At 38.8% G+C, this 72,089-nt stretch overlaps 1 protein-coding gene and 2 pseudogenes across 1 annotated transcript; all 3 read left to right on the top strand.

The window, feature by feature from the left end:
- The first annotated feature begins 26,087 nt into the window (after positions 1 to 26,087).
- LOC124529400 (protein LEG1 homolog) lies at positions 26,088 to 59,141 on the top strand. The gene is made up of 6 exons (XM_047103302.1): positions 26,088 to 26,385; positions 28,794 to 28,880; positions 30,394 to 30,578; positions 37,474 to 37,574; positions 43,700 to 43,938; positions 59,014 to 59,141. Exons 1-6 carry the CDS (start codon positions 26,088 to 26,090, stop codon positions 59,139 to 59,141), a joined length of 1,038 nt encoding a protein of 345 aa, XP_046959258.1.
- On the top strand, positions 55,098 to 55,562 carry LOC124529401 (ORM1-like protein 1; annotated as a pseudogene).
- A 2,047-nt stretch (positions 59,142 to 61,188) lies between the features above and the next one.
- LOC124529088 (proteasome assembly chaperone 2-like) lies at positions 61,189 to 66,501 on the top strand (annotated as a pseudogene).
- The last annotated feature ends 5,588 nt before the right edge of the window (positions 66,502 to 72,089 follow it).

The following is a 72,089-nucleotide window of genomic DNA, read 5'->3' as shown; positions in this document are numbered from 1 at the left end:
TGTTCCAGGAATTCCCATGTTGATTGGTTAAAGGTTACATACCTGGGGGGTTAAAACTGCAGTGAGTTTAGGGATTAAGCCTTGGTTGTTTACAGACTTGGGACCTTAACCTAAGTGATGCCATTTTGGGCCTGCAGTTTTCTTTTTAACGTAACGATTACATTTAAAATGTCCATGCTATGAGGCTGGTTTATATGTACTCATAAATTTAGCTGATGGTGGAAAAATCGATATGATTAGAGCAGGAATGGCCTTTGCAGAGAAACTGTGTTACCCGGCTCTGTTTGAAGTGGGTCAAAACCTTTGGACTGGGGAAGACAGCAATTGCTTGAGAAGTCAGCAAGACTGAGAGTTGCAGATTTTCTAAAAATAAAATCAGTAGTCAGTTTAATGGATAACCCAAAGTAGCTTAACTTGTTCCCACCCATAGAAAAACTTTTCTTTCCTTCAACTCATGAAGTTGTTCCCCTTAACTTTTCTTCATTATCCACACCCCCTTGTTTTCACCCTACCAGTGGAAACACTAAGTTTCTACCTGAATCTCTGCTCCCTGAATTGCAATTCTTCAACCTCAAATAAATGCTCACTTGTCTCTTATATGGCTCTTTATTTTCAGGTTGAAATTCTGTCATCCATAGAAAGAACAACATAAACAATGTACTGGCATTTAAAAAACACTTATCAATTTCTCAGGATAAACACACAGGATTAAAGTACATGTTACAAAAGCAAATTGAAGAACTGTATAATATAATTTCATTTTAGTAAAAGAAATTTAAGGATGCATCTGAAAGAATCTGAAGGGTATCTACCAAAATTTTGTCACTAAGTTGTTATTTATTTGTATTATCATTAAGAACACTGGCCTAAATGAATGAATGAAGGAGTAAGGAGATAAGTTAATCAGGGCTAGATTATTGAACATTTAACCCCCTGCTTTCTAAACAGTATTATTCTTTACATGTTTTTCCCCAAATAGCATGATCAGAAAACTATGTTAAGAAAAGCTATTAATAGACCCTTGCATATAAAAATCATTATGATTTGCTTGCCTAGTCTTTAAGGCATAGTAAATCTAAAATATTAGTAGGTATTTTACCATTAGCTCTTTGAGGGGCAGGGAACAGGGGGACTTCCTCAAAACTTGCAATTAAGCCCCCCTGTTAATTTATCGTTTCTGCGTTTTAGCTGGGATCCAGTGCCTTCTCCCTCTCGCCACATGGTGGCAGCACCTGCACACTGCCGCTCATTCCTCCTGCACACGATTGTAGTCAAAGCCTTGATCCTGCAGTGTGATTAGAGGGGCATGTCTGAAAGAGACCTCTGCGCCAGAACCACTAACGTGGCATGCAAGGACTTCCTATGAAGATACTCTCTGTCACAGAAGAAAATAGTATCTAACTTTTGATTGCCATGTATCAAAATTATACATATTTGAGAACATTTTAACTTTTAGAAAAATCTCACCAACAATTTAGTAGTCTTTAGAATAAATTTCCGTAATAGTCATGCTTTCTACAGTCATTGTGCTTTTTTTTTTTTTTTTGTCTTAGGAGATTTAGTGATCCTAATTCTGAATTTACTTCTGCTGTCCTTTATTGAAAAGAAAGGTAAAATATGATTCATGTGGTGTCTGGGGAAGAATGGGTGAAGTAGGGAGAAGAGCCCTTTTAAGGTGTTATATTTTCGTTTCAGAAAATTTGAGTGTCACCGTGTGAATGTGCCTGTAGAAAGGATAGCACATAATTTTCATGTTTACCATTCTCTTCCTGGAATTTATTTGTTCTGGAATGAATGAATACATTAATCATGGTCTCGTATTCACCATCTGATGGTTCACCTTTCCTGGAGCTGATGTTTTGATTAATCCTTAATATAGAATGATACTTAAAATTATTCACAAAAGTAACTTCTAAAATGGACTTGCCTTTTAAAAAACATCTGTAGCATATGCATTAAATGTTAATTAAAAAAACCATGTTTCGGGGCGCCTGGGTGGCGCAGTCGGTTAAGTGTCCGACTTCAGCCAGGTCACGATCTCGAGGTCCGTGAGTTCAAGCCCGGCGTCAGGCTCTGGGCTGATGGCTCGGAGCCTGGAGCCTGTTTCCGATTCTGTGTCTCCCTCTCTCTCTGCCCCTCCCCCCGTTCATGCTCTGTCTCTCTCTGTCCCAAAAATAAATAAAAAACGTTGAAAAAAATTAAAAAAAAAAACCATCTTTCAAGACTTTTACATTGGTTCTCTTACAGTATGGGAACGTGCTACGGTAAACACAGTTTTTGTTTCACCTGTTAAATTTGTAGCGCATAGTGAGTACATTGTGTGAGATGACTGTATGTTCACATAATACCAATGAAAAATTATTGGGTCAAGTAAAATGAAGGAAGTATGTCTTCTGGTCAGACATTCCAAATTTTAGTTTTACTCACCTAGGTCATCTTTCCAAGCGACTTAAATTATTTAAAATGTAGTTTGCTAATTCATTAAAAAAAAGTGTGAGCTTTGGGAGGTGGAGTAGAGGGCTTTCTTACCATTCCTGGCTCTTCCTCCCATGGCAGTTGAACTCTGCCTTTTAATGTTGAAAAGCCTTTCTCCCCCAAACTTTACTGAGATATAATTGATCTATTATATTGTGTAAGTTTAAGGTGTACGACACGATGATTTAATACACACATACATTGCAAAATAATGCCCACAATGACCACATTCATTGCTTCACATAATTATCTCTATTTTGTACATATGTGTTGTGAGAACATTTAAATGTATTCTCTTAGCAACTTTCAAGTACATAATATAGTATTGCTAGCTGTAGTCACCACGCTGTACATCAGATCCCCAGAAATTATTTGTCTTATAGCTGGGAGTTTGTACTTTTCGGCCACTACCTCTACCTCTCAGGCCCTGCCTTGCCATTCTGTTCTCTGCTTCTGTGGGGGTCAAGAAGTTTTCAGCCATTCTTCTTTAAATATACTTTCTGTTTCTTTCACGTTCTCTTCTGACGAAAGTCCCATAATAAGAATATTCTTTTCATTGTGTTTCATAATTCCCATTTGCTTTCTTCACCTTGCTTCACTTTTCTTTTTGCTCCTGTGACTGTTAACTTCCAATGTCCTATCCCTCTCTCAGGTGGCTGATCCTTTCTTCTGCTTGGTTGGGTCTATTTTTGAAACTCTATATTAAATTCTTCAGTTTAGTTATTATATTTTTTGACTATAGGATTTCCGTTTTTTTCCTTAACCTTTTTTTTTTAGTGACTGCTATTTTCTTGTTGAACCTCCCATTTTTCCCCCTTTGCCTGAGCACATTTTTTTTAAATTTTAATTTTAATTTTAATTTTTAAAAAATTTACATCCAAATTAGTTAGCATATGGAGCAACAATGATTTCAGGAGTAGATTCCTCAATGCCCCTTCCCCATTTAGCCCATCCTCCCACCCATAACCCCTCCAGTAACCCTCAGTTTGTTCTCCATATTTATGAGTCTCTTCTGTTTTGTCCCCCTCCCTGTTTTTATATTATTTTTACTTCCCTTCCCTTATGTTCATCTGTTTTGCCTCTTAAAGTCCTCATATGAGTGAAGTCATATGATTTTTGTCTTTCTCTGACTGACCAATTTCACTTAGCATAGTACCCTCCAGTTCCATCCACTTAGCATAGTACCCTCCAGTTCCATCCATCCTCCAGTTGTAAATGGCAAGATTTCATTCTTTTTGATTGCCGGGTAATACTCCATGGTATATATGTACCACATCTTCTTTACCCATTCATCCATCGATGGGCATTTGGACTCTTTCCATACTTTGGCTATTGTTGATAGTGCTGCTATAAACATGGGTGTGTGTGTGTCCCTTCGAAACAGCACACCTGTATCCCTTGGATAAATGCCTAGTAGTGCAATTGCTGGGTCGTAGGGTAGTTCTATTTTTACTTTTTGAGGAACCTCCATACTGTTTTCCAGAGTGGCTGCACCAGCTTGCATTCCCATGAAACTCCCATTTTGTTCATGATTTTTTCCCTCTCTAGTTTCATTTAGTTGTCTGTTTTCTTGTAGTTGCTTGTAGTTTCTTGTAGTGCTTGTAGTTTTCTTGTAGTCTCTAAGCTTGCTTAAGAGAATTATTCTGAATTATTTATCTGACAGTTCATCGTTCTCCATTTCTTTAGAATCAGTTATCAGAGCTTTATTAGTTTCCTTTGATGGTGTCATATTTACTTGAGTTTTTGTGATCCTTGATTTCTTGTGTTAGCCCCATTTGAGCAATGGGGCTTTTCTTCCAGACTTTATAAGTTTGCTTTGGTAGAGACAGTTCTTCACCAGTCAGCTCAGTTTAGGATTCTGGGTAAATGTCACTGGTAATGTCTTTGGCCAGGTAGGTCTTGCTATTATGGTCTTTTTTGAGGGGACGCAACTGTGAGCTCTGAGGAGGGGTATACAGAGGTGTTGAGGGGTTAGGACTGCTAACTTATTCCCTACCCGGTGAGGCTGTGCCATGGGCTTCGTGATTGGATTCTCTGGTCAGGCTTACTAGATGGCTGGGACTGAGTACTATCTTCAGTGGTAGTTGGGCTATGAATTAGCTTTCTTGCTTTGGCAGATTAGCAGGCCAGGGGCCAAGGCCTGTATAGCTCGTTTTTGGGAACCCAAATCAGGTCTGAGTACACTGAATCCCTGGAGCCACTGGTTTTGCTCTGCAGAAGGGCTGTGCTCTTTGTTCAAGTGCCACTGTACATAGGGGTGTTGAATGGAGGTCACAGCCTCTCATGTGCCCTGGTTAGGTTTCCTGGTTAGACAGGCTGAAAGCTATATTTGGTAACGAGTGGGACTATGAATTATATTCCCTACCCAAGCACAGTGGGAGAAGAAGCTCTAAAATTTTCTTTTCTTTTCAATCTTTTTTAAAAAAGTGTTTATTTATTTTTGAGAGAGAGAGAGTGTGTGAGAGAGAGAGAGAGAGAGTGCTAGAACGAGTCGGGAAGAGCAGAGAAAGGGAGACACAGAATCCAGGCTCCAGTGTCTGAGCTGTCAGCACAGAGCCCAATAACCACCTGGAACCCACGAACCATGAGATAATAACCTGAGCCGAAGTCAGAGAGGCTTAACCACCTGAGCCACCCAGGTGTTCTCTCTTTTCTTAACTCAAGCCAACCCACACTCCAAGTTTCCTGGTTGAACGGGGCCACTGGTTCAGCTTTGCAAACTATTGGCTCTGTCTGCATTTCTTTCTGTTTGAGTGCCACTGGGCCAACTGCGCCATGTAGCTTTCAGGTGTTTTTGTTAGCTCTTTTGGTCAGATGGGGCTGGGAGACATTCACCACAGCAGGTGGGGATTATGTCTTTAGCCCCCTCGCCTCGGTGGCTATTCTCTCTCAGCCTTGGCTGTGGATTAATCTCCTTGCCCCTGTATAATAGGAAAGGAAGTCTTCATGTCTGGTACTGGCTTTGCTCTAGGGGAGACCTGCTCCATCCACCTGCCTCTTAGACTCATTACTTCTGGGTTGCACAGCTTTCAGAAGTTAACACCAGCCCTTCTGGTTAGATGGGGCTGGAAGGAACTCTCCCTGTGGGTGGAGCTGTGACTCAGTACCTTTCCTGGGTGTGGGCAAACAGGGTCCTAGAGCCACACAATTCCCTGTTAGAGGATCTGAATCAGTAGATCTGCACGCTACCTAGATCCCTGGTCAAAGTACACCCCTGAATTGGTTTTGGACATGAGCAAAGCTTCTGGTTAGGATTACTCCTTGGGCACTGCAGGTATGAACTTGATCTGTCAAGATCCATATATTGGTTATTGCAAATCCTCCCTCCTTCTCTGTCACAGTTAGATTCCCAGGGGCTAGGCCCCCAGATTTCCCTGCAGTCCCTGTAGCATAAGATCAGAGCAGAGGCCTCCACAATGTGGCCCACAATGCTGGGGGAGGCTGGCTGTCACCTCTATGTTCTCTTTTCCCACTGGAGGAACAGGAGGCTCAGGCAAGACCTCTTCATGTTGTGCTATGCTGGCCTGGGGGAGGGGCAATGCAGTTCAAATTCAGCAACTTCTCTTACCTTCAATGATAGTCTGGCTTGGTCTCTGAGGTGCAGGGGGTTACCTCAGCCTTACCTCTGGGTTCTAGGATTCTCTCAGTGGTAGCTTATTATTCTTGAATAGATATTAGTTGTTCTTATGAGGGGGAGCAAATCAAGAACAAGCTATGTCACCATCTTGGTGATGTCCTTCTCCCTATACCACATTTTCTTTATCCATTCATTTGTTGATGAACACTTAGGTTGTTTCCATACCTTAGCTATTGTGCACAATGTTGCGATGAACATGAGGGTGCAAGTATCTCTTTCAGATAACGATTCTATTTCCTCCAAATATATACCCAAAAGTGGGCTCGCTGGAGCCTGTGATAGTTCTATGTTTAATTTTTTAAAGAGCCTCCATACTATTTTCCATAGTTGCTGCACCAATTCTGGTGGCGGGGTGGGGGGAGGGGTAGTATCTCCCATAGGAGTGGGATTCCTGCCTCTCCCCAGCAGCAACAGAACTTTCCTTTGTATCAGGGCACATCTTGTATACCAGGAGGTTTCTGCCCCTCTTGCAGTGGCAGATGTCTTTGGCTTCCTTTTGTCCCTCAGCAGCAGGCAACCTTTTCCTGGGCCTTGGGAACAAGAGGGTTTTCTACCCTCCTGCAGCATCAGAGGATTTTTGCTTCACATAAGGGAATGGCCTGATACTGTACCTGCCTATCAGCAGCAGACAATCACCACCTGCAGTTCTGAACGATGGAGGGAACTCCGGTGGGCCTCCTGCCCAGTACAAAATCATTTTCATGTGCCATATGATGAATTTCAAGGAAAAGAGTTGATGAGTGAATCTGTATTCTTCTCATGTCAGGGACCCAGAGATTCTAAACTGCCACATTTTAGCCCACAGAAAAATTTTAAGAATTTGTTAACATTTCAGTTGTTTTCCTTTTACCCACATTATGGCTGCCACCCCTTACCCTGTGCTCTGCCAAGGGCAAATTTGTGTGTCCAGAGAATTGGATGTCCTCTAGAATTCAATTCACCTAGTTGTCTTTGATTGCATTTCTCCAATGGGCTCAAACGAAGTTATGATTTTGTAGATTATATGACTTTTATTTCGTAGTGTGAGAGTGATATTCTCACATGGCTTCTACCTAAACATAAGCAGAACTCTTGCATTTTTACATTGGTTACCTCAGTTCATTGAGTAAGTAGTGTAAAAGACCCTCTTTTGCCATATTAGCTAAAATATAACAGTACATGACATAGAAAGAGTAAAAACCCTGAAGTGCTTTCCTTCTTACCCCAGCATATGTTTAAGAAAGAGAGGAGTAGCGAGGGAGGAGCCAAGATGGCGGAACAGCATGGAAGTTTTGGTGTGTCTTGTGTCCATGAAATACAGCCAGACCAACACTAAACCATCCTACACACATAGAAAACTGATTGGAGGATTAACACAACAATCTGCACAACGTGAACCACAGAATTCAGCAGGTACAAGCTGCAGAGAGGTGAACCTGGGGAGAGAGAAGCCAGCGGCGGGCAGGGAGCTGCTTTTGCAGGTGGGGTGGGGGGAGAGAATACGGGAAAAGCACTCCTCACCAAAAGTAGCTGGAGAGAAAGTGGAAAATTGGAAACAGCCACAGGGACTCAACTAAAAAGGGAGAAAGGAAAAAGGAGAGGGTTTAAATTCCATTAAGACTGTAAACAAGGGGAGTGCGAAGGCTGCAACTGGGCAGCTCCATACCTGGTGGTGCTCTGGTGGGAAGGGCGAATCCCCAGGAACAGAGTGGGGTCTGAACCACATGGGGAAAAGCAGTTCCATTGCTGGAAGGACATTTGGTAAAGACTGTTGAAGCCACCTGGTCCCAAGAGACCCCGGAAGGTGACCACATTCACTGGTGCTGGGGCAAGGTCGTTGAGGGTGAAGCCTGGTGCCAGATGTGTGTTGTGATTTTCCATAATCCCTGAAAAGCTGCTGCTACACTATCTTGCAACCTTTCCCTGGGGCGGGTTGGCACCTGGCCTCAGTCTCAGGGAACCAGCAGCAGCAGGGTCCAGCAAGTGTTCCTGGGTGCAGCTGACATTCGGCCATTGCTCAGTGAGACCCTTCCACAGAGGGCGGAACGGGTCAAAGCTGCAGTCCTTCAGAGGTAAGGGGCTGGGGAAAACAGCTGCATCTGAGACAAAACTTGGGAGAGAGGTACTGCCTGGGGCTTGGTCACAGACAGTGAAAAAGCAGGGAGTGGATGAAAGCTGAAGACAGAGGATGGGTGCGCGATTGCTGATCGGGGAGAACAGACTTCCAATACTAGAGACTGGGTAGCTGGGTGAAGCCATTTTCACCACTCCTGTGCATGTGCATGCACAACTACGAGCACCGCAACAATCCACCCCAGTAGGCTAGCAGGGCCACTTAGTGGAGAAAGGAGCCGTTACACCGAGCCCCGCCAAACTAGGCCAACCTCGCTCTTCAAGAACACAAGTCTCACTGCCTTCTTAGTTTATGGACTATAAAGTGCTACATAGTCTGACTTCTAGGGGAAAATGAAGTAATTTCAGTCCTATTTCAATCTCTTAGCAGGTCCATCTATTCAATTTTCTTTTTCTTTTCTCTTTTACACTACTTTTCTTTTTCTTGAATACAGAAAGAAAAAATTCATTTTTATTTTCAATTTTTATTAAAAATATTTTTTATTTTTTTACTATATTTTTTACTTTTGTGCAAATTTTTTCAAATTCTGTCTTACTTCCATCATTTTATTTTAGTCTACGTCAGTGTATTCACCTTTTCAAATTTTCAAACGATTTCCTTTTTTTCCTTTTTCTTTTTTCTCTTTTTCATTTTTCTTTTTCTTGAATGCAGAAAGAGAAAAACTTCATTTTTACTTTCAGTTTCTATTAAATTTTTTACTATATTTTTTGCTTTTATGTAAATTTTCTCAAATTCTATTTTACTTCCATCATTTTACTTTAGTCTACTACAGTATATTCACTTTTTCAAATTTTCAAATGATTTCTTTTTTTTCTCTTTTTAGCTTTTTTGTTTCTTTTCTTTTCATTAAATACAGAAAGAGAAAAAATTCATTTTTATTTTTAAATTTTATTAAAAATACTTTAATTTTTTATACTACATTCTTTACTTTTGTGTAAATTTTTTCAAATTCTCTTTTATTCCCATCATCTCATTTTAGTCTACTTCAGTGTATTCATTTTTTCAAATTCTCAAACGATTTCCTTCCCACCCTCCTTTTTTTCTTTAATCTGTCAAACCAGTTTCAACACCCAGACCAAACACACCTAGGATCTAGCATCATTGTGTGTGTTTTTAATTTTAATATTTTAATTTTAATTTTTCTACCTCATTAATTCCTTTTCTCCCTTCAAAATGACAAAACAAAGGAATTCACCCCAAAAGAAAGAGCACGAAGACAGCCAGGGATTTGACCAACACAGATATAAGCAAGATGTCTGAACCAAAATTTAGAATCATGATAATAAGAATACTAGCTGGAGTCAAAAATAGATTAGAATCCTTTCTGCAGAGATAAAAGAAGTAAAAAATGGTCAGAATGAAATTAAAAATGCAATCATGGATGGATGCAGCAGAGGCAAGGATGGATGAGGCAGAACAGAGAATCAGCGATATAGAGGACAAATTTACAGAGAATAGTGAAGCAGAAAAAGAGAGGGAGATTAAGGCAAAAGAGCACGATTTGAGAATTAGAGAAATCAGTGACTCATTAAAAAGGAACAATATCAGAATCATAGGGGTCCCAGAAGAGGAAGAGAGAGAAATAGGGGTAGAAGGGTTATGTGAACAAATCATAGCGGAAAACTTTCCTAACCTGGGGAAAGACACAGACATCAAAATCCAGGAAGCACAGAGGACTCCCATTAGATTCAACAAAAACCGACCATCAACAAGGCATAGCATAGTCAAATTCACAAAATACTCAGGCAAGGAGAGAATCATAAAAGCAGCAAGGGAAAAAAAGTCCCTAACCTACAAGGGAAGACAGATCAGGTTTGCAGGAGACCTATCCACAGAAACTTGGCAGACCAGAAAGGAGTGGCAGGATATATTCAATGTGTTGAATCAGAAAAATATGCAGCCAAGAAGTCTTTATCCAGCAAGGCTGTCATTCAAAAAGAAGGAGAGATAAAAAGTTTCTCAGACAAACAAAAAATAAAGGAGTTTCTGACCACTAAACCAGCCCTGCAAGAAATTTTAAGGGGACTCTCTGAGGGAAGAATATATATATATTCATCTTTTCTATCTATATCTATATCTATATCTATATCTATATCTATATCTATATATATCTATATATCTTTTCTATATATATATATATATTCTTCTTTTCTATATATATATAAAAAGCAACAAAGATTAGAAAGGACCAGAGAGCACCACCAGAAACTCCAATTCTGCAAGCATCATAATGGCAATAAATTCATATCTTTCAGTACTCACTCTAAACGTCAATGGACTTAATGCTCCAATCAAAAGACATAGGGTGGCAGAATGGATAAGAAAACAAGATCCATCTATACGTTGTTTACAAGAGACACACTTTAGACATAAAGACACCTTCAGATTGAAAATAAAGGGATGCAGAACCGTCTATCATGCTAATGGTCAACAAAAGAAAGCCAGAGTACCCATACTTATATCAGACAATCTAGACTTTAAAATAAAGACTGTATCAAGAGATTCAGAGGGGCATTATATCATAATCAAGGGGTCTATCCACCAAGAAGACCTAACAATTGTAAACATTTATGCGCCAAATGTGGGAGAACCCAAATATATAAATCAACTAATCGCAAACATAAAGAAACTCATCAATAGTAATACCATAATAGTAGGAGACTTCAACACCCCACTCACAGCAATGGACAGATCATCTAATCAAAAAATCAACAAGGAAACAATGGCTTGGAATGACACACTGGCCCAGATGGACTGAACAGATATATTCAGAACATTTCATCCTAAAGCAGCAGAATATACATTCTTCTCCAGTGCACATGGAACGTTCTCCAGAAGAGACCATATAGTGGGACACAAATCAGCCCTAAGTAAGTACAAAAAGATCAAGATCATACCATGCATATTTTCAGACCACAACGTTATGAAACTCAAAATCAACCACAAGAAAAAAATTGGAAAGGTAACACATACTTGGAGACTGAAGAACATCCTACTAAAGAATGAATGGGCTAACCAAGAAGTTAAAGAGGAAATTAAAAAGTATATGGAAGTCAATGAAAATGATAATACCACAACCCCAAACCTCTGGGATGCAGCAAAGGCGGTCATAAGAGGAAAGTATATAGCAATCCATGCCTTCCTAAAGAAGGAAAAAAGATCTCAGATACAAAACCTAACCTTACACCTTAAGGAACTGGAAAAAGAACAGCAAATAAAACCCAAAACCAGCAGAAGACAGGAAATAATAAAGATTAGAGCAGAAATTAATGCTATTGAAACAAACAAACAAACAAAAAATGGTAGAACAGTTTAATGAAACCAGAAGCTGGTTCTCTGAAAGAATTAACAAAATTGATAAACCACTAGCCAGTTTGATCAAGAAGGAAAAGGAAAGGACCCAAACAAGTAAAATCAAGAATGAAAGAGGAGAGATCATAACCAACACAACAGAAATAAAAACAATAATAAGAGAATATTATGAGCAATTATATGCCAATGAAATGGGCAATCTGGAAGAAATGGACAACTTCCTAGAAACATACACACTACCAAAACTGAAACAGGAAAAAATAGAAAATTTGAAAAGACCCATAACCAGTAAGGAAATCGAATTAGTAATCAAAAATCTGCCAGAAAACAAGAGTCCAGGGCCAAATGACTTTCCAGGGGAATTCTACCAAACATTTAAGGAAGAGTTAACACCTATTCTCTTGAAGCTGTTCCAAAAAATAGAAATGGAAGGAAAACTTCCAAACTCTAGCCAGCATTACCTTGATTCCAAAACCAGACAGAGACCCCACTAAAAAGGAGAAGTATAGACCAATTTCCCTTATGAACAAGGATGCAAAAATCTTCAACAACATATTAGCCAACTGGATCCAACAATACATTAAAAAAATTATTCACCATGACCTAGTGGAATTTATACCTGGGATGTGGGGCTGGTTCAATATCTGCAAAACAATTAACATGATTCATCACATCAATAAAAGAAAGGACAAGAACCATATGATCCTCTCAACAGATGCAGAGAAAGCATTTGACAAAATACAGCATCCTTTCTTGATAAAAACCCTCAAGAAAGTAGGGACAGAAGAAGCATACCTCGAGATCATAAAAGCCATATATGAACGACCCAACGCTAATATCATCCTCAATGAGGAAAAATTGAGAGCTTTCCCCCTAAGGTCAGGAAAAGGCAGGGATGTCCACTCTTGCCACTGTTATTCAACATAGTATTGGAAGTTTTAGCCTCAGCAATCAGACAACACCAAGAAAGAAAAGGCATCCAAATTGGCCAGGAGGAGGTCAAACTTTCACTCTTCACAGATGGTATGATACTCTATATGGAAACCTGAAAGATTCCACCAAAAAACTGCTGGAACTGATTCATGAATTCAGCAAAGTTGCAGGATATAAAATCAACACACAGAAATCAGTTGCATTCCTATACACCAACAATGAAGCGAGAGAAAGAGAAATCAAGGAATCGATCCCATTTACAGTTGCACCAAAAATCATAAAATACCTAGGAATAAATCTAACCAAAGAGGTTAAAATTCTATACACTGAAAACTATAGAAAGCTTATGAAAGAAATTGAAGAAGACACAAAAAAATGGAAAAAGATTCCATGCTCCTGAATAGGAACAACAAATATTGTTAAAATATCGATACTACACAAAGCAATCTACATATTCAATGCAATACCTATCAAAATAACACCAGCATTCTTCACAGAGCTAAAACGAACAATCCCAAAATTTATATGGAACCAGAAAAGACCCTGAATAGCCAAAGCGATCTTGAAAAAGGAAACCAAAGCATGAGGCATCACAATCCCAGACTTCAAGACATACCACAAAGCTGTCATCATCAAGACAGTATGGTACTGGCACAAGAACAGACACTCAGATCAATGGAATAGAATAGAGAACCCAGAAATGGACCCACAAACGTATGGCCAACTAATCTTTGACCAGGCAGGAAAGAATATCCAATGGAATAAAGACAGTCTCTTCAGCAAGCGGTGCTGGGAAAACTGTACAGCGACATGCAGAAGAATGAAACTGGGCCACTTTCTTACACCATACACAAAAATAAACTCAAAATGGATGAAAGACCTAAATATAAGATAGGAAGCCTTCAAAATCCTCGAGGAGAAAGCAGGCAAAAACCTCTTTGATCTTGGCCACAGCAACTTCTTACTCAACACGTCTCCGGAGGCAAGGGAAACAAAATCAAAAATGAACTACTGGAACATCATCAAAATAAAAAGCTTCTGCACAGTGAAGGAAACAATCAGCAAACCTAAAAGGCAACCTAAAGAATGGGAGAAGATATTTGCAAACCACATATCAGATAAAGGGTTAATATTCAAAATCTATAAAGAATTTCTCAAACTCAACACCCAAAAAACAAACAATCCAGTGAAGAAACGGGCAAAAGACATGAATAGACACTTCTCCAAAGAAGACATCCAGATGGCCAACCGACACATGAAAAAATGCTCAACATCACTCATCATCAGGGAAATACAAATCAAAACCACAATGAGATACCATCTTACACCTGTCAGAATGGCTGACATTAACAACTCAGGCAACAACAGATGTTGGCGAGGATGTGGAGAAAGAGTATCTCTTTTGCATTGCTGGTGCAGCCACTCTGGAAAACAGTATGGAGATTCCTCCAAAAACTAAAAATAGAATTACCCTACAACCCAGCAATTGCACTACTAGGCATTTATCCAAGGGATACAGGTGTGCTGTTTCGAAGGGACACATGCACCCCCATATTTATAGCAGCACTATCAACAATAGCCAAAGTATGGAAAGAGCCCAAATGTCCATCGATGGATGAATGGGTAAAGAAGATGTGGTATGTGTGTGTGTGTGTGTATATATATATACATTGTATATATATATACAATGGAGTATTACTCAGCAATCCAAAAGAATGAATTCTTGCCACTTGCAACTACGTGGATGGAACTGGAAGATATTATGCTAAGTGACATCAGTCAGTCAGAGAAAGACAAAAATCATATGACTTTCCTCATATGAGGACTTTAAGAGACAAAACAGATGAGCATAAGGGAAGGGAAACAAAAATAATGCAAAAGCAGGGAGGGGGACAAAACAGAAGAGACTCATAAATATGGACAACAAACTGAAGGTTACTGGAGGGGTTTTGGGAGGGGGGATGGGCTAAATGGGTAAGGGGCATTAAGGAATCTACTCTTGAAATCATTGTTGCACTATAAGCTAACTAATTTGGATGTAAATTTTAAAAAATAAAACATAAAACAAGTTAAAAAAAAGAAAATAAAAAAAGAGAAGAGTAGCAACAGGAAGCCATATGTTGTAATTCTTTTTCCCCTAACTTTTATGTTTTTGAGATTTGTAAAAACATTCGGATATATCTGAACAACCAAAGAACATCAGAGAGATGTTTTTCTAGCACACTAGGAAAACTCACTGCAGTTCTGGAGGAAATCTTCTAAGGGAGCATTCTGACATGGTATGGAGAGAGGCTAGCAAAACAGGTCTGAGGTGGCACTCTTGCTTCCTACTGGGAAGGCACAGAAATAAGTCATCCATAGCGTGAAACTGCGTAACTCCTAAAGGTCAGGCTGTTACTTGGCAATCACTGATACTGAGAGGAAGGTTTGCTAGCAGAACCTGTAACTATCCCTAGGCGAGCAGGAAGGTGATGAATCCTACTTCTTCCAAGAAAGGAAAGTTTAAACTCAAGTAGTTGGTAACAGTTTATTTCTCTATAAAATAATTTATTTTCTAATTCTTATAGATGAGTATAGCAATGTCTAAAAATATTTCATGGATGTAATAATTATAAAATAACTGCATCTGAGGCTTTATGCACTAAAGAGGCAATTCAGGCAGGATTAGCTGATCTAAGTACAAGATGCAGATGGAGTGATTTGATACTCTGGAGATCTTGGATAATTTGGAACAAATGATACACTATTTTATTGATAAAGAAACTTCCAAAATAATCTTATGTACCTATTCAGACCTTTACTGGCCACCTATGATATTCAGCCATCAAAAATGAGAAAATATACCACAGATTGCAGATGACCTGTTGAACCAGAAACAAAGATGGCTCTCTTTTTTTGCAGATTATCTGCGTGAAACTAAAGCCCTTGAAGTTGAAGAACAAGTGGGGTGAATTAAGAAAAAAAAATCAACACATAAAGGAACAAACATAGAAAAGTAGATTTTAAAATGATAGCTTCAATATCAAAGCTGTACTGTCAGCTTATAGTAGAAGTGCCAAGGACATAGTAAATAAGTGAGAAACACAGTACAGCTGATGTGAAGACACTGATAATCAGAGGTGATGGAGCATGGAGCTCTGAGCATACACGAAGGATGAGGACCTAGACTAACGCAGAGCATCCCTATGTGATCAGCAAAAGACCCAAAAAGTTCATTGCTTAAACAATATTGGTCTGAAAATGAGCTATCCACTGCCTCATGCTTGTGGCATCAGTAAAAGAGCAGAATATATTGCTCTACATATAATAGTGCCTCATATCAACAGGATGTTTCAGGCAGTGCAGGTTATGAAAACATGAACCGTACCACAGACCGTGGAGGCATTTTTCTGTATCACAATGACAAGCCAAGGCAAAATAAATACAATGGAGTTCTATTGCTGGACTGTAAGATGATTGCCAAGTGATGGAACATAATAATGTCAGGTAAAGTTAAAATAAATTTAAGCAAGAGAAAAAAACCTACTGTCAACTTGAAGGTCAAGCAGAGAATATTCCCAATGGACCAACTCATACATATTGCTAAATATGCCCATAGAAAAAGTGGGCAAAAGATGGGATGAGAAAACGTAATAATAAAGAAATACAAATTGCTAATAAATTTCAAAAACATTTATCATCACAAAAATAACAAATGATTAAAACTTTTTTGATTTATCAGATCAGGAGGAGACATGTAGAGACTATCAGACCAATGCTGGATCTAGAGGGAGAAAATAGACACTGTCATTAGCAGCTCTATGGCACATTATTGCAGATTTTTTCATAGCAATTTGAGTGTATATATCAAAAGCCTTAAAAATGTTCATGTCCTTGGATCCAGAAATTCCAATTATAGGAATTTATTTAAGGGACACAACTGAACATGAGTGATAATACAGAGTGGCATGTAGGGAAATTGGAGAAAGTTCTAACTAGATTTCAGTTTTGTTTCCTCTACCCACCAAAATGCTGAATTGGGATAATTCCTGTCTCCCTCCTTTAAGATTAATCCATAGATAGAAAAAACAACCATCAAGAAAAAATGGAAAAACAGAGAAATCCCTGGGGAGACTGATGGTGGTGGTGGCTTTCACTTGGAGCAGGAGGCAGTGAAGCAGAGAGAAAAAGAACCTACTTCGCTTCCTGCTGCTTACTAAGGAAGAAATCAGGGCAGTATACAAGACTCCTGCTTAGGAGTAGCTAAAGAAAACAGGAGGAAACAGATTGACTTCTGGAAATCACATCTTTACATTTCTTCAAGCTACCAGGATTGGTCTACTGTAATCTAAAGAGAACCTCTTCCATAGTCTGACTCTCTTTATGGAACAAAGAATAAAATCCTCACCTGAAGAGTTGTTTCATTGGGTAAGATGTGATTGACTGGGGTTTTCTGTTGGGGTTGGAGTTTTTTACTTAAAGCTGATCTACTTCTCACCTACTGATCTCACTGGGACAAATGTGGTTGACACAATGCAACAAAGAGTTAAACTTCCAGGGGACTGTGAACCTACAGGACAAAATACAATGGGCAGAGGTATTTAATTTTTTTTTCTTTTTACAAGCAAGATTTAAAAAAAAATAATATAATTTATTGTCAAATTGGTTTCCATACAACACCTAGTGCTCATCCCAACAAGTGCCCTCCTCAATGCCCATCACCCATTTTCCCTGAGCCTGTAGCAGGATTCTCACACAGAGAGTCATGACACTGAGGCTTTTCTTTCCAGGAAGCAACTTAATTTGTGCTGACATGGGCTCAGAGGGTTTGTATCCAAAAAACTGAGCTCCAAGCACCACATGGTGTAGCCTTTTATGCATTTTCTACTTCTTCGTCTCCCATATATGGGTAACGTGTAGACATACAGCCTGATTGGGTGGTCTCATGTTACAGGGTCGTGAGGGATGTCACATACACATGTAGCCAGGTTATCTTCCCTTATATTGAAGTCTTTTGTCATCACATTCCTTAGGGAGGAGACTCTGCGGCAAGCTGAAGTCCAACGCTCAACCAACTGAGCCACCCAAGCGCCCCCAGAATGGATACTCTTGAGGAACAATTTTATGAAATTGGAAACCAGATGATGAAACTCAGTGATGAAAAAAAAAACAAATAAAGAAAATGTCAAAATGAAAGCTAAGAAATATGGAGAGACCTAATATCCACAGAGAAATGGGACAGAGGGAATATTTTAAGATATTTTGATAAAAATGTACATTCCCCAGAATTTTAAAAATTATGAAAAAACAATGTAAAGTGGAAAAGAGGAGGGGGGAAAAAGTGAAACTCACACTTAGATATGTAATAAAAATTTAAGAATATAAAAAATCATGATACACTCTAAGAACTTGCAGAGAAATATCAAGTCACAGGTAATAATCAAACATCTTAGATATTTCACCAGTAACTGCATGCAAAGGGACAATGGAGTAGTGTTTCCATAATACTGAAAGAAAACCCTTAGATCCTAGGGTTATATAACTAATCAAACAGTCAATTAATTTGCCAGACATAACTAAATATTTTTTCCTGAAATCTAAGGCGTTCAAAATTTTGCACAAAGACCAGCATTGAGTTTTGGATCAAGTATTTTAAACAAGAGAAAGATAAACCCAAGAGATGTTGCAAGAGATCTATGAAGTTCATGTGGTCAGATGAATAAAATTAATCAAACACCTTGGTAAAGTTTCTTAAAAAATTTTGTCTTAGAAAAATGTCAAAGATAAATGATGAAAGTATTATGTGTATAATGTATATCATAAATATATAAATATACATATGCACATATTTTATATACCATATAGTTATATATAAACATTACTTAAAAAATATATATCCAAAATGAAAATGGTAGAGAGTATCAACATGATGGGGGCTGGAGGGGTTGGAGAATGAGTTTATATATGATTGAGGGAGGCTATATTTTTAAAGTAGAGAGAAGTCTAAAATCCTGGTAAAAGGTGACAAAAATTAAATAAAAAATTAAGATGAGAGAAATAGATAAACAGGAGTGCTCCTATATCTATAATATCAGATAGAATAATCTCTATAGCATAAATTATTGTTAAGATAGAAGACAGTCATTACATTTATATTCAATTAAACTGGACAATTTGATAAAATAGATAAATTCATAGAAAAAACACTTACCAGAACTTACTTAAGATGCAGTGTATTTTCTAATTTAAAAAGTAGATAAACATAAGAAACAGATTGTAAAGGCAGGTTTTACAAAAATTTTAAGAAGCATGTAATTCTGACTTTATTTGCGCTCTACCATAGGTAATGGAATAAGTGAGAATACTGTCAGAGCTGTGTTTTCCGATACAGTAACCATTAACCATATGTGACTATTTAGAATCAAACAAAATTCAAGTTCCTTTCCCTAGTTATACCAGTCACATTTTTAACTTTTTATTTATTATTTTTAAAAGAGTTATTACTTTTTTTTTTTTAATTTGGGAAACAGAGAGTAAGCAAGCAGGGAAGAGGGGTAGAGGGACAGAGAGAGAATGCCAAGCAGTCTTCCTGCTCAGTGGGGCCCAATTCCACCACCCTGGGATCATGAATCAGATGCTCAGCTGACTGAGACACCCAGATGCCTCACCAGTCACATTTTTAAATTGTTAGCTCAGTAACTACTTGTGATTACTGGCTATCATACTGGACATCACAGATAACAGAACTTTTCCATCATTACAGAAAGCTCAATCTGAGCAATGCTGTTTTAGAGAGCAGAACCCTAATAACAAAAACAAAAAGAGCCATCAGGAGAAAGCAAAATAAAAAACTCATTTTACATATGAATATAGATGCAAATATCCTAAAGAAAACATTATCACATTGAGTCAAATAGGAGTTAAAAAGAGATAAAACACTGTTTTTCTGCATGTCACTGTCCAGTTTTCCCAGCACCACTTGCTGAAGAGACTGTCTTTATTCCATTGGATATCCTTTCCTGCTTTGTCAAAGATTAGTTAGCCATACGCTTGTGGGTCCATTTCTGGGTTCTCTATTCTGTTCCATTGATCTGAGTGTCTGTTCTTGTGCCAGTACCATACCGTGTTGATGAATACAGCTTTATAGTATAGCTTGAAGTCTGGGATTGTGATGCTTCATGCTTTGGTTTTCTTTTTCCAGATTGCTTTGGCTATTCAAGGTCTTTTCTGGTTCCACACAAATTTTAGGATTGTTTGTTCTAGTTCTGTGAAGAATGCTGGTGTTATTTTGATAGGTATTGCATTGAATATGTAGATTGCTTTGGGTAGTATCGATATTTTAACAATATTTGTTCTTCCTATCCAGGAGCATGGAATATTTTTCCATTTTTTGGGGGGGTCTTCTTCAGTTTCTTTCATAAGCTTTCTATAGTTTTTGGTTTATACATTTTTCACCTCTTTGGTTAGATTTATTCCTAGGTATTTTATGGTTTTTGGTGCAACTGTAAATGGGATCAATTCCTTGATTTCTCTTTCTCTCGCTTCATTATTGGTGTATAGGAATGCAACCGATTTCTGTGCATTGATTTTACATCCTGCCACTTTGCTGCACTCATGGATCAGTTCTAGCTGTTTTTTTGTGGAATCTTTTGGGTTTTCTCAAAAGTATCATGTCATCTGCAGAGTGAAAGTTTGATTTCCTCCTGGCCAATTTGGATGCCTTTTGTGTGTGTGTGTGTGTGTGTGTGTGTGTGTGTGTGTTGTCTGATTGCTGAGGCTAAGACTTCCAATACTATGTTGAATAACAGTGATGAGAGTGGACATCCCTGTCTTTTCCTGACCTTAGGGGGAAAGCTCTCAATTTTTCCCCATTGAGGATGATATTAGCGTTGGGTCGTTCATATATGGCTTTTATGATCTCGAGGTATGCTCCTTCTATCCCTACTTTCTTGAGGGTTTTAATCAAGAAAAGATGCTGCATTTTGTCAAATGCTTTCTCTGCATCTATTGAGAGGATCATATGGTTCTTGTCCTTTCTTTTATTGATGTGATGAATCACATTGATTGTTTTGCAGATATTGAATCAGCCCTGCATCTCACGTATCAATCCCACTCGGTAGTGGTGAATAATTCTTATACCATACACAAAAATAAACTCAGAATGGATGAAAGACCTAAATATAAGATAGGAAGCCTTCGAAATCCTGGAGGAGAAAGCAGGCAAAAACCTCTTTGATCTTGGCCACAGCAACTTCTTACTCAACATGTCTCCAGAGGCAGGGACAACAAAAGCAAAAATAAATTATTGGGACCTCATCAAAATAAAAATCTTCTGCATAGCTAAGGAAACAATCAGCAAAACTAAAAGGCAACTGATGGAATGGGAGAAGATATTTGCAACCGACATACCAGATAAAAAGTTAGTATCCAAAATCTATAAAGAAATATGGCCCTTTGTAGCAACGTGGATGGAACTGGAGAGTGTGATGCTAAGTGAATAAGCCATATGGAGAAAGACAGATACCATATGTTTTCACTCTTATGTGGATCCTGAGAAACTTAACAGAAACCCATGGAGGAGGGGAAGGAAAAAAAAGAGGTTAGAGTGGGAGAGAGCCAAAGCATAAGAGACTGTTAAAAACTGAGAACAAACTGAGGGTTGATGGGGGTGGGAGGGAGGGTTGGGTGGGTGATGGGTATTGAGGAGGGCACCTTTTGGGATGAGCACTGGGTGTTGTATGGAAGCCAATTTGACAATAAATTTCATATATTGAAAAAAAATAAAAATAAAAAAAAAGAACTTCTCAAACTCAACACCCAAAAAACAAACAATCCAGTGAAGAAACGGGCAAAAGACATGAATAGACACTTCTCCAAAGAAGACATCCAGATGGCCAACCGACACATGAAAAAATGCTCAACATCACTCATCATCAGGGAAATACGAATCAAAACCACAATGAGATACCATCTTACACCTGTCAGAATAGCTAACAGTAACAATTCAGGCAACAACAGATGTTGGCATGGATGCAGAGAAAGAGGATCTCTTTTCCACTGCTGGTGGGAATGCAAGCTGGTGCAGCCACTCTGGAAAACAGTATGTAGGTTCTTCAGAAAATGAAAAATAGAACTACCCTACAACCCAGCAATTGCACTGCTGGGTATTTATTCAATGGATATAGGTATGCTGTTTCAAAGGGACACATGCACCCCAATGTTTAGTCAAAGTATGGAAAGAGCCCAAATGTCCATTGCTGGATGAATGGATAAAGAAGATGTGGTATACACACACACACACACACACACACACACACACTCGCACACACAATGGCATATTACTTGACAATCAAAAAGAATGAAATCTTGCCATTTGCAAGGTTGGATGCAAGTAGAGGGTATTATGCTAAGTGGAATTAGTCAGCAAAAGACAAATATCATATGACTTCACTCATATAAGGACCTTAAGACACAGAACAGGTGAACATAAAGGAAGGGAAACAATAATAATATAAAAGCAGGAGGGGAACAAAACATAAGAGACTCTTAAATATGAAGAACACACAGAGGGTTACTAGAGGGGTTGTGAGAGGTGGGGGTGGGTTAAATGGGTAAGGGGAATTAAGGAATCTATTCCCAAAATCATTGTTGCACTATAAGTAACTTGACTGTAAATTAAAAAAAATAAATTAAATTTCAAAAATCAAAAAACAAAAAAAGAAAAAAGAGACAAAACACAACTCAGGTGTAACTAAAAATGCAAGGATTAATTAATATTAGAAAATTTCACACCTGCAATTTATCATAATAATAGATTAAATGAAGTGTAGTTATCCAAAGAAAGGCACAAATAAGATATGATAAAATTCAACATCTCTTCATGATTAAAAGAAAAATTCATGCTTAGTAACTGAGAATATAAAGGCACTACTTTTAACACTGATAAAATGCATCAACTAAAGTTTAAACACTATCATCTTCTATCCGTGTTAGAAAAATTGGTACTGGATTTCTCTTCTCTTTGTAGACAACTGAAAAACTAAACAAAATAAACAGCAAACATAGTTTGGGACACAGTACTGGGAAACACAGGATAGCTATCCCTGAGAAAAGCAGAATATACAGGATGAGCTCTCAAGGTGCCTAGGCTTCCTGCAAGGAGGCACTTTCCTGACCACAGGGTAGATAAGAGGAACCCAAGCAGAGCATGGCGATCAAGTTGAGTGCAGGAGGTGGAGAACAGTTTAGGGAGGCCAGGCAGCTGGCACTTGCACCAGAGAGCATCAGAGAGGACTCCAGAAATCTGCATAGAGTCCTCTGGAGTCTATGCTCTGATACAACCGAGGCAAGCATAAGATGAAGAGACATCAAAAGGCTAGACAATAACAGCTCCAGACAGCTGATGCTTAATAATACCCAAGAAGAAAGGGCGCTGGATATGGCATTCATGCAGAAAATATGGAAGACATTTTTCCTCATTAAAAAAACCTTAAAAGTATAAGTGACTGTTTAAAGCAAAAATAATAATTAGCTGGTAGGCATGGTTTATAACACATGTAGAAATAAAATGCATGACCAGAGTAGTACAAAGGCTTGGTGAGGATGGGCCTCTCCTGCCAGGGTCCCAGTCTTGCCATGGCTGGGTAGGAAGGAGGCACAGATCCAACCCATGACCTGAAGTTTGGGGCATGCTGGGACTAGGAGGCTCATTTCTTTCCCTAGCTCCACACATGACCTGAAGTCTCTACTTCCCCGCATATCATGCATGGAGCAGGTGCAGAGGGAGGGGGAAGACATGACCAAGTTGGTATAAGAGAGGTCAATGCTTCTCAGCAAGTAGCAAGCCATAGATAGTCCTTTGTGTTGAATTGAGAAAGTTCTGGTTACTGTGAACACATGGATAAATTAGCCAAGCTGAACTCTCCAGTATATATCAGTATTTTCATGCCTTAAAAATTAAGACATTATTTATCTCTGTGCAGCACAAAGAGGTCTTCAACTTCAATTGTACCTCAAATTACTACTCATTATACACTTCATTTTCAGTATAAAGATAAGCGATGGACAATGAACATGGAGAGGTTTGTAAAAGTGCATGTAGTATTATAATAAAAGCCTTACAGCCTCTGCAGCTGTTCCTCTAAAGCATTGGCTACTAAACATGAAAAGGACATCTGCATGTGTCTTGCAGAGAAAACTGCTCAGCAGAACTCAAACCTTCTCAGGAGCTTGCCTTGATTCATGTGTTTTTAAAGAACTGTTCCCAGACCGGAAGGAAAAAGGGACTCAACATTTCTATAACAAGAAGACAGATTTGGTATCTTAACAGAGAAATACAGAATTCCTAGGCCATATCTCCCAGGTCTTTCAATGAATAATCATGGCATTGTTTTTACACTTGGGACATTTAGTGAGCTGTGTGGTAGAACAAACAGAAGTTCTTAGCATTAAGGTACACATGGTTATGCTGCTGCTGAGGTCCTTTTCGGTGCACTCAGCACTGAAGGAACATACATTCTTTTCAAGTGCCATTGAAGTATTCTCTGAGATAGACCATATGGTCATCAAAAAAAACACCAAGTCTTGATATATAAAAGGACTTAAAGTATGTAATATATTTTATTTACAATAACTCATTCAGGAGCTACAGAACTAAATTAAAAATCATTGAAAAAAGATATCTGGAATATCGTCCCAAATATTAAAAAATTTAAAACATGCTTTTGAATATCTCATGAGCTAAAGAAGCAAGCATAATGTAAATTAGAAAGGATTTTTATTCAATGAAAATAAGCATAACACATCAAGATTGCAAGTAAATCAACGCTTAGAAGGAAGTATATACACTTAAATAAAAATTCCTAAAAGTTTTTACTTAAAAATTAAAAAAAAATTTAAAAGTTAGGGCTCCTGGGTGCTCAGTCAGTTGAGCGTCCGACTTTTGAATTCAGCTCAGGTCATGATCTCACAGTTTGGTTTGTGAGATTATGGACTTGCATTATCAAAGGAGCAAGAATGTCAAAGCTATTAAGGAAAATATTCCTGTTTCTACTGGAGTACTTAATTCTGAGTTTTGATTCTATTAACATAGTGAATAATTCTGAGAATGAATTGGTGTTTCATTCTAATAAAAATGGCTTTGTGATTTTGTTTTTCATGGTTTTATACTCATTCCTTTTGTCTGTGTCTTCTCATCTAAGTTTCCCAATGACTGTGCGGAAGCAGAGAATGGTTTTATTATTCTTGTTTTGCAGAAAAAAAATTAGATTAAGAGTCTCTGAGTTCACACTGCTAGTGCAAGGTTGAAATGAGGATACATGTCTTCTGGCTTTAATTTTCTGGCAGTTTTCACAACCATTTGTCATTTAACACTTTCTTTTCTTTAAATTTTTAAAAACTATTTTTATTTATTTTTGAGAGAGAGAGACAGAGTATGAGTGGGGAAGGCGCAGAAAGAGGGAGACACAGAGTCTGAAGCAGGCTCCAGGCTCTGAGCGGTCAGCACAGAGCTGAACGCAGGGCTCGAACTCGTGAACCACAAGATCATGACCGGAGCCGAAGTCAGACACTTAACCGATCAAGCCATCTGGGCACCCCTCTACCTTCGATCAGCGTTATAGGCAAAGAATCCTGACAAATGCCTTGACATGAATAAAATGCTGAGTTGTTTAAACACAATCTTTTTCCTAAATAAATACTTTTCTTTTCTATAATACTATTTGCGTTATTATTTTGTGGCATGGTATAGCATAGCCTACAAAATCCCTGGCTTTAACCTCAGGCACACCTGGGATCAGGTTTTTCCATCTGCATCCCGTGACTTTGGGTCAGTGCCTTGAACCTGATCAGCCTCGGTGTCCATATTATAAATTAGGATGTTAGCACTCATCTCATATTGATCTTTTGGAATTTGTATTATTGCATGTATGCATGTGCCTCAAACACAAACATACACTGAATTGCTTCAGTGCTTGTGCTTCAAATTCAAATACAAAATTTCTTCTCAATAATCTTATCCAAATTTTCTCTTACACAAACTGCAAATAACTCGAAACAGTGATAATTGGTGGATTTAGGAGTATGTAACACTATTTCTACAGTACTGTTAAGGAAGGAAAATGAGGAAGAGAGATACCAAAAGACATAATTAGAGTGTCAGTTCAGATTAGGTTCTCCAGGTAGCAACAAATCCTGCCAAAAAAGAATTGTCTTGTTGAAAATAAAATTTCATTTTTACTTTAGCAAAAGTAGTCGGAAAGTAGGTAGTCTAGAGCTCTGTGAATGTCAGAGACCTAGGTTCTTCTATGTTATTGTTCTGCCACCCTTCTTGCTACTTCATAATCTAAGAGGGTTTGTCAGCATCAAGTTATCCCAGCCAGCAGAAGGAAGAAAGAACAAATAAGAAAGGACAAACTGTCATTTAAGTAGGTTTCCTGAAAGTTGCAACATCACATTTTGGCTTCCTATCAATTGGACAGAACTTAGTCACACAGCATACCTTGCCATAAATGAGAGAGAATAACATAGCTTTTATTCCAGGAAGACTGTCCTGCACTAAAAAAAAAAAAAAAAAAAAAAAATCATTCCTCCATTTCCCTATAAAAGTCTTGCCACAACTCAATCTGCAGCTTTGGAGCAATGGCTTTCCTTCCTCCTTGGGCCGGGGTACTAGTTTATTTCTTTTGTGTTTCTTTAGCAGGATCTGACTTCTCAGATCTGTATCCCCCCCTGTGGTTGAAGAGTCCTGGTCAGTTCAGTGACTACAGGGTAGAGAATGGAAAGTACATTATCGATCCCTGGGTATACTCTGAGAGAATGGGGATGTATAAAATCCTAGTGAACAAGACAGCCAGTTATTTTGAAAACTTTGCACCAGACAATGAACAAAATATTTTATGGGGATTACCTCTCCAGAATGGCTGGCAATTTAGAACAGGTAAGAATGACTCTTGTTTTCATCCTAATGATCTACCAATATAACCATGTGGGAAATAGGACTCTGTATATACCATACCATGTTTTTGAAAATTGATTCTTTTCTCTTTCCTCTGTCCCCCTCATAATCATATTTCTCTACTTCTTCTCCATAAATCCTTCTTTTATGTGTTTTCTGTTTTGACTAGAAACCACAGTGAAGAATAAGGTATAGTTGCAGATTAAAAAAAAAAGACTTCATATCAAATCTATTGAATATTCTACAAGTATTTACTGAAATTCCACGAGGTGCCAGATACCATCCTAAGCACGTAGATGAACAAAGCAGCCAAAAGGCTATACATTAAAAACAGAAGGCGAGGTCAAATTCACTTGCATTTTTTAAAGTTCCAATTGTGATTACCTCTACATGAAGAAAGGACATATAGACAGGGTGTGACGTCTCATTCATGAGGATATTTCTCTGCAAATTATTGATTCCTCCTGAAAATACATTCTCGTGTTTAATTAGAAGATATATGGGGCGCCTGGGTGGCGCAGTCGGTTAAGCGTCCGACTTCAGCCAGGTCACGATCTCACGGTCTGTGAGTTCGAGCCCCGCGTCAGGCTCTGGGCTGATGGCTCGGAGCCTGGAGCCTGTTTCCTATTCTGTGTCTCCCTCTCTCTCTGCCCCTCCCCCGTTCATGCTCTGTCTCTGTCTGTCCCAAAAATAAATAAAAACGTTGAAAAAAAAATCAAAAAAAAAAAAAAAAAAGAAGATATGTTGTGGGCCAAGGGTTCACAAATTAAAAAGACATTTTTGTTGTGGCTGAAAGAAGAAGCTCATAAAAGAGAGTGGTGTCTCCTGCCTGCTCCATACAGTTAACGGCACCAATAAAGAAATTTGTTTTATTCCGATGGGAAGAAAAAAAGGGAGATAACAGTTTACCTTAGGTCTTAGCAGTGGTCATATTCAGGAGCCACTGAGGTTGGTAAATCATCCATCTTTGTCAGGAAATGTCCTGAGACCCAAAGCTACTCCTATTCATCTAGCTTTCCTTGGGGTCAAAGCAACCCTGGCCCAGGACACATCACTAACATAACATCTGCTATGGGAGGCAGGCCAGCCTCAGGGGAGAGAAGTCTAAACGGGCTGGTAGTTTAATGCCCTTTTTATTCTTTCATTGCATTTGCACCTCAGGACCAAGCCTGACTAAACTCATCCATTGATGAGCTTGTAAGTATCCAGTATTTGCTACAACGGTGGGGAGGTGGGGTGTGAATGAGTACTTTCAGACAATTCACAACACAATTGAAACAGGAAAAGATAGTAGAAATTAAATGGAAAACAATGAACAACAGCTTTTGTTCTCAATATTTAAGAGTCTCTTATGGTTTGCCTCTTTCCCTCTCTGTAACTTTTTTTCCCCTCCTTCCCCTCCCCCATGGTCTTCTGTTAAGTTTCTCAGGATCCACATATGAGTGAAAACATATGGTATCTGTCTTTCTCTGCCTGACTTATTTCACTTAGCATAATACCCTTCGGTTCCATCCACGTTACTACAAATGGCCAGATTTCATTCTTTCTCATTGCCAAATAGTATTCCATTATATATATAAACCACATTTTCTTTATCCATTTGTCAGTTGATGGACACTTAGGCTCTTTCCGTAATGAACAACAGCTTTCGGATAAAAGTTAAAAGTGCAAAACAAGGGGCATAGTGGAGTCAGCAGGAGTAATCAGGAAAAAATGAATTTATTTATTTATTTTTTTTTTTAAATTTTTTTTTTCAACGTTTATTTATTTTTGGGACAGAGAGAGACAGAGCATGAACGGGGGAGGGGCAGAGAGAGAGGGAGACACAGAATCAGAAACAGGCTCCAGGCTCCGAGCCATCAGCCCAGAGCCTGACGCGGGGCTCGAACTCACGGACCGCGAGATCGTGACCTGGCTGAAGTCGGACGCTCAACCGACTGCGCCACCCAGGCGCCCCATGGAAAAAATGAATTTAAACAGACTTGAAATCTGGATGAAATTTTACTGCGGAAATAGAAATGAAATCTACTAGGAAATAAAAGAATGAACTAATGAAGTGTTTCTCAGGCTTGGTTGCATATTGAAAATAAATGCCCAGCTAAAAAAATACCAATGTTTAGGTCCATTCTATTCTAATATTAAGCCAAAGGACAGACCTGGAAACAGCATGGTGTAGGAAGATGTGATTGAGTGCAGGGTGTGTGTGTGTGTGTGTGTGTGTGTGTGTTTAAGAAAGGGACAGGAAAAGGAAAGGAATGCGGGAGTGAACAGGAGAGAGTTGTTGAAGATCAATGAAAAAGAAAGAGACAAAATGAAAGCAAAATATTTATTGATATTCAAGAATTAACACTAGCATATAATAAATAATCCCTGCACCCTCTCTTTTCTAGGAAGATTAGCTGATCCCAGACGAAGGAAAGACTGTGGCTATGAATCTGGAGATCTTTTGTGTATCTCTGTGGACAGTTGGTGGGCTGGTAGGTTCATTTAAATGGCAAAACAGGTAATAACCTTCCCCCAAGGAAAGTATTCAACCTAAAATCTTAGGGACAGAGACCAAACAATACTATTCTTTTGTAAGAAGGAATCTATTTCATCATGTACCTTGTGGCCCTTAGGCCACATTCTCGAATTTAACAGCCATAATGTCAATAATGATTCCTTAAGACATGTTCACCTTTAATAGAAGGACTAAAACAAGGATCTGCAAAGGACCACAGCTCCTGAAAGTCCAGCACTGGCAAGTGAGGTGGGAGATCCCATGAGTGAGAGGGAGTCTCCAGAATGAGGAACGATGAGAAATGAGGGAAGAAGGAAATAAGGCTTTTTCTCATTTTGCTCAAACCAAATGTGTTTAACTTTTAAACCATAAACATGTCAGAGTGATCTACCACAAATCAACTTATCAAATGAGAAATCTAAGGCTTCAACCAGATAATTATTTATTTATTATGAATATAATTCCAACCAGATATTTAATAGTAAAATAATTAGAAGGTATTTTCTAATTCTTTCATTCTATTTTGTGCTTTAGTAATACAATTAATTTATACACAATTTCTTAGATGTATTTCCCAATAACTAGAAACAAGAATATATTAAGTTTCACTTTCTTAGAGTGACACACATCACGTACACCTTTACATATTTTTCTAATACAGCACTGACTTGTTCTTTGCAAAGACACGCAAGTAGTCGTGGCCCCAGCACTAGAATTCAGGCTTCTTTATTCTTAGATTGATTTAGTAGTTTGGAGTATCAGCTGCTCCACTGGGGCAGAGAACTACATTCATTAATGAGTGTCTATGATAAAAAATGTTCTGCATCACCAGTGAGAATCAGTGTAAGCTTTATAGCCATCCAAATTATAATGTCTAAATCTGCTGGAGTAGGTTATATGTAGAAAGAAATAAAAAAAAAAAACCTCCATTCATTTGTCAATTTAATTATCCAAAGATTCATTGTCAACACTTATCCAAGATGTTTGCTTTAAGACTTAAAAACAAAGACTTTGTGATACCATGGTTGCACATTAAACTTGGCTAAATACAAAGCACAAAATGTCAACACTATACTCACATTAAAATGTTTTAGAAAAAAATTACATTTTATGATAAAACCTCAGTTAGAGGTGTATCATTCTGTGCACAAGTAGATAACTTTCTTCCTTTTTTTTACTTAATGTTTAAAAAAAAGAATATTGAATAGTATTAAATTAATATTAAATATTAAGATTAATTGTATTTAAAATATTAAAGGCAACTGCATGAGTCTCTGTTTATTTTTGATTGTAGGGTTATTAACAAAAACATGTATAATTATGTAGGTGATCCTTAGGGGGATTTTCAATTTTTTTTCTTTTTGCTAGTGATTAACTTTTAGCTTTCTGGATCTGTGAAGTTTTGCTTATTCATTTACAGATTACTTAAAAATATTGTCTATCACCTTTTGTTAGTGCTTGTGGTAATAATAAGTATTTTGCTCCTACAGATATGAATTACTTTCTATGTGCATTACCCTTCCTTGCTGCGGTTGATTCTGGCATAATGGGGATATCATCAGACGAAGTCATGCTTTTGCCACCACCCAAGGATCAGACAAATTTCTGTCTTAATGTTTCTAGTTGTCAGTCATCCTTTCCTGAAATAATGAGCAAGTGGAATGCCTTTTACCAGGTTGCTGTTTTAAATTTTATAATTTCTTTTCTTAGGAGGTGGTAAGAGAATGTCCTTTTTTGTATAATGCTTTTTGTCTAGGTTTATTTGTGTGCATTATATAATATTTTCTTAGGTATAAAAATGTAAATTATTATGCAAATTATATTATAATATTGCAACAGGGCACTACAGGTCATTAATACCCTCCAAACCAATACAGTAGTAACACTAAGTCTATCCACACGTTTCAAATAAATTATACATAAATGTGAGAGCACAAAAGATATCTTAGTGAATGAAAAGATGATTCTGGTTAACTGAAACTTCATGTCAATCAAGGGTTAACGCTTGGGAGAAATACAGTTATGGAGTTGGTTTTCAGAGCAGTCAATTAACTTATTTCAACGGAATTAACAAATGATCATATATTGGTAGAACTAAGTAATTATGTGGCAATCAAAACCAAATATTCAATGAGCAAAATACAAACTGATTAAACATAGATGTAGGCTTAGATCCACAATGAAAAGATAAATTTACTAGTTCTATAGATTATTAGTTCACCTTTTTAGATATGATTGAATTAAATATTCTAATAAAAATTTCCCCTTTTTCTTAATCTTAAAATTTTGTGGTAATTTCTACTGTGATAGCAGAAAAACAAATAACAATCCAAAAACAAAATCCTCTTGACCAAGGGATTCTGGGAAGATGGCGGCTTAGGAGGACGCTGGGCTCACCGCGCGTCCTGCTGATCACTTAGATTCCACCTACACCTGCCTAAATAACCCAGAAAACCGCCAGAGGATTAGCAGAACAGAGTCACCGGACCCAAGTGCAGACGAGAGGCCCACGGAAGAGGGTAGGAAGGGCGGCGAGGCGGCGCGCGCTCCACGGACTGGCAGGAGGGAGCCGGGGCGGAGGGGCGGCTCGCCGGCCAAGCAGAGCCCCCGAGTCCGGCTTGCAAAAGCGGAGGGGCCTGACGGACTGTGTTCCGACAGCAAGCGCGACTTAGCGTCTGGGAGGTCATAAGTTAACAGCTCTGCTCGGAAAGCGGGAAGGCTGGAGGACAAAGGGAGGGTGAGCTGCGGAGCCCCCGGACGACAGAGCTCAGTTTGGCGGGGAACAAAGGCGCTCGCCAGCGCCATCTCCCCCGCCCATCCCCCAGCCAAAATCCCAAAGGGAACCGGCTCCGGCCAGGGAAATTGCTTGATCAGCGCGAACACCCAACTCTGTGCTTCTGCGGAGCCAAACCTCCGGCAGCGATCTGACTCCCTCCGGCTGCCACAGGGCCCCTCCTGAAGTGGATCACCTAAGGAGAAGCGAGCTAAGCCTGCCCCCCCTGCCGCCGTGCACCTTGCCTTCCCACCCCAGCTAATACGCCAGATCCCCAGCATCACAAGCCTGGCAGTGTGCAAGTAGCCCAGACGGGCCACGCCACCCCACAGTGAATCCCGCCCCTAGGAGAGGGGAAGAGAAGGCACACACCAGTCTGACTGTGGCCCCAGCGGTGGGCTGGGGGCAGACATCAGGTCGGACTGCGGCCCCGCCCACCAACTCCAGTTATACACCACAGCACAGGGGAAGTGCCCTGCAGGCCCTCACCACACCAGGGACTATCCAAAATGACCAAGCGGAAGAATTCCCCTCAGAAGAATCTCCAGGAAATAACAACAGCTAATGAGCTGATCAAAAAGGATTTAAATAATATAACAGAAAGTGAATTTAGAATAATAGTCATAAAATTAATCGCTGGGCTGGAAAACAGCATACAGGACAGCAGAGAATCTCTTGCTACAGACATCAGGGGACTAAGGAACAGTCAAGAGGAGCTGAAAAACGCTTTAAAGGAAATGGAAAACAAAATGCAAACCACCACGGCTCGGATGGAAGAGGCAGAGGAGAGAATAGGTGAACTAGAAGATAAAGTTATGGAAAAAGAGGAAGCTGAGAAAAAGAGAGATAAAAAAATCCAGGAGTATGAGGGGAAAATTAGAGAACTAAGTGATACACTAAAAAGAAATAATATACGCATAATTGGTATCCCAGAGGAGGAAGAGAGAGGGAAAGGTGCTGAAGGGGTACTTGAAGAAATTATAGCTGAGAACTTCCCTGAACTGGGGAAGGAAAAAGGCATTGAAATCCAAGAGGCACAGAGAACTCCCTTCAGACGTAACTTGAATCGATCTTCTGCACGACATATCATAGTGAAACTGGCAAAATACAAGGATAAAGAGAAAATTCTGAAAGCAGCAAGGGGTAAACGTGCCCTCACATATAAAGGGAGACCTATAAGACTCGTGATTGATCTCTCTTTTGAAACTTGGCAGGCCAGAAAGAATTGGCACGAGATTTTCAGGGTGCTAGATAGCAAAAATATGCAGCCGAGAATCCTTTATCCAGCAAGTCTGTCATTTAGAATAGAAGGAGAGATAAAGGTCTTCCCAAACAAACAAAAACTGAAGGAATTTGTCACCACTAAACCAGCCCTACAAGAGATCCTAAGGGGGACCCTGTGAGACAAAGTACCAGAGACATCACTACAAGCATAAAACATACAGACATCACAATGACTCTAAACCCGTATCTTTCTATAATAACACTGAATGTAAATGGATTAAATGCGCCAACCAAAAGACATAGGGTATCAGAATGGATAAACAAACAAGACCCATCTATTTGCTGTCTACAAGAGACTCATTTTAGACCTGAGGACACCTTTAGATTCAGAGTGAGGGGATGGAGAACTATTTATCATGTTACTGGAAGCCAGAAGAAAGCTGGAGTAGCCATACTTATATCAGACAAACTAGACTTTAAATTAAAGGCTGTAACAAGAGATGAAGAAGGACATTATATAATAGTTACAGGGTCTATCCATCAGGAAGAGCTAACAATTATAAATGTCTATGCGCCGAATACCGGAGCCCCCAAATATATAAAACAATTCTTCATAAACATAAGCAACCTTATTGATAAGAATGTGGTAATTGCAGGGGACTTTAACACCCCACTTACAGAAATGGATAGATCATCTAGACACATGGTCAATAAAGAAACAAGGGCCCTGAATGAGACACTGGATCAGATGGACTTGACAGATATATTTAGAACTCTGCATCCCAAAGCAACAGAATATACTTTCTTCTCGAGTGCACATGGAACATTCTCCAAGATAGATCATATACTGGGTCACAAAACAGCCCTTCATAAGTTTACAAGAATTGAAATTATACCATGCATACTTTCAGACCACAATGCTATGAAGCTTGAAGTCAACCACAGGAAAAAGTCTGGAAAACCTCCAAAAGCATGGAGGTTAAAGAACACCCTACTAACGAATGAGTGGGTCAACCAGGCAATTAGAGAAGAAATCAAAAAATATATGGAAACAAACGAAAATGAAAATACAACAATCCAAACGCTTTGGGACGCAGCGAAGGCAGTCCTGAGAGGAAAATACATTGCAATCCAGGCCTATCTCAAGAAACAAGAAACACCCCAAATACAAAATCTAACAGCACACCTAAAGGAAATAGAAGCAGAACAGCAAAGGCAGCCTAAACCCAGCAGAAGAAGAGAAATAATAAAGATCAGAGCAGAAATAAACAATATAGAATCTAAAAAAACTGTAGAGCAGATCAACGAAACCAAGAGTTGGTTTTTTGAAAAAATAAACAAAATTGACAAACCTCTAGCCAGGCTTCTCAAAAAGAAAAGGGAGATGACCCAAATAGATAAAATCATGAATGAAAATGGAACTATTACAACCAATCCCTCAGAGATACAAACAATTATCAGGGAATACTATGAAAAATTATATGCCAACAAATTGGACAACCTGGAAGAAATGGACAAATTCCTAAACACCCACACTCTTCCAAAACTCAATCAGGAGGAAATAGAAAGCTTGAACAGACCCATAACCAGTGAAGAAATTGAATCGGTTATCAAAAATCTCCCAACAAATAAGAGTCCAGGACCAGATGGCTTCCCAGGGGAGTTCTACCAGATGTTTAAAGCAGAGATAATACCTATCCTTCTCAAGCTATTCCAAGAAATAGAAAGGGAAGGAAAACTTCCAGACTCATTCTATGAAGCCAGTATTACTTTGATTCCTAAACCAGACAGAGACCCATTAAAAAAAGAGAACTACAGGCCAATATCCCTGATGAATATGGATGCAAAAATTCTCAATAAGATACTAGCAAATCGAATTCAACAGCATATAAAAAGAATTATTCACCATGATCAAGTGGGATTCATTCCTGGGATGCAGGGCTGGTTCAACATTCGCAAATCAATCAACGTGATACATCACATTAACAAAAAAAAAGAGAAGAACCATATGATCCTGTCAATCGATGCTGAAAAGGCCTTTGACACAATCCAGCACCCTTTCTTAATAAAAACCCTTGAGAAAGTCGGGATAGAAGGAACATACTTAAAGATCATAAAAGCCATTTATGAAAAGCCCACAGCTAACATCATCCTCAACGGGGAAAAACTGAGAGCTTTTTCCCTGAGATCAGGAACACGACAGGGATGCCCACTCTCACCGTTGTTGTTTAACATAGTGCTGGAAGTTCTAGCATCAGCAATCAGACAACAAAAGGAAATCAAAGGCATCAAAATTGGCAAAGATGAAGTCAAGCTTTCGCTTTTTGCAGATGACATGATATTATACATGGAAAATCCGATAGACTCCACCAAAAGTCTGCTAGAACTGATACATGAATTCAGCAAAGTTGCAGGATACAAAATCAATGTACAGAAATCAGTTGCATTCTTATACACTAACAATGAAGCAACAGAAAGACAAATAAAGAAACTGATCCCATTCACAATTGCACCAAGAAGCATAAAATACCTAGGAATCAATCTAACCAAAGATGTAAAGGATCTGTATGCTGAAAACTATAGAAAGCTTATGAAGGTAATTGAAGAAGATTTAAAGAAATGGAAAGACATTCCCTGCTCATGGATTGGAAAAATAAATATTGTCAAAATGTCAATACTACCCAAAGCTATCTACACATTCAATGCAATCCCAATCAAAATTGCACCAGCATTCTTCTCGAAACTAGAACAAGCAATCCTAAAATTCATATGGAACCACAAAAGGCCCCGAATAGCCAAAGGAATTTTGAAGAAGAAGACCAAAGCAGGAGGCATCACAATCCCAGACTTCAGCCTCTACTACAAAGCTGTCATCATCAAGACAGCATGGTATTGGCACAAAAACAGACACACAGACCAATGGAATAGAATAGAAACCCCAGAACTAGACCCACAAACATATGGCCAACTCATCTTTGACAAAGCAGGAAAGAACATCCAATGGAAAAAAGACAGCCTCTCTAACAAATGGTGCTGGGAGAACTGGACAGCAACATGCAGAAGGTTGAAACTAGACCACTTTCTCACACCATTTACAAAAATAAACTCAAAATGGATAAAGGACCTAAATGTGAGACAGGAAACCATCAAAACCTTAGAGGAGAAAGCAGGAAAAGACCTCTCTGACCTCAGCCGTAGCAATCTCTTACTCGACACATCCCCAAAGGCAAGGGAATTAAAAGCAAAAGTGAATTACTGGGACCTTATGAAGATAAAAAGCTTCTGCACAGCAAAGGAAACAACCAACAAAACTAAAAGGCAACCAACGGAATGGGAAAAGATATTTGCAAATGACATATCGGACAAAGGGCTAGTATCTAAAATCTATAAAGAGCTCACCAAACTCCACACCCGAAAAACAAATAACCCAGTGAAGAAATGGGCAGAAGACATGAATAGACACTTCTCTAAAGAAGACATCCAGATGGCCAACAGGCACATGAAAAGATGTTCAGCGTCGCTCCTTATCAGGGAAATACAAATCAAAACCACACTCAGGTATCACCTCACGCCAGTCAGAGTGGCCAAAATGAACCAATCAGGAGACTATAGATGCTGGAGAGGATGTGGAGAAACGGGAACCCTCTTGCACTGTTGGTGGGAATGCAAATTGGTGCAGCCGCTTTGGAAAGCAGTGTGGAGGTTCCTCAGAAAATTAAAAATAGACCTACCCTATGACCCAGCAATAGCACTGCTAGGAATCTACCCAAGGGATACAGGAGTACTGATGCATAGGGGCACTTGTACCCCAATGTTCATAGCAGCACTCTCAACAATAGCCAAATTATGGAAAGAGCCTAAATGTCCATCAACTGATGAATGGATAAAGAAATTGTGGTTTATATACACAATGGAATACTACGTGGCAATGAGAAAAAATGAAATATGGCCTTTTGTAGCAACGTGGATGGAACTGGAGAGTGTGATGCTAAGTGAAATAAGCCATACAGAGAAAGACAGATACCATATGGTTTCACTCTTATGTGGATCCTGAGAAACTTAACAGGAACCCATCGGGGAGGGGAAGGAAAAAAAAAAAAAGAGGTTAGAGTGGGAGAGAGCCAAAGCATAAGAGACTGTTAAAAACTGAGAACAAACTGAGGGTTGATGGGGGGTGGGAGGGAGGGGCGGGTGGGTGATGGGTATTGAGGAGGGCACCTTTTGGGATGAGCACTGGGTGTTGTATGGAAACCAATTTGTCAATAAACTTCATATAAAAAAAAATGAAAAAAAAAAAAAAGATAAAAAAAAAAAATCCTCTTGACCAGTATAAAATACTGACTCTCGGGAAAATTGTTGTAGTTCATTTCTTATAGATGCATTCAATATTACTATTTGTAATAGATATTTATTATACTCTATGGAGTATTAGTCACTGAAATCTTCCAAAATTCTTAGAAACAAAATTCCTCATGTAGAATATTTCTAAATTATATATGGGAGTAAGATGAAATTGTAGAAGGAAGAATTGTTATATTTTCTTAAATACGAAAAAGTTTCTCCTCTGCTACAGCATTTACAGTATCCTTCCAGTAGCTTCGAAGACCTGTTGAAGTACATGTGGGCTGCACATGCCTCAACCCTGGAAAATGCTGGCAAAATATTTGAAGATAGGTAAGAATGGATCCCAAATCATTTCTATTTAATATGGCGAATGATTTTTTGCCGTATTTATGCCTTTTTACTCTTCTAAAGTGGTTGTCAATCTTCTTATTAAACAATTTTAGCCATTGGGTACTTTAATGATGAGGCCTAAATATTTTAGAGTGATTAGACTAAAAAATGTTTTATGAAGAAAAGGGCAAAATTTTGAGAAAAAAAATCTTGCACTAATCAACCAATAACTAATGAAACAACTAGCCAATTAAACAAAATAAAACATACAACCAATTTCTCTACATAAAAAAAGAAAAGAAATTATCTTCATTATTTTGACCACAGACACATAATATGGTAGGTACATAATTAGGGAACAAGATCAACTACAATCAGGGTTAGCGCACAAGATAGCTTAAAAGATTATTAAGCCACTGCACATATACATCTAGAGGTTATTATACACCTAGATGTGAAAGTGTAAGAATGATTTGTGTTTACTTGTGAATGATTCCCAGTTCAAGCTCAAAGGTTGACAGCTGCTATAGAACCAGAAGGAGCCTATGTTCCCCTTGAAAGGCCATCAGCCAGAAGAATTCTCTTTTACTCTAGGGAAGGTCAATGTTTTGTTCTATTCATGCCTTCAGCTGATTGGATGAGGCCTATTCACATTATGAAGGGAAATATGTTTTACTCTGTCAACTGATTTCAAAATGGAAGTTTCAAAAACACTTTCACAGAAACACCCCAAAGTGGACACTATCTGGGGGTGAAATCAATCACTTTGAGTGAGATAGCAGGGAGAAATCTGGATATGGTAAAAAACAGGAACAAAAAAAAAATCAGGGTCCTTGGTATTGTGTAAGTAGACTGGTTAATCCAGGAAGGAATGTGTGAGGACCTCTTATTTCATGGTTGTCTCTCCCACTGATTCCATCATGCAGTAAAGGTAAATGAATCACCTAAGTAGCAGATTTCCTCCTTTACCTATTAGTATGGTTTCAAAAACTGGGTATTAAATTGGGCAATGGAATTTTCTCCCTTGGCATTATCAGTGATAGGATTTCAGGCTGCAGCCACCACAAAAGTTGTAAGTCAACTGCTTTTCTATTCTTATGACAGGAAATAGGAATGAGATGATCAGACAAGGATTTCAAGCTGGGATTGCCAACCTCAAGATGTGACTGATAGCAAAAGTCATCTTTCTAGATTACTTTTTAAATTTATAGATGTTTCAGTTCATATACAAGGATAAATCACTATAGAATGCAACTTTGTGCCTATTGAAACATAAAAGGACTTTAGTTAAAATTCAAGATCATAGGAATTTTTTTCTTATAGGTATATTTCCTGTCTCTTGTGGTCTCAGACATTTTAACTTATTGTATTTATTGCTGTTTACGTAATGGAACTATATTTGAAAGAATATCATATTTTTAACAGGCCAACTTTATTTAAAAGATGCTTCAAGATCATAGAGCTTATGAATTTTTTGGTGAATAATTTGAATAACTTTAAATATTTATATGAGTATTTTGATCACAAGCATATTACCTGAATTTTTTTGAATAGTATTAGAAGCACTTTCCTCATTAAGTATACTAAGAAAATTGTTTTCATTAACTCTTTTTATTCTCTAAAATTCTCTCCTTCTTACTTGACCTTCTATTTAGATGTCAACAAATAACTCTCTTAAATGAATTTTTTTAATAGTTACTATTTCTCAAGTACAATAAGTAAAAGAAATTTCACTAAGTATCTTAATGTAATATCTCACTTCAAAATAGCTCCTTTTTCTGGATCATGAGTATGTGGTTGAGCTGTTTAGTAACTTGCTTAAAATCTTACAGCTAGTGAATGGCAGAGCTAGTATTTGAATTTCTTGTGACTCAATAGCTCATCCTCTTACGTGTAAACTATACTGCCTGCAATGTATGCGGCCTAGTTTTACGAGGTCAATAACTACCAAAGTGCTTCTTCCCTTCTGAAAAGATATTAAAAGCTATTAAACAAGAAAAAAATATGCTTCCACCTTTTCAATGTATAATGAAACAGAAATAAAATATAATATTTACTTCTTTTATGAAGAATCTTTAAATCCTTGGGAGACATGAGTCATACAGGGGAATACCTAAGTGAACAAAATATCATTCATGCCTTTTCTCCATTCCTCTTAGGTAGGTTAGCAGGAAGGTGTGTATGATCAGCACCTCCCTATCCTAGGAGTTAGAGCAGTGGATAGTCCTTAGAGTTTTCCTGCAGCTGCTGCTAAGGCTACTTCTGGAATTTGTCAGACATCCTCTTCCTTCCTTCCCTCTTCCTCCCTTCCTTCCTTCCTTCCTTCCTTCCTTCCTTCCTTCCTTCCTTCCTTCCTTCCTTCTTCCTCCCTCCCTCCCTTCCTTCCTTCTTTATTTTATATATTGAATTCAGCTGTTCTCTCTTATTTTTTGTTTTGGATTATTTTTAGTTTGTATATTATACACTTCTTATATGTCAATGATTTAAGGAGTCAATTGGTTTTATGAAGTTTTGTCATCTTGCCCACCAAAAATACATACAGAAATGAAACAGCTGTATCTAGGGAGAATACCACCATAACCACTGGTTACTTTGGTATTTGGTACTGTATTTCTAAAAATGAAAAGTTCTAAAACATTTCCTGATTTGAAGATTTAGGTATTATCCTTTTATTCATGACCATAGAAAATTACCACCTCATTCCCCTTACCCTCACTCCACAAAAATTCTTCCTACTTCTCACTTTCTCTGTATAATTGTTTAGTGATTTGGGTTAGGTCTGTGTTCGATGGTTACATTATTTTGACTATTAATTACTATTCACATCACATGTACTTAACTGATAGTATTTCTTTTTTCTTGTTATCTTACTCCCTTTAGAGTTGATCCTTTTTCTATTGTACCCAACACTAATTACTTCAAATTGCCAAACCAAGGAAGTTTCTTCTCAAGATGTTCAAAAGCATCCAAGATTATATCAATTTCTTCTTCTTGAAGAGGTTTTCTTCAGAACTGTTGACTTGCTCTACTCTGCCTAGGTGGTCAGATATGATTCTTAGGTCTCTAATAACTGTACTGGATTCCTTTTATCTCTTGTGTGTGTGTGTGTATGTGTGTGTGTGTGTGTGTGTGTGTGTGTGTGTGTGTTGAATCACCCATTTCCAGTTTCCCACATCTATTTCCTGGATTACTTTGTTTGTTAGGACTTATACACCAGTCAATTCAGAACTGTTGTTGTATGAGAAATGATTTGCATTCTTAAAATACTCTTATTCTGTCATGAGTTTTGACTGAGGCTTTGGGCAATTACAGAGATCTAGGCGGGTAATACTTAAGATTTTTGAAAGCATATCTCCATTAAATTTTAGCTTCACTTTTGCTGTTGAAAGTCTACAATTTACTAGGTGTGTTGTCCTGTATTTTGTTTAGTTTTTTTCCACAAGAATGTAGCACAATTGATAACTATTAAACCTCAATGTCATATAGCAGTGTTTATTCTTCACATGTTTGAGATTCAGCTGGCAGGTCTGCTGATTTTTTTCTGGGCTCACATCATATTATTAGATTTTGATCGGCATCACAGGGATGAATGGAGAAGCTCTGCTCCGCTCCACGCGTCTCTCGTTCTCCAGCAGGCAAACTTGAGTGTTTCCCATAGTGATGGCAGAATGGCAAAAGAGAGAAACCAACTTGCGAAAACGTATTGCAAAACTTATACTGTCAAGTTGATTAATATCTTATTGGCCAAACCAAATCCTTTGACTGAGCTGGAGTCAGAGAGTGATGCTTCTTTCCTTCCCACCTCCTCCCAAGGTAGCAGAGAAGGGGCACTGGAAAAATATACCAAAAAACAGAGATGAAGAGTTTTGAAAAATTGGGGCCATGTTCACAATCTATTATACACTGGGGCACTTCCTTCAAACCTCATGTGTTACTTTTTTAGGCAAAAGAATATATTAGGGTTTTTATATACATGAAACAATACTGACCTCTGTATTGTCTACATATACTCAAAACTCTGTGGTCTTGAATCCTAAGATTGGCTGGTGCATGCATATCTGTATTTTAAATGAAAATGGGCCTTTTAAGGTGTATTTTAATTTTTTTACTTCACTACATCTTAACTGACCTCTTAGATAAATTGTCCAATAACACATTCAATTATATCATTTGAAAGGCTTCCACTTAATTTCACTTCTGCTTATATGCCTCTGTGTCTTGAATTGGTACCCTCACCTCCTTCCTAGTGTTTCTGACTCCTGTGCAGTTTATTTAATCCACTGTTCCTAGGGCCTTGTGGCCACTGCTCAAAATCCTTATGGATTTACACTTATTTTTATCCTTATTTCACAGTCAGGTGTCATGTGAGTAAAAGTAGTCACCTGCAAATCCAAACCAAGATCTTCTTTCACCAAGGATGCACTGAACCCACTCTTCTACTTTTGGGTGTTGGAGACAGAGAGGAGCCCATGAGCATGGGAGCCACACACAGGAAGTTTTTCTCCTCTGGGTTATGTTATGGTTTACTGAACATTGACAAACATAATGCAAGCATTATCTATTTAATGGTCCTTACATATGTGCTGTGGAAACAGAGAAATTAGAGAATAGTTTAATGGGGAAGTAGCTTTCAAATAAATGAATGAAATGGTGCTTTGGGACTACATAGGAGGAGGAAACTTTGTGAAGGAGGTGAAATCTAACGTGATTTGAAAGAGAATGTAGGTGTAGACAGGTGTAGACAACAAAGCAAGGAATAGACAGGGGGAATGATTTGTTAAAAGAACAAAGTTCAAGTTGTTCACTATACTTAGACAACTATTGAGGACAGGAGCCTTGAGTTAAAACTATTTACTACCCTCTTAACTTTTCTCCTGTAATAATGTGTTCCCCAATTAGGTGAGAGAGTTTGGCTTCCTAGCATACTTTCTCCAGTAGGAGAAAAATCCATGTATTTAGAAAATCAGACATCACCTTTTCTAGGATGCTCAATGTTTCAGGGGCCTCCTCATTTCAGGAAATCAATAGTGTTGCAAAAGAATCTCAGTCTAGCAAACTTTTTATTTTTATCTGCCATTTCTAAAGAGTATTACTTAGTCATGATCTAACATCTATCTGATCATTATATGATATTCAATTATAAGTGTAAAGTGTTTGGTTAAAAGAGATAAAAATTCAAAATAAAATATAAACAATTGATGAAATGGTCCTTTGCAAGTTCAAAATTTTAATTACCTATATTCATATCTTCAAAGGTAGGAGCTCAAAACATCACATTCTAAATTTTTTATGTTTATTTATATGAGAGAGAGAGAGAGAGAGAGAGAGAGAGAATGAGCAGGGAAGGGGCAGAGAGAGACAGAGACAGACTCTGAAGCAGGCTCCAGGCTTTGAGCTGTCAGTACAGAGTCTGACGTGGGGCTCGAACACACAAGCCGTGAGATCATGACCTGAACTGAAGTCGGATGCTTAACTAACTGAGCCACCCAGGTGCCCCAAGCCATCACATTCTAAAACTAAGAACTACATTATCAGTTTATTGGCAGAAGATGATCTTTAGTCAAATTATGGAAAGAGCCCAAATTTGCACTGACTGGTTAATGGATAAAGAAGATGTGGCATGCACACACACACACACAGACACACATACAACAGAATATTAGTCATAAAAAAGAATGAAATCTTGCCACTTACAAAGACACGGATGGAGCTACAACATATTATGCTAAACAAAATAAGTCAGTCAAAGAAAGACAAATACCATATGATTTCACTCATATGTGGAGTTTAAGAAACAAAACAGGTGAACGTAGGGGAAAGGGAAAAAAAGAGAGGGAAGCAAACCATAAGAGACTCCTAACTATGGAGAACAAACTGAGGGTTGCTGGAGAAGAGGTGGTGGGAGGTGGGCTAAATGGATGATGGGTATTAAGGACGGCACTTGTGATGAGCACTGGGTGTTATATGTGAGTGATGAATCACTAAATTCTACTCCTGAAACCAATATTACACTATATGTTAACTAATCAGAATTTAAATAAAAACTTAAAACCAGAAAAAAAACAATGAGGCTGAAATTCTGAGTGGACTAATTATAATTGTACATGTTTCCACTTGTCTCTTAGGCTGGAGTATTATTCTAAACCAGAAGCAGACTTTGGAAGAAATTGGTGTGTGGCTGTGGAATACTTGGCTGCATCCCTCTTTCCAACAACTTTGATTATTACACATGAATTCCAGAAAGGCCTGCCACCACGGATGCTTGTTAAGGGGGATAGAGCCCCTTTCATCAGCGACTTTACTGACTTTCAAAACACTGTCCTACTTGTTCTAAGTTTTCTTCCCAGATTGGTTAACTCTTCAGGTAAGGCCCTTAAAAACAAAAGCTTGAAGAAAACTAATATTTTCATTGAATAAAGGAAGATATAATGATTTTATCAGATATAAAGGTCGTTATAACACATACTTTTTTTTTTTTTTTCTACCAGGGGAATTCTATCAGACATTTATTTATTTATTTATTTATTTATTTATTTATTTATTTTTATGTATATGAAATTTATTGACAAATTGGTTTCCATACAACACCCAGTGCTCATCCCAAAAGGTGCCCTCCTCAATACCCATCACCCACCCTCCCCTCCCTCCCACCCCCCATCAACCCTCAGTTTGTTCTCAGTTTTTAACAGTCTCTTATGCTTTGGCTCTCTCCCACTCTAACGTCTTTTTTTTTTTTTTTTCCTTCCCCTCCCCCATGGATTCCTGTTGAGTTTCTCAGGATCCACATAAGAGTGAAACCATATGGTATCTGTCTTTCTCTGTATGGCTTATTTCACTTAGCATTACACTCTCCAGTTCCATCCACTTTGCTACAAAAGGCCATATTTCATTTTTTCTCATTGCCACGTAGTATTCCATTGTGTATATAAACCACAATTTCTTTATCCATTCATCAGTTGATGGACATTTAGGCTCTTTCCATAATTTGGCTATTGTTGAGAGTGCTGCTATGAACATTGGGGTACAAGTGCCCCTGTGCATCAGTACTCCTGTATCCCTTGGGTAAATTCCTAGCAGTGCTATTGCTGGGTCATAGGGTAGGTCTATTTTTAATTTTCTGAGGAACCTCCACACTGCTTTCCAGAGCGGCTGCACCAGTTTGCATTCCCACCAACAGTGCAAGAGGGTTCCCGTTTCTCCACATCCTCTCCAGCATCTATAGTCTCCTGATTTGTTCATTTTGGCCACTCTGACTGGCGTGAGGTGATACCTGAGTGTGGTTTTGATTTGTATTTCCCTGATAAGGAGCGACGCTGAACATCTTTCCATGTGCCTGTTGGCCATCTGGATGTCTTCTTTAGAGAAGTGTCTATTCATGTTTTCTGCCCATTTCTTCACTGGGTTATTTGTTTTTCGGGTGTGGAGTTTGGTGAGCTCTTTATAGATTTTAGATACTAGCCCTTTGTCCGATATGTCATTTGCAAATATCTTTTCCCATTCCGTTGGTTGCCTTTTAGTTTTGTTGGTTGTTTCCTTTGCTGTGCAGAAGCTTTTTATCTTCATAAGGTCCCAGTAATTCACTTTTGCTTTTAATTCCCTTGCCTTTGGGGATGTGTCGAGTAAGAGATTGCTACGGCTGAGGTCAGAGAGGTCTTTTCCTGCTTTCTCCTCTAAGGTTTTGATGGTTTCCTGTCTCACATTTAGGTCCTTTATCCATTTTGAGTTTATTTTTGTAAATGGTGTGAGAAAGTGGTCTAGTTTCAACCTTCTGCATGTTGCTGTCCAATTCTCCCAGCATCATTTGTTAAAGAGGCTGTCTTTTTTCCATTGGATGTTCTTTCCTGCTTTGTCAAAGATGAGTTGGCCATATGTTTGTGGGTCTAGTTCTGGGGTTTCTATTCTATTCCATTGGTCTGTGTGTCTGTTTTTGTGCCAATACCATGCTGTCTTGATGATGACAACTTTGTAGTAGAGGCTAAAGTCTGGGATTGTGATGCCTCCTGCTTTGGTCTTCTTCAAAATTCCTTTGGCTATTCGGGGCCTTTTGTGATTCCATATGAATTTTAGGATTGCTTGTTCTAGTTTTGAGAAGAATGCTGGTGCAATTTTGATTGAGATTGCATTGAATGTGTAGATAGCTTTGGGTAGTATTGACATTTTGACAATATTTATTTTTCCAATCCATGAGCAGGGAATGTCTTTCCATTTCTTTAAATCTTCTTCAATTACCTTCATAAGCTTTCTATAGTTTTCAGCATACAGATCCTTTACATCTTTGGTTAGATTGATTCCTAGGTATTTTATGCTTCTTGGTGCAATTGTGAATGGGATCAGTTTCTTTATTTGTCTTTCTGTGGCTTCATTGTTAGTGTATAAGAATGCAACTGATTTCTGTACATTGATTTTGTATCCTGCAACTTTGCTGAATTCATGTATCAGTTCTAGCAGACTTTTGGTGGAGTCTATCGGATTTTCCATGTATAATATCATGTCATCTGCAAAAAGCGAAAGCTTGACTTCATCTTTGCCAATTTTGATGCCTTTGATTTCCTTTTGTTGTCTGATTGCTGATGCTAGAACTTCCAGCACTATGTTAAACAACAGCGGTGAGAGTGGGCATCCCTGTCGTGTTCCTGATCTCAGGGAAAAAGCTCTCAGTTTTTCCCCGTTGAGGATGATGTTAGCTGTGGGCTTTTCATAAATGGCTTTTATGATCTTTAAGTATGTTCCTTCTATCCCGACTTTCTCAAGGGTTTTTATTAAGAAAGGGTGCTGGATTATGTCAAAGGCCTTTTCTGCATCGATTGACAGGATCATATGGTTCTTCTCTTTTTTTTTGTTAATGTGATGTATCACGTTGATTGATTTGCGAATGTTGAACCAGCCCTGCATCCCAGGAATGAATCCCACTTGATCATGGTGAATAATTCTTTTTATATGCTGTTGAATTCGATTTGCTAGTATCTTATTGAGAATTTTGGCATCCATATTCATCAGGGATATTGGCCTGTAGTTCTCTTTTTTTAATGGGTCTCTGTCTGGTTTAGGAATCAAAGTAATAGTGGCTTCATAGAATGAGTCTGGAAGTTTTCCTTCCCTTTCTATTTCTTGGAATAGCTTGAGAAGGATAGGTATTATCTCTGCTTTAAACGTCTGGTAGAACTCCCCTGGGAAGCCATCTGGTCCTGGACTCTTATTTGTTGGGAGATTTTTGATAACCGATTCAATTTCTTTGCTGGTTATGGGTCTGTTCAAGCTTTCTCTTTCCTCCTGACTGAGTTTTGGAAGAGTGTGGGTGTTCAGGAATTTGTCCATTTCTTCCAGGTTGTCCAATTTGTTGGCATATAATTTTTCATAGTATTCCCTGATAATTGTTTGTATCTCTGAGGGATTGGTTGTAATAATTCCATTTTCATTCATGATTTTATCTATTTGGGTCATCTCCCTTTTCTTTTTGAGAAGCCTGGCTAGAGGTTTGTCAATTTTGTTTATTTTTTCAAAAAACCAACTCTTGGTTTCGTTGATCTGCTCTACAGTTTTTTTAGATTCTATATTGTTTATTTCTGCTCTGATCTTTATTATTTCTCTTCTTCTGCTGGGTTTAGGCTGTCTTTGCTGTTCTGCTTCTATTTCCTTTAGGTGTGCTGTTAGATTTTGTATTTGGGGTGTTTCTTGTTTCTTGAGATAGGCCTGGATTGCAATGTATTTTCCTCTCAGGACTGCCTTCGCTGCGTCCCAAAGCGTTTGGATTGTTGTATTTTCATTTTCGTTTGTTTCCATATATTTTTTGATTTCTTCTCTAATTGCCTGGTTGACCCACTCATTCGTTAGTAGGGTGTTCTTTAACCTCCATGCTTTTGGAGGTTTTCCAGACTTTTTCCTGTGGTTGATTTCAAGCTTCATAGCATGGTGGTCTGAAAGTATGCATGGTATAATTTCAATTCTTGTAAACTTATGAAGGGCTGTTTTGTGACCCAGTATATGATCTATCTTGGAGAATGTTCCATGTGCACTCGAGAAGAAAGTATATTCTGTTGCTTTGGGATGCAGAGTTTTAAATATATCTGTCAAGTCCATCTGATCCAATGTCTCATTCAGGGCCCTTGTTTCTTTATTGACCGTGTGTCTAGATGATCTATCCATTTCTGTAAGTGGGGTGTTAAAGTCCCCTGCAATTACCACATTCTTATCAATAAGGTTGCTTATGTTTATGAAGAATTGTTTTATATATTTGGGGGCTCCGGTATTCGGCGCATAGACATTTATAATTGTTAGCTCTTCCTGATGGATAGACCCTGTAACTATTATATAATGTCCTTCTTCATCTCTTGTTACAGCCTTTAATTTAAAGTCTAGTTTGTCTGATATAAGTATGGCTACTCTAGCTTTCTTTTGGCTTCCAGTAGCATGATAAATAGTTCTCCATCCCCTCACTCTCAATCTAAAGGTGTCCTCAGGTCTAAAATGAGTCTCTTGTAGACAGCAAATAGATGGGTCTTGTTTGTTTATCCATTCTGATACCCTATGTCTTTTGGTTGGCGCATTTAATCCATTTACATTCAGTGTTATTATAGAAAGATACGGGTTTAGAGTCATTGTGATGTCTGTATGTTTTATGCTTGTAGTGATGTCTCTGGTACTTTGTCTCACAGGGTCCCCCTTAGGATCTCTTGTAGGGCTGGTTTAGTGGTGACAAATTCCTTCAGTTTTTGTTTGTTTGGGAAGACCTTTATCTCTCCTTCTATTCTAAATGACAGACTTGCTGGATAAAGGATTCTCGGCTGCATATTTTTTCTGTCTAGCACACTGAAAATCTCGTGCCAATTCTTTCTGGCCTGCCAAGTTTCAAAAGAGAGATCAGTCACGAGTCTTATAGGTCTCCCTTTATATGTGAGGGCACGTTTACCCCTTGCTGCTTTCAGAATTTTCTCTTTATCCTTGTATTTTGCCAGTTTCACTATGATATGTCGTGCAGAAGATCGATTCAAGTTACGTCTGAAGGGAGTTCTCTGTGCCTCTTGGATTTCAATGCCTTTTTCCTTCCCCAGTTCAGGGAAGTTCTCAGCTATAATTTCTTCAAGTACCCCTTCAGCACCTTTCCCTCTCTCTTCCTCCTCTGGGATACCAATTATGCGTTTATTATTTCTTTTTAGTGTATCACTTAGTTCTCTAATTTTCCCCTCATACTCCTGGATTTTTTTATCTCTCTTTTTCTCAGCTTCCTCTTTTTCCATAACTTTATCTTCTAGTTCACCTATTCTCTCCTCTGCCTCTTCCATCCGAGCTGTGGTGGTTTCCATTTTGTTTTGCATTTCATTTAAAGCGTTTTTCAGCTCCTCGTGACTGTTCCTTTGTCCCTTGATCTCTGTAGCAAGAGATTCTCTGCTGTCCTGTATACTGTTTTCAAGCCCAGCGATTAATTTTATGACTATTATTCTAAATTCACTTTCTGTTATATTATTTAAATCCTTTTTGATCAGCTCATTAGCTGTTGTTATTTCCTGGAGATTCTTCTGAGGGGAATTCTTCCGCTTGGTCATTTTGGATAGTCCCTGGTGTGGTGAGGGCCTGCAGGGCACTTCCCCTGTGCTGTGGTGTATAACTGGAGTTGGTGGGCGGGGCCGCAGTCCGACCTGATGTCTGCCCCCAGCCCACCGCTGGGGCCACAGTCAGACTGGTGTGTGCCTTCTCTTCCCCTCTCCTAGGGGCGGGATTCACTGTGGGGTGGCGTGGCCCGTCTGGGCTACTTGCACACTGCCAGGCTTGTGATGCTGGGGATCTGGCGTATTAGCTGGGGTGGGTAGGCAAGGTGCACGGTGGCAGGGGGGCAGGCTTAGCTCGCTTCTCCTTAGGTGATCCACTTCAGGAGGGGCCCTGTGGCAGCGGCAGGGAGTGAGATCCGCTGCCGGAGGTTTGGCTCCGCAGAAGCACAGAGTTGGGTGTTCGCGCTGAGCGAGCAATTTCCCTGGCAGGAACCGGTTCCCTTTGGGATTTTGGCTGGGGGATGGGCGGGGGAGATGGCGCTGGCGAGCGCCTTTGTTCCCCACCAAACTGAGCTCTGTCGTCCGGGGGCTCAGCAGCTCTCCCTCCCTTTGTCCTCCAGCCTTCCCGCTTTCCGAGCAGAGCTGTTAACTTATGACCTCCCAGACGCTAAGTCGCGCTTGCTGTCGGAACACAGTCTGTCAGGCCCCTCCGCTCTTGCAAGCCAGACTCAGGGACTCTGCTTGGCCGGCGAGCCGCCCCTCCGCCCCGGCTCCCTCCTGCCAGTCCGTGGAGCGCGCGCCGCCTCGCCGCCCTTCCTACCCTCTTCCGTGGGCCTCTCGTCTGCGCTTGGGTCTGGCGACTCCGTTCTGCTAATCCTCTGGCTGTTTTCTGGGTTATTTAGGCAGGTGTAGGTGGAATCTAAGTGATCAGCAGGACGCGCGGTGAGCCCAGCGTCCTCCTACGCCGCCATCTTCCCTCCAATCCTCTAACACATACTCTTAAAGAAAGTCATGATTACCTATGGGTGTCCATTCCACACTTTTTGGTCCTTCCAATCAAGGACTGTCTTTTCCTATGCATCTTTATTGACTCATAAGGCCACCAGGCTACTTCAAGTCCACTTTTCATCTACAAACCGAGATACATTCCTTTGCTGCTGTTGTGATAGTATTCCCTTTTTAAAACCCTTATATGTTGGTCTTTTTTATTTTTATTTTTAATTTTTTTAATGTTCATTTATTTTTGAGAGAGAGAGAGACAGAGAGATACAGCACGAACAGGGGAGGGGCACAAAGAGAGGGAGACACAGAATATGAAGCAGACTCTAGGCTCTGAGCTGTCAGCACAGAGCCTATCACGGGGCTCGAACTCACAAGCCATGAGATCATGACTTGAGTCATGTCCTAAGTCGGACACTTAACCGACTGAGCCAAGTTGGATGCTTAACCAATTTAGTCACCCAGGCGCCCCTGGTCTTTTCTTTCTTTCTTTCTTTCTTTCTTTCTTTCTTTCTTTCTTTCTTTCTTTCTTCTTTCTTTCTTTCTTTCTTTCTTTTGAAATATTTTTAAAAGTTTATTTATTTATTTTTGAGAGAGAGAGAGAGAGAGAACGAGAACAGGGGAGGGACAAGGAGAGAGGGAGACACAGAATGCGAAGCAGGCTCCAGGCTCTGAGCTGTCAGCACAGAGCCCAATGCAGGGCTGCAACCCACCAACCATGAGATCATGACCTGAGCTGAAGTCGGACTCCCAACCCACTGAGCCACCCAGGTGCCTCTGTTGCTCTTAAATTTAGAAAAATAAACAAATCTCAAAAGAAAATCTTCAATGATTTAATGGGAAAAACTAGCAAATTGACTTATGTGAGCTCTCTTCATCAGGCCTTACCAGTCATGGATGAGGTATTCTGCTGCAGCTCCTCAGCTATAGGGTCTCCTATCAAAGCAAAAAATAGAAAGAATCCATAATTACACATTTGAATAACCACATCATCTCAATTTTCCAGATATGCTCTTATGCAGTGAACCAAGCTTAAAACATAATTAAAATATTACTAGCTTTAAATCCCTTCAAAGAATCTGAAAGATATAAAAGCAGAGTAAACGTAAATACATGAAATATATGTTTTTGAAAACTTACTTGCATTAGTTAGAGTAAAAAATAAACCCAAACATTTAAGGAAGGCCTTCATGCAATTGCAGTTTCTTCTTGCTGCAGTAATGTTTCCTGCAATATTCTCAGCAATGGTAGCTTCCCTTTACACAATCAGTAGAGGACTAAGACTCCTTCCATCTGTGGTTGTTCCAATCCCTGCCTTCTATGTTATTTACACCCCACCAGTAGCAAGATGCTATAGTGTTTGGAGAAGCAAGTGGGCTAGGGAATTAAACTGTTGTCCAAGAACTAAGCACCATGAAAGGAGAAGCATGAATTTTGGTAGTCACCTGCCCATCTGTGCCAAAGTATCAGATGGTAAAATTGCATTGTAGACCTGTGTTGTATAAACTGGATCTCTCCTCTTAAGATGTACAAGGCAAAGAACTGAGTGGGGAGTTGGTAGTTATTCAATTTAAAGCTTGAAAGTACCACACTACAAGATTTTATTCCAAGATTCGGTTTTACTGAAATTTGGCTTTGGATAGATCAGGCAGTTTTGAATTGCTTTCACAAGAAAGAAATGTTAAAAACTACTGGTGAAAAATTGGTGAGCATTCATAGTATAATTGCATAGATGTTGTATAACAAGGCATTCACTATCATCTAGTCGTCCTTCTTGCTCTCCATGCTCCCAGTGACCCTCAGAATTCAATCACAGTATCAAAGGTCTTGGAGTTTTCAAATAAGCAGAGGATGGGGAAAGCAGATGTACTGAAAACAAAGCATTAGTGAAAAACAAATTCAACAATAAGCATTTTAAATTCATCTTCAATAGAAATATATGTATACATTTGCAGTAAAGTTTCAAAGTGTCATTTAGCTACTTTTTAGTCTCCAGAAGTGTTTGCTACAAGAAACCTTAGCAAAATTCATTAATATTTTTTAAGTTTATTTATTTATTTTGAGAAAGACAGAGTGTGTGCATAGGCATGCCTGCGCATGCACATGAGCTGGGGAGTGACAGAGACAGAGAGGGAGACAGAGAACCCCAAGCAGGCTCTGCACTGTCGCAGCAGAGTCAGACATGGGACTTGATCTCACAAACTGAACGATGAGATCATGACCTGAGCTGAAATTAAGAGCCAGATGCTTAACTGACTGAACCACGCAGGTCGCCTCATTAAATTTAATCTACAAAATAAAATTAACCTTTTCAGACTTCAATTTAGCTATTTAACACTTTTGCTCATGGTAAGAATTGGCATGGAGTTTTTCATTTTTAATTATGTAAAATTCTGAACCATCTCTTTGTCTATAGTGGCATAAGTTTTAATCCTTGACTATACATATTCTAAGAGTAAAGCTCATATTAAAGTTGAAAATATTATTAGGTATAAATTAGTAAGAAAAAAAAGCTTGCCTAGATTTTATTACTTTTCCCCCATGGGTGATGTTTCAAATACGGAATGAAGACTGAATGAAGATTCAAAACTGTCAAACGCTGATGATTCATGTTAACATAATTTAAAATGTTTTAAAAACTTATTAAATTTTAAGATTCAAGGCTGAGGCCAGCCACTCCTTTTGCTGCCTCCAACCTGACCAAGAAGGTCGTTACTCCCCACTCTTCTGCTGCAATGGTCACTACCTCGTCCTTTCTTCAAATAAGGACGATTGGTGGCTGAAGTATGATGTACAAAGAGGGGGGAAGAAATGAGCTTGGGCATCTCTGAAGCTTCAGTGCAGATGATGACATAGGAGGCTCCTGAACTTACCTCCTTTCATGGATACACCCAATCTACAACTACATACAGAACAATTCACCTGACAGAAATCCAGAAGCTAGCTAAGTGACTCTTACCCTTTGAAAAAATGAGAGAAAAATCCACAATGAAGCAAGAAAGAGAGGCTGAGACACAATTTTGCCATGAACCCCAGCCTTGGTGAGGTGACACACAATCGGGAGGGATCTCACAACTCCCAGCTTCTCCTTAAGGAGTGCTGGCTTTGGAATCCCACATCTAGCACATCAATGTCTAAGACTTCCATGTGAGAGAGATGGGTGCCCAAAGCATCTAGCTTTGAAAGCCAACAGGGCTTGTATCCGCAAGACCCAGGAGGCTTTGGCCAAGTAAGAGACAGTTCTTAAAGGGCTTGTGCAGACTCACTGTGGCAAATTCCCAAGGGTGCAGAGCAGATGAAGCAAACTGAAACATATCCAATCCTTTCATGAAAGAGGCCTATTTATTCATTTTAATGGCTATGAACTGAGGGGCAGCCTTCTAATTTAATACTACAATACTCTCTAGAAACCGAGGGCATGGTAGGTGCACTGTTGTCACTCTCTCTCTGTCTCATTTCAAGGTGGAGATATCTCCTGGAAAGAAATTGTGCACACCTATGGTGTCATGTTTTCTTCAGTTGTCCTCCAGAGGGTACCCCTTGATGTGTGGCTCTGATGGCCGATAGGGCTTAAATTCATGGGTTCTGTAGGACTGTAACAAACAAAAGCTGCTACCTGAGGATCTAGTTTAAAATCATCTGGCATCTAGGTGCTGACTGAGTTCTGCCTCTTTGGGACACTGACAGGTCTTGGCACACCTTCAACTACTAGGGGCCATTAAGAACAAAGAAAGCTGCTTGGACAATCACAAAGGACTGAGAGACAACCAAGAGTGAGGGCAGAGTTGAATAAGATTTATCTTTTACACAGAGGCCACTTTTTCAAAACTGGAAGAGGTGACTATTTTACCTAATCCACAGAAACCATCACAGAAAGGCAAGGAAAATGAAGAAACAGAGGAGTATGTTCCAAACAAAATAACAACATAAAACTTCATAAAGAGACTTTAATAAAATGGAGATAAGTGATTTTCCTGGTAAAGAGTTCAAAATAATGGTCATAAAGATGCTCTCTGGTGTCAGGAAAAGAATTCATGAACAAAATAAAAATTTCAACAAGGAAATATAAAATATAAGAAAGTACCAAACTGACATCATTGACCTGGAAAATATAATAACAGAGCTAAAAAATTAATAGAGAGATTCAACTGCAGTCTGAATGAACTGGAAGACAGAATCAGGAACTTGAGTACAAGGCAGTGGATTTTATCCAATGAGAAGAGCAAAAAGAAAGAAGAATGCAAAATGATGAAGATAGCTTAAAGATATTTATGGCACAACATCAAGTGGACCAATCTTTGTGTTACAGGGTCTGAGAAAATAGAAGATAGAGAGAAAGGGAAGAAAACTTATCTGCATAGCCAAAGCAATCTTGTAAAAGAAGAATAAAGGTGAAGGCATATCCCGTACAGAATTCAAGCTATATTATAAAGCTGTAGTTAGCAAAACAGAAGAGTACTGGTATAAAGACCGACATATAGATCAATGGAGCAGAATAGAGAGCCCAGAAATAAACCCATACATATATGATCAGTTAATTTACAACAAAGGAGCCAAGAATATGTAATAGTGAAAGGACATTCTCTTAAACAAGTGGCTGAGAAAACTGGACAGCCACCTGCAAAAGAATGAAATTGGACAATTATCTTACACCATATGCAAATGAATGAAAATTAATTATGTTGTACACCCACAACTAATACAATGTTACATGCCAATTATATCTCAATTTTAAAAACTTACTGAACTTCAAATCTGATAATCTATTGCATTAAACTAAAAGTACACAATGGGTGTGATATAAAGTTAAGAGGTTAACATGTAGAAAGGAACTCCTATGTATTAAACACCCACCATGTGCCTGAAATTGTGTCAGGTGCTTTTTTTCATTACCATATATAAATATCACTACAATACTTTCACAAAAATATTATTGCCAAGACTGGGGTTGAGCACTGGCATTCATCCTTGAAGAGACCCTGTTGCTATGGACCTGGTCCTGCTCTCAGCCAGCGGCCCAGAGTGGAGCAGGGGGACAAACATGAATGTTGGAGTTGCCCACAGTGAGGTGCATGCAAGTACCTGTATAACGAACAGCCAGGGCATGTGGCCGACATATGCATCGGGAGCTGACTTGCTTCACATTGTCGTCCTCAGTATTCCCTTCTTCATTGTTTCTGTTGTTTGCACCTTAACAAATATTATACATACTCTCAGGATGTATGGGTTTTTTGGATGCAGTAAAAAGAGTGCCTTTTGAAACTCCCGACAAAGGTAAAAGCAAGGTGTTCCCTGATTCGTTGGAAACACCTGGACTGTGGAGTGCAATTTAAACCTTCACAGAAGTTTCGCACAGTTTTTCCAATAATTCTATATTATCTGGCAAGTCTCTGTCAATGTATGATCCAACTCACTTCATCCTAAACACAGCGTCTCTCCTGAGTTGCTGATTCCAAGAATGCCAAAGTTACACGGTGTTTGGATCTTTGGAATTAATGAGTATTGAAATGTTTTGAAACAGAACAAAAATTTTTAGAGCTACTGAGTTTTCTGTAAGGAAGGAATGGTTAGTAAATTGCACTGTTTCTGTGATAATGTGAAATCGAAGATTTTTATATTGTAGGGCTGGTTGGTGTTCTTTCGTGTACTGTTATAAAGTGCAGATCTTTACTGGAAGAGGCCTCTGTTGAATGCATCTGGGATCTTTCTGAAGAGAAGCTTTATGGTCAGGCTGGGCAGGCCCAGCTTATAAATTAAATGGCTATAAAGTGAGGGTGTACTCGATAAATTCAAGGAAATGTGAGATGTATAAGAAACTAAGACCAACTTAGTTTATAATGAATGGGATTATGTTAGAAGAAGAAAATTTCCAATCATTTACACATGGGCAATTTAGGTAAACTTACATGTAAACCAGAATCATCCCTTTACAAGTTTATTATAGATTGATTTCATTACCAGACATATTCCCCTTTTATTATCTAAGAGGAAATGTATTCCCTTGTTTTATGCGATCCCTACCTTTGTTGGTTTTGCTGGCTCAACATTGTATTGATAGAGGAGGTCATTTTACATTTATTAAGTTACCGAGTTCATGAAGATCACTTCCGTGACTGGCATTAGAAGACACCAGGCATCTTATGAACAGCCTCCGAATCCACCTTCTAATTTTGGAGCAAAGTGGGTTTTGCTGCCTTTCCAGACACAAGGTTGCTAAACCAGTTAGGAAAACAATTTATTTTATTCAGTTAAAGTATATGGTAATTTATTTTATTTTATTTTTTTTTTTCAACGTTTATTTATTTTTGGGACAGAGAGAGACACAGCATGAACGGGGGAGGGGCAGAGAGAGAGGGAGACACAGAATCGGAAACAGGCTCCAGGTTCTGAGCCATCAGCCCAGAGCCCGATGCGGGGCTCGAACTCACGGACCGCGAGATCGTGACCTGGCTGAAGTCGGACGCTTAACCGACTGCGCCACCCAGGCGCCCCAAGTATATGGTAATTTAAAGGCCTCTGCTTATTTGGTTGATCAATTGACTTGTTAAAGTCTGCCATTTTTTAGAAAAGGAAATAAAATGAACAACTATGTAGCAGACTGTGGTCTGGCAGAAACCATTTCTTCAGAAACAGCACCAAAGTAAATAATTGGAGTCTTTTACAGCAGGTCCCCAGTAAAAGAAAACATCTTTTCTTAGTCCTTGCTGCTTTCAACCCCTGTATTTTTCCTATTAATATTTGCCGTTCCCCATATGGGTCTTGGTGTAGGTAAGCCAAAGTGGTAACTATTTCCAAAGCCGCAATCATGTTGAATTGTTCACTTAGAGAAGCTTCTCATAGTTGTTGACATTAACTCTAAGAAATAATACATATTTTGAGAAGTAAATATTTATTTACTTAGAGAAGTAAATATGTCAAAAAAACAAATTCTGATCTGAGATGAAACGGAAAAACCTAATAACATTTGTAAACAAACACCGAAGAGAGTTTATAGACCAACTTAAAAATCTGTTTCAATAGGCTGACTTTTGGGGGTAATTATCATTGGTATTTCAAAAGTACTGAGTTTAGAAACCAGTTGTATGATAATGCCTTTGTGTCTTTGTCTTTTCCCATGCATTTTTAAGTAACCAGAATCTATATTTTAATAACATTTTTCTGTGGTGTCAAAAAACGTTATTGCCAATATTTTGCCAGTAAAGAAACAGAGGTTTTGTAAGTTTAAACAATTCACTAGCTGGTAAATGAGACAGTAAATCTGCATTCTGGCACATTATTTTAAAGCCTGTGCTCTTTCTCCTTAACACATCATCCTCCTATATACTGAAATCTATACTCTAGATAAGTCTGAAATCTAGCGTCAGCCCTTTGCTTTCTTGTTGGGTGTGTTGACTGACTCAATCAAATCTGAAGATTTTAAAGTAGCCCAATTTCCTCGCTAGTTTAAATAGAAAAAAAAAAGAAAAAAGCTATCCCTGGGTCTTGAGACTTTATAATAGGTTAGCTCTAGCCAGCTGAGAAACATGAACCAAATGCTCTCACTCACCAATCAAGTAACATGCTCCAACTCCGTGGAGATGAGAAAAAGATGTTTCTGAGAATAGCTCTTCATGGAAATTAAGCATTATCCTCCCTCCCATCCCCAAAGAGTGTAGGAAGAAAATAGAGGTAGACCTGGGACCAAGTACTCAGGACACTTTCAAACCACTACCTCTCATATGTTAACAGATATAACTTGAAATATTTCTTCTCTTCAAAAATTGTTTTTAAAATGCTAACTTATTTTTTCTCTATTTAAAAAGCATTTTAATTGCTGTGACTTTTACTAATTTATTTTAAAGTGTGTACAATATATTTAAACTTAAAAAGTCTAAGTGTATCAACACATTAAATAAAAATAAAAGTCATCTTGTTCACCACTTCATTTATATCTCTTGGCCCTTTGCCCAATTTTCAGAGGTGGTGCAAATTTCTGGAATTCATTTATATATAAAACAATATGAACTTGTGTTGTTTGCACAAATGAAATCAAACTGCTCTGCCCTACCCTTTTTTTTTTAAGTTTTTTAAGAGAGAGAGAGAGAGAGAGAGAGTGGGAAAGGCAGCAAAAGAGGGGGAGAGAGAGAGAGAGAGAGAGAGATAGAGAGAGAGAGAGAGAGAGAGAGAGAGAGAGAGAGAGAGAATCCCAAGCAGGCTCCTTGCTGTCTGTACAGAGCCCCATGAGGGGCTCGAACTCAAGAGCCCTGAGATTCTGACCTGAGCCAAAATCAAGGGTCAGAAGCTTAACTGAATGAGCCACCCGGGTGCCCCTGCACTATATTTTTTTACTAAAAAATTTTCTTGAACCTTTTTGATATCAGGACATATTGATCCAAACATTCTGTTTAAAGGATATGTAATGTTTCATTTAATTAATTAACTATAATTCTAGGCTTTATTTTCTGTTATAAGCTATTGACAATAATGCAACAATGGCACAATACGTATATTTTTCTTGGTATAATTTATGATTTTACCAATAAATTTGTAGAGAGAAAATGAACTAAAATCAATGAGTCATATATTGTTCAGTGGCACTTAAAATAATTTTCAGGAGTTTACATTTTTGTCATAAAACTGAATAACATTTTTTGTTTTCTCTAACCCATTGTCTTATAGCAATTTCTATAACTTATGTTAGCTTGTTATGTAGAAAATGCTACTTCACTGTTGCAAAGTTCAACTCTTTTAACATGTTTGTGTACTTTTCCTAGTTTTCTGATTATTTACATTTCTTATTGATTTTTATATGAAGAGTTGGTCAATAAATTATAAATTTGAAAACTTCATGTGTGATTATCATATAATGAGCATATAATTTTTATATGCAAAAATACATAGAATTTTCCTTAAAATAAACATTTCAATAATTGGGGATAAACTTAAATTTACATGTGATAATTTTATATATTTTCCAGGTTTATTGTCATTGACTGGATGGAAATTTTTAATGAAGACACAGGATGCAAGAAAGGAAGTTCTAGAGCTTTTTGAAATAATTCTTGAAATCTTTAATCCAAAATTTCGGTATATTCCTAATATTTAATTAATGAACTAAAAATGAACAATTCTAATTTGTTGAGAAACAGTAATTTCAAAATTTTAATGTGATCATAACCATACAGTTTTCTTATTTCTGATATTTTTGATTTGTGCTCCTTTGTTAGGATTTTATCTATGAATTCTAACTTTAAATTTAAATTAATGCAGGGCACTTGGGTAGCTCAGTCGGTTAAGCGTCCGACTTTGGCTCAGGTCATGATCTCACGGTCTGTGAGTCTGAGCCCCGTGTCGGGCTTTGTGCTGACAGCTCGGAGCCTGGAGCCTGTTTCAGATTCTGTGTCTCCCTCTCTCTCTGCCGCTCCCCCACTTGCGCTCTGTCTCCCTTTGTCTCAAAAATAAATCAACATTAAAAAAAAATAAAATAAATAAAATAATTTAAATTAATGCTATGATGATTGTGCTCAATTAATAATTCTTGATTTTTAAATTTATCAATACTTAAAATATTTTGGCTGTAAAGAAAATTATATTAAGGAATCATAAATCACTGTGAATCAATAAACAGACATTAAATTTATATGCCTCTTTTGTTGTTATCCTATGTAAACCAATTTCATGAAATTTAGAGCAATATGTCTTGCTGATTTATGACCAAAATCCAGAACATTTTAAAATTAAATACCGACAGTCAGCTAAAATTTTTAAAACTCATTAAACGGAACTGGCAGAATATGTACCCGGTTTGTCATTTTTGTGTGTGTTTTCACTGACTACAATTTTACAGCAATTACACATTAAGTTTCCCCTCCTTTGATCCTCACTTGATAATGATTGCTTAAGGGTCAAGTTTGTCCCTGTTGCTCTCTTCTAGGAGAGACACTACTCTGGTCGGGAGGCGGTGACTTCCGGTGGCTTCCAGGGCTATACGGAAGCTTGCATGTGCAGGTTTCCCAGGGCCTCATCCACACACTAGATCCACCCTCTGACTGCGGCAAATAGAAACGCTTATTACCTTTGCTCTCTTTCTGATGTAAGTAATGTCCACATCATGACTGGAGGGATCTTTTCCATTATAAGTCAGATCATGTTTCTCCTCTGCTCAAGCTTAAAATTGCTTGCTGCCTCTCCCAGAGCAAAACCCACATGTGGCTCACACAGCCCAGCCAGCAGGATCTGGATTCCTCACTCCCTCTGCTCAGCTCTCCTTCCACTCTCCCCTTTCATACCTGCCTCCTTGCTCTTCCTCAGACGCTACAAGCACACCCATGACATGATTTTTGGAGCATTGTTTCCCTTCTGTAAAGAACGTTCTTCCCCCAAATCACTGCCTGCTTCACCTCTACACTTCCTGCTGGTCTTTTTCCAATGTTAGAATAGTCTCAGACTTCTTTGTATAAATTTGTGCCCACTCAACAATCTCTATTTTTTTTTAATCCTGCTTATTTTTTTTTCTTCCTATCACTCATCTCCACCCATCAAATGTTGTATACGTTTCTTTGTTTCTTGTCTGCCTTCCTATGCTGGTGTGGGAGCTCCATGATAGTAGAGCTTTATTTTCTATACTGCTGCATCCCTGGGACCCAGGAGAGCAGTTTTAGTAAGCACTCAAATATAGTCTGATTTGGATGAGTAAATGAAAAAAAAATAATGGTTTAAAAAATAAGAAGGAATTGGTGGAGGTTTCAAGTGCCAAAACAGAGTTTTGTTTTAATATGAAAGCCACAGGCGTATACTATGGATACTTGAAGGAAAGGGTAGAAATTACCTGACAGTCAAAGAGCATAATAAATTTCAGGAAGACAAAATCAGAATAAGCCAGGAACTGCTGCTATCCAATCTGATCCCTGGGACGTAGTTTAGGAAAATAGTTATGAAAATAAAGAAAAAGTAGTAAAACTAAATGTGACAAAAGGTAAATTGGCTGAATTAACATGGGTGGAGGAACATAGCATTTCATAGACACTCTTAATACTGTGATCTTTTGAGAAGTAGAAAGCATTGGGGCCATTCCCACAGAGGGAGAAGTTGGGAAGTCAAGCTTTTTTGCATTAAGTGACACTGCTGTTTGGGGCGGGGGGTGTGGGGGGGTCATGTCTCCAGGGTAAGCAGGGTTGTGATATTCTTGGATTGGGGACACCAGGGGAAACCTGCAGACCTGCAATAACCCCCACAATAGGTGAATGAATAGAAAATTTTTCAGTAATAAAAAACTGTCTTTTCCAAACCATGTTTTTATTTTTTATGTTCTATATTGTTCCTACACATATCAACTAGCTGTAATTTGATCTGTATACTGATTAGTAAAGGAATGATTCCATACTGTTCCAAATTAGCTTAGGGTATGTTTCTTCTGTGTCTAAAGGTGACATAAAACTAATAAATGAGTCCCCAGTTTCTGTCTGGCCCTATGCCCCAGTCATGTCCCCATTTTAGGATTCTGCTTTGATAGGCAACACATTGGTATAGTGAAATCTCAAGATCCTACATTATGTCCATTGAGACAAAAGAAGGAGGGAGAGAGGGAGAACCACAGGAAGAGATCTTCTGAATTGGGTTATTGCTCTAGGATTTCGCACTAGAACCAAGGGTCCTGAAATCCCTTTAGTCTTGAATTTCTGAGTGTACATATCTGGGAAATGTTATGTTTAATTGATTGGTGTTCAGGGATTGAATCAGGACCTTTATAAATTAATAAAGTGAAGTCATACCACTCACCTAATGTCTAAAACTAATGAAATTACAGGTGGCAGAATGTTCGGAGTGCTTAGCCTTGCAGGCTTAGGACTGAAATGACACACCCATTTGTAAAGTGCTTGGCATTTCCGGGGGTCATGTATCCCTTCAACGATCAAACTCGTCCTAACGAACCATAAGCTTTGACCATATTAAGTCCTTGTTTTATCTTCTGGGTTGTCTTTTGCTATTACACCCACATACTGTGAGGATTAAACCCGAACAGATTACGGGGTAACAACTTAAACTTCTTGGCTACGCTTAGGACAGAACGAGTGACCATCTGGATTAGTAAGGATTCCTTTGGTTAAAGTGACAAAATTCCAAATCAAACAAGCCAGGGCAAAAAGCGAGCTTCGTGGAGGGACACCTTGTTGTCAAATGTGATTAAAGAAATGTTGTTAATCAATTCTTGGGACAGGAACACTGCCAGGACTCCCTGTCCTAGCCTCTTGTTTCTTCTTCTCTGTTTTTCAGTTTCATTTTTTGTTTCCAATTAGAGACTCTGGCTTCTTGCTCTGCTGGCTGTTGCTGCCCCTTCTCCCAGGAGGTGCTGGCTGGCTTTTCCTAATTCTAATTGGAAAAAAAGCCCAAGGAAGGACCCTGAGTTACTCTTTTTAGGTCATGGGCCTACCCTTGGTGTATTCAGCCAAGGCAAAGAGGCCACCATGCTATGACTGACCCAGCCTGAGGCTGGAGCCTAATCCTGAATGAGTTAATATCACTCATTATTAAGTGGGGGGGGGGGGTTGGGGATAGGATCTGAAATAACATAACCACTCCCATTCAAACCATGTGGCCTAATTGGAAAGGGAGGCAGCTCTATCAAGGAGGAGATGTTGGCGATAAAGTGCTGGCAAATTAACCATGTGACTACAGCCTGTATGTGGAGACATTTCAAGGAAAATGAGAAGGCCTTACTCTTTCTCTAAAATTGATGTCCTATGTGTTTGGCTTTTTGAGATTCCATACTAGGGATCCATGCATTTCTTTGATTAAAGGCAGTGTCCATATTAAAAACAAACAAACAAACAAACAAACAAACAAACAACTATTCTTGGAGGACTGTGCAGCTACTCATAGTGTCCTGCCTAAGAGTTATCCTCTTCCACCCATTTTCCTCGCAGACAGAACCGGCCTCTCTCCATAGGAACTGAAGACGTCCCTGAACCTATCACCATTTTGGTACATGGTAGGCACTTAATAAATGTGAATGGAGACTGAATGCATAAAGAGCCCCAGCACAGCACACTGAGAAGCTGTGGACCTGGAGGTTAATGTCATGCAGATAGTAGTTCAAGTCTCGGTTCTGATCTTGGGAAAGTTAAAATGTGGAAAATATACACATATACTCACATTTTATATATAAGTATCTGGTAGAGTGGAAAATAATAATTTTATTATTCTTTTATTATTATTTTATTAATAATTTAATTATTATTTTCCAGACTAATCTGGTAGTCTGGAAAATAATAATAACTAACCTACAAAGTGTCAAGCACTTTTCTAAATGCTGACATCTATTTGCTCACCTAAACATCGCAACAACTCTTCTGAGCTAGGTAGGTACACTAATTATTTGCATTTCACAGATGAGAAAACTGAGGACAGGGAGGGTAAGTGACTTGTCTAAGGTCACTCAGCTAATAGGACACCATTTGACCAGTGTTTATGGAAGTGATTAAATAAATATTAATTATGATTTGACTTGAAATCATTAAGATGCCATTTGTACAGAACCTAAAACAGTGAACAGAAAAAAAGAGAGAATATATTATATTAAGGTTATATTGTGCCATCTAGTAATAATCAAGAGAATTTTATCATTGCACATATTTCACCCTATGCTAAGGATGTTTTATTTTGCTTCATGCAATCTTTAAACAGGCCTCATAAATTGGCAATATATTTATAATTACAAATTTACATATTTTATGGGACTGGTAAGAAAATAGCCCACACTTAAAGGGTCATTCCAATTAATATTCAAAAAACCAGGTTTTCAGTGCTGATGTTGATAATAACTTTAAAATTTAACAAACACTGGTACACATTCTCTTGCAGAAAATAGGCATTCTATTCTCAGATGCAGTATAAAATGAGCCAGATTTCAAGGTCTGCAACAGTTTTGTTGGTCTGTGAGCCTTCTTTCTGGGAAATAAATAGTTGCTACTAATGATAAAGTAAAAAGAAGATAAGTGGTTGGTGCCCTTCCCGAGGATGTGCCCACATATCCCACAGCACACTAGAACTGCCCTGCAGTTTGCATGCAGCTAGATTAAGAGAGAGGGAGCCAGAGGGCACAGAGCTGGCCAGTCAACCTGGTTCTGAATCCACCTGTCCACTCTGGTCCCACCAAACATTTTGCTACCATGCGGCCCTACTGTTCTCTTTTGTAATTGTGTAATTTCTAACAGCAGGATAATAGCGTTTATCATTTCTACACAGTGCAGCACAATTTTAATGTGATATCAGACAGCTTTGTATAAAAAATGTTTGATTTGAGTATTTTTATTTATTTATTTATTTTATTTTTTATTTTTTTAAATTTACATCTAAATTAGTTAGCATATAGTGCAACAATGATTTCAGGAGTAGATTCCTTTGTGCCCCTTACCCATTTAGCCCACCTGCCCTCCCACAACCCCTCCAGTAACGCTGTTTGTTCTCCATATTTGTGAGTCTCTTCTGTTTTGTCCCCCTCCCTGTTTTTATATTATTTTTGATTCCCTTCCCTTATGTTCATCTGTTTGGTCTCTTAAAGTCCTCATATGAGGGAAGTCATATGATTTTTGTCTTTGACTGACTAATTTCACTTAGCATAATACCCTCCAGTTCCATCCATGTAGTTGCAAACGGCAAGATTTCATTCTTTTTGATTGCTGAGTAATACTCCATTGTATCTATATCTATATCTATATCTATATCTATATCTATACCACATCTTCTTTATCCATTCATCCATCAATGGGAATTTGGGCTCTTTCCATACTTTGGCTATTGTTGATAGTGCTGCTATAAACATGGGGATGCATGTGTCCCTTCAAAACAGCACACCTGTATCCCTTGGATAAATGCCTAGTAGTGCAATTGCTGGGTCATAGGGTAGTTCTATTTTTAGTTTTTTGAGGAACCTCCATACTGTTTTCCAGAGTAGCTGCACCAGCTTGCATTCCCATGATTTGAGTATCTTTAAACATTATATCTAGCTCAACACCATAGGATGATTTTTAGTAGCAACTTACATTTATATTGCAGAAATAATATTTCATAACATATGTGATCAATAAATTTGTCCCTGGAGCCATAGACATTTTCCGAGAGCTTTTACATCTAGCTCCATGCTCCAGAAGCCTGGAATCTATCTAATATTCATAAATTTCCAGTTATTTGATGAGGTCTTTCAAATCTTGATATTGTTAGTAGGGAGAAAAAGAAGACATGAGGAAGCCAATGCCTTGTACGTAATGTTCTTTCTCCTTGAGATAATGATACTTTATGATATGTGGACATATAATTTTATCCTGCCACAGGTGAAAAAGAGGTGCTACTAGCTTGTTCAAAGTAGTCTAATTATCAATTTCTCTATTAAATGCCGGCACAGGTAAACTAAGAGCTAATGAATGCAACTGATTGAGTGGCAACATTTAAAAGTTGAGACATTTTGAATATCAATCTCATTTTTGTCCAAGGAAAGTTGAGTTTTTTTGTAAAGAGGCTTTAAAATTCTGGGGCTTTGGGACAGAGCCGCCCTCTTTCTCCCCATCAGCCCTTCCACTCACTTCAGTGCGACCATGTTTTGCTGTAGAGAATCGGTCTCTGACCCCGGGGGGTTTCACCATCCTAATGCCAGCAGTGCCCGTTGGAAATGTTGGCCAGCTTGTAATAGATTGGATTATTTCTATGCTGCATATGTGTAAGATTGGTTACTTCTACACCACTTCTCTTGGGCAGATGGTTGGAAACTGTCCATATGCAACTGCAGAAGTAAATTCAATAGAACTCAGTACAGATGCTGAAGTATATTCATTGCCTTCAAAAAAGCTGGTGGCTCTTCAGTTAAGATCCATTTTTATTAAGTACAAATCAAAGCCATTCTGTGAAAAAGCTGCTTTCCTGGGTGAAAAGTAGTAACTGTGCCAAAGTTATTGTTCTTTCAAGCAGTCATTCATATCACTGTAATGATCTACATTTCACATTGGCAAGACTCCCTTCTGATACCTGCTTACATCTTTGGTGCAAAAAAACTGTTCAAAATAAAATAGAGACCCTTAACTGGGAAGAAATGGAAAAAAGCCCATGCATTCCTGAAATAGATGATTTTGAGTTTTGTATCTATATTCCTGGAGGAAGTATCACAAAAATACTCTATACTGAAAGTTGTTTTAAAGAAATCCCAGATGCGGTTCTGTTGAAATTTGTTTCAGAAGAAGACAATATCCTAGATGCATTAATTCTTCAGTATCTTAGTGAATGGCTTCACATAAACCACGTTTACAGTGTGATGACCCTACAGCGTCTATCTTGTGGTGGAAATGCCAAGTTCATGGAGATTTCTCTTTGGAAGTGGTCTTCACCCTAGCTTTTCTGATCTGTTTTCAGTTGTATACCTAATGTCCCAAGACACTTACTATCAACACAACACAACACATAGTTACACAACTATATAGAAAGTTATATTTTCTAAGGACGTATTAGGAAGTAAATCTTTACTTCTCACAGAAACTCTCAAAGAAAATGGATTAACAAAAGGTTGTTTTGCCATGCCCCTATACACAACAAATGTAAGTTTTATACAATTAAATATTTCCTAAGTAAGAAAAAGGAGGGGGCCTTAAAATAGAAAATATATACATGTATGACCAATATGTTTTTGACTTGATATAATGTGTGGATGATAATGTCTTTTATTAAATAAATCTGTAATATTGCAGAATCACCTGGTATCCTTGTGGTTGCTTAAAAATGTACCATCTTTTTTTTAGAGAGAGAGAGAGCGTGAGTGGAGAAGAAGGGTAGAGGGAGAGAGAAACAGAGAGAGAGACAGACAGGGAGAGAGAAAGAAAGAATCTTACGCAGGCTCCACGCTCAATGCTGAATCTGATGTGGGACTCCATCCCTTGACCCCAGGATCATGACTTGAGCCAAAATCAAAAGTTGGACATCAACTGACCAAGCCACCAGGTGCCCCTAAAAATGTACCATCTTAATAAAAATTTTAAAAGTATTTCCTTGAGATATAGAAAGTAGCACTCCTGTAATATCTTCATTTCTACCCTGTTACCTCGTTGAACAGAAATTTGGAGGTGACCAACAAATCATCTGAGATTTATCAGAAATCAATATTCATACATACACACTCAGTCAGGGCTCAACATCTTCAAAAGCCCAAAAGAGTGGCATTTGGTCATATTCTTCTGATTGGGGAAAATACACTGGAGAGCTTTTCTGTATCCAAGCAAGATGTAAGATTCATGATCATCCTCTGGGAATGGTCCATATCCTTACACACTAAAATGAAGTGAGCACCATTATTTATGAATACTTCATGGCAAGACATGATTTAGCCTGCTCTTGGCAGTGACCAGGAACAGTTCTGAATTATTTAGGAACACTAGAGACAAGTCAGTTCAGCTGTGGCTGTGTAGGAGCTAAGCAGGTGTATTCAAGGGCTCAGGAGTGTCTGGTCATGTCTACCATACTGTTGGGGTTTTCCTCCACACTCTGTTACAAAGGAATTGTCCTTGCCTGGGTCAGCTGTGCCTGGCCATGTCTCTTACCTGAGCTTAAGATTTAGAAACACAACTGCCTCTGACTCCTCCCCATGAAGACCAATATTTGAAAGGAAAGATTGATTGGGTCTATTGACGATACTGATGAGACCTGGGGCTCTAGCTGAGTTGGGTTTATGATAGAAACCACATAGGCTTCTTTCCCCAGAGTGTCTGTAGGATTATTTGAAGCAGGGAGTTGGGGCAGGGAGAGGATGTGTTCTATTACATTTTAATGCATCTTAATGCACATCTTACATGCAGTGTGGTGTTGGTGTCACCTCTGTGTAAGACCATCCCAAATGAGTAGACTTTCCTGGTGGGTGCCTTTAGGTGAGGGTCCTGATACTAATGAAAGATCCCCTGTGGCTCTTTGAATGGGAAACATCACATAACTGCCTTGTTTTCCACATCCATTTCCCACATTTTCCTCAATACTATGTTTCCTATTGGAAGCCCACAGGGCTTCCACCTTCAGGAAAACTTGGAAACTATACTTTTGTAAACATCTGCCGTAATTCCTGCAGGCACAAACATTTCTATCCCACCCTATTCTCACCTGGGTCTTTTCTTCCACATTAAGTTCCTGGAATCCTTTCTAACTCTGTCTTCTACCAAGATGTGAAAGATTCTTCCTTGTGTACAATAAAGAGACCAGTCTAGGGGCGCCTGGGTGGCGCAGTCGGTTAAGCGTCCGACTTCAGCCAGGTCACGATCTCGCGGTCCGTGAGTTCGAGCCCCGCGTCAGGCTCTGGGCTGATGGCTCGGAGCCTGGAGCCTGTTTCCGATTCTGTGTCTCCCTCTCTCTCTGCCCCTCCCCCGTTCATGCTCTGTCTCTCTCTGTCCCCCCCCCCAAAAAAAAAACAAACAAAAAAAAACGTTGAAAAAAAAATGCTTTAAGAGACCAGTCTATCAGCTAAATTGTGGTTCTCATTCCCAGAGCCTGCAATTAGGGCTTTTGCAACAGGCTGTGGTCCATTTTTCTTACACCTAACTTTTTTCTAGGAACAAGTGTAGGACTAATCTGGGATAAAAAGTTAGCCTTAGGAAATACAATTTAAATCAGAGATAGAGGCAGAGATAATTTTAGCATAACAACCCTCAGGAATTTTACTAGAAAGAGGTCCTTTTTGGTCCCTACTTTCTCCCCCACTGCTCCACTCATAACTCTAGGTCCTTGGAAATGGATAAAATGGAACACGTGACAGTCTGTACCAGGGCAGGCTGAGGGGAAGAGGCATGCAGAGGAAGCAGAAGAATCAAGGACATATGGAATTATGGCCAGTGGATCCAGAGAGGAGGTTCTCTGATTCTGTAATAATTACAGTGATAGCGTCCATGTTGAGTAGCCTTAAGACCCAAAGTCACAAACCCTTTGGGACCGGGCATGGTTTGTACAGAGTAGAAAAGCACTTCAGATACTCTATCCTTTGTGAAATATATTGATGTTGAAAGTATGCTTCAAACCTGAATCTGAGGATTGTTTTACACATTCCTCTAGACTCCTAGTGTGTGATAAAGAAACAGATTGTTCAATATGGGAGTCTATCTCCCCTCTCTTCCGCAGTTAGTGCATAGACATTATACATACACTTTTATATGACACTCTATCAGTAATGTACCATCCGTCTCCTCTTGGGCTCTTCCTATGCATGCCATGAAGAAGAAAGTTGGATAATTATGTTTCTAACAGGTTTTCTTTTTTTTAAAAAATTTTTTTTTTCAACGTTTTTATTTATTTTTGGGACAGAGAGAGACAGAGCATGAATTGGGGAGGGGCAGAGAGAGAGGGAGACACAGAATCAGAAACAGGCTCCAGGCTCTGAGCCATCAGCCCAGAGCCTGACGCGGGGCTCGAACTCACGGACCGCGAGATCGTGACCTGGCTGAAGTCGGACGCTTAACCGACTGCGCCACCCAGGCACCCCTCTAACAGGTTTTCTTCAGCCTTACTGCTATGCCACGAGAGACAACTAATAAGTTTCTCCGATCCTCTGCTAAACCAGCTCTGGAGCACCTTTGTCTTTATGAAGCCAGACCTCTGGGGAATGCATAATCATATTAATATCCAAGAGATAAATAAATAGAAACATACTTTTAGAAATTTATGAACAACACAAGTTCCTGGAGATACCTTTTGTGTGGTAGTTTCTTCTGACAGCTGACAAACTAGATCTGGCATGATCTTCATAACGACCAGAAATCATTGTGTACCTAAATAATATATTCTACTAGGCTTCCATACATGGTCCCTGGACCAAGTGTTTTGGGAAGATTATAGTAGCACCCTTTTCTAGAACTGCTCCCTTTCTTTGAATCACCTGCAGAACACCGAACTCTTAATTCACTTGCAATAAAAAGAGCCTCGACATACTAAGAACAGTCAATAAATCCTGGATATCAATTGGTTTCCACATCACTTTCCAACTTTACTGCCGTGTTTCACTATTTTTTTTTTTTTTTGAGAGAGAGAGAGAGAGAGAGAGAGAGAGAGAGAATGTGCTAGCAGAGGAGAGGCCGGTGGAGAGACAGAATCTTAAGCAGGCTCCATGCTCAGTACGGAGCCCAGACTGACACAGGCTCGATCCGACAATGCTGGGTTCATGACCAGAGCTGAAATCAAGAGTCCAATGTTCATCCAACTGAGCCACCCAGGCGCCCCAGTTTCACTTTTTTTTTTAATAAAAAAAGAATCTTGACCAGATCATAATAGTTTTCTATCTTTGGTGACATTAATTTCAAAGGGTCTCTATACTTAGAATTGTTCACCAGTATTTATTCTAATATTTCTAGGATTATATATTTTTCAAATTCTCTGAATCATCAAAAATTTGTTTTTTTGAATTGATACATGATTAATGTTGCTGACATAGTGATCTACTGTGATTTTTAGTCATTTAGTCCAACATATTATTGAAAGATCAAACTGATCTGAAACACCACTTTTATCCTATGCCGAATTGTTTCACATTTTTGGGTCAATTTCTGATCTTTTTCTTTTCCACTTATCTGTTCTTTCACCACTGCTACATTTTTGTTTAGTTTTCTGGTTTTTTTTTTTCCCTTGGGTTTGCGGGGTTTTTCCCCCCGCAAATATAGGAAAGCCTTGAATTTTCTATTTTAAATCTAGGAAAGAGGGGCTATTTTAAACTCCCTCATCTGTGCTAATGGTTCTTTTATAATCTTAGACTTCCCAGGTAACTGATCTTATCATTTGTAAAGAATCATAAATTTCATTTTCTTTTCCATATCTATACCCTATTGAATTCCTTCCTTCCTTCCTTCCTTCCTTTCTTCCTTCCTTTGGCTAAAACTTCCTAAACAATGCTGAATAACAGCAGGCAGTGATGTAATCTTATCTTGTTTATATTGTATTCTTCACAGTTTAAATGTATACAGTTAGGGTTTTTTTGCTTTTGTTTCTTCCTTTAAGTAAATATTTGCTATTGGTTTCATTTACTCATATACTTTCTGGGCCAAATGCAAGATAGAAATGATAGCCCATGAACTGTATATCAGCATCTATGCACTTCATTACAATGTGGGTAGGGTGAGCTTGAGAACTCCTTTTCCCTTCTTCCCTTGTGGTAGCGTCCTGCCCTAAAGAAAAGAACAACAACCAAAAACCCCTCAAGGTAACCTAGCTATGCCATATGTGACAACATCCCTCATGACCTTGTAACATGAGACCACTTAATCAGATCGCATGTTTGTGTGTGTTACCATATATGGGGGACAAAGAAGTAAAAAATGTATAAAAAACTACCCCACGTGGCGTTCGGGGCTCAGTTCTCAGGTATGAACCCAACTGAGCCTTGCTGGCAGGAATAAAGTTGCTTCCTGGAAAGAAAAGCCTCAGTGCCATGACTCTGTGAGAATCCTACTACACCCTACATCACCTGCCTAGCTTCAGGCTAGCCTTGTCTGCATTCTCTACACCTTGGAGCTTCATTGTGTTTCATTCTGAAAACCGGCCATTGACTCTCCAGGTGGGTTGGTGAACTGCTGGGTGGTTTGCCATTCACCATGTTAAAATCATCAATATCATGTGTTCTAGACATCGCTAGAAGTCATCTTTCTCTGATTTCCCTAATTTTTTTTTCCTTTAGCATTTCAATGAGAATTTAGTGGAAAAGTCTGTTCAACCAACCTCTTGGACCCAAGTTTCTTTTAAACATAAAATATATTCAGGGCGCCTGGGTGGCTCAATCGTTTGTGTCTGACTCCTGGTTCTGGCTCGGGTCATGATCTCGCGGTTGCATGGGTCCGAGCACCGCATCCGGCTCTGTGCTGCCAGCGCCAAGACTGCTTGCGATTCTCTGCCTCCCTCTCTCTCTGCCCTTCCCCCGCTCACGTTGTTTCTGTCTCTCTCAAAATAAATAAACTCAAAATAAAAAAAAAATTAAAAATATATATATTCAACTCTCTAGTGTAAAAGCATAAATGAGTCTTCTCTTAAGTAATAGAGACAGATGGAAACGATGCAT

Source organism: Lynx rufus, unplaced genomic scaffold (assembly GCF_022079265.1).
Source record: "Lynx rufus isolate CCGP_SWC_20201006 ecotype Redwood Valley unplaced genomic scaffold, mLynRuf1.p SCAF_6, whole genome shotgun sequence".
Classification (NCBI taxonomy): domain Eukaryota; kingdom Metazoa; phylum Chordata; class Mammalia; order Carnivora; family Felidae; genus Lynx; species Lynx rufus.
This window is presented reverse-complemented; position numbering and strand designations above follow the sequence as displayed.

Coding starts and splice junctions, on each gene's coding strand:
- LOC124529400 (XM_047103302.1), top strand. CDS start 26,088: ATGGCTTTCCTTCCTCCTTGGGCCGGGGTACTAGTTTATTTCTTTTGT. Junction 30,579..37,473: donor AGTGGAATGCCTTTTACCAG/GTTGCTGTTTTA, acceptor CCTCTGCTACAG/CATTTACAGTATCCTTCCAG. Junction 37,575..43,699: donor GGCAAAATATTTGAAGATAG/GTAAGAATGGAT, acceptor CTTGTCTCTTAG/GCTGGAGTATTATTCTAAAC.